The following is a 72,089-nucleotide window of genomic DNA, read 5'->3' as shown; positions in this document are numbered from 1 at the left end:
CTACACTGAGTCCCCATACTATCCCTCAAGTGTTCCTCACTTGCAGCTGTCTCTCCCTCAATTTTATCTCCTCTCCTTTCCCCCACCTAATTCTTCCATTCATTTCCACCATACCAAGTCAAGAGATCCATGTGTTCCTGTTCCCCAGTCTTTTCCTTCATACCCCACTTTCTGGGTCTATGAATTGCAGGTTGGATATCATTTATTTAATGACTGTTTTCACATATAAGTCAAAATACATACCATATTTGTATTTCTCATTCTGGGTTACCTCATTCGAGATGAAGTTTGTACTCCTGCAAACAATGGAGGAGGGTTCCCCCTGATCCACGCCCTCACCAGCAGGAGCTGTCACTTGTGATATTGATCTTAGCCATTCTGACAGCTGTAAGATGCAATCTCAAAATAGTTTTCATTTGCATTTCCCTGATGGCTAAGGATGTTGAGCATGTCTCTAAATGTTTCTCAGCCACTTCTTCTACTTAGAATTCAGTTTAGTTCTATACTGCATTTATTTGTGTTTTTAATATTTAGTTTCTTAAGTTATTTATATGTTTTGGATATTAGTCCTCTCTGAGATGTAGAGTTGGCAAGACTTTTTCCCATTCTGTAGGCTGCAGCTTTGTCTGAATAGGGTGTCCCTTGCCTTATGGCAGCTTTACAGTTTCAAGAGGCTCCATGTAGTAATTTTTGATCTTAGTGCCTGTAAGTGTCATGTTCAGGAGTTGAATCCTGTTTCAATTCATTCAAGGCTATTCCCAACTTTCTCTTCTCTCAGGTTCAGTAACTCTAACTTTATGTCATGGTCTTTGATCCACTTGAATTTTGTGCATGGTGATAAATATGGATATATTTTCATTCTTCTACATGCTAACATTCAATTTGACGATACCATTTGTCAAAGATTATTTTTTGTCCTGGTGGGTGTGTATTTCCAGATCTCTTTATCAAAAATTGTGTGTCCACAGATGTGTAGACTTATGCCCAGGTTGTCACTTTTATTGCTTTGATCAATGTATGTGATTTTATGCCAATACTATGTGGTTTGTATTAATGTAGCCTTGTAGTACAATTTGAAATCAGGGATAATGACATCTCCAGCAATTCTGTTATTGTTTAAGATTATTTTAGTCACCCTGGGTTTTTTGTTTTGTTTTGTTTTTCCATATGAATTTGAGAATTATCTTTTTGTGTTATGTGAAGATTTCTCTTGGGGTGCTGATGGGGGATTGCATTGACTCTCCAGGTTTCTTTTGATAGAATGGCCATTTTCACTAAGTTAACCTGACTGGTCCATGAGCATCGGAGACCTATCTTCTGATATCTTCTTCAATTTCTTTCTTGAAAGACTTGTAGTGAACAATTTTTTGTCAATTTTAATTAAATTGGGTATTTCCTATTTATATTTCAAATGTTATTCCCTTTCCTGAATTCCTGTCCATCAGCCCTCTAACCCCTCCCTCTCCCATTCTATATGGGTGTCCTCCTCCCCATCCCCCCCCACTCCCCCTCGCCAACAATCTACTACACTGGGTGTCCAACCTTGGCAGGACCAAGGGCTTCCCCTTCCACTGGTGCTCAACAAGGCTATTCACTGCTATCTATGCAGTTGGAGCCCAGAGTCAGTTCATGTATAGTCTTTGGGTAATGGTTTAGTCCCTGGAAGTTCTGGTTGGTTGGCATTGTTGTTCTTATGGGGTAGCAAGTCCCTTCAGCTCCTTCAGACCTTTCTCTAATTCCTCCAATGGGGTTCCTGTTCTTGATCCAGTGGTTTGCTGCTGGCATTCGCCTCTGTTCTGGCTGTGTCTCTCAAGAGAGATCTATATCTGGTTCCTGTCAGCACGCACTTCTTAGCTTCATCTATCTTATCTAGTTTTGGTGGCTGTATGAATATGGGCGAAATGTGGGGTAGGCACAAAATGGCCATTCCTTCAGTCTCTGCTCCAAACTTTGCCTTCCTATCCCCTCCTATGGATATTTTTGTTCCCCTTTTAAAGAAGGAGTAAAGCATCCGAATTTTGGTCATCCTTCTTGAGTTTCAAATGGTCTGTGCATCTTGGGTAATTCGAGCATTTGGGCTAATAGCCACTTATCAATGAGTGCATACCATGTGTGTTTTTCTGTGATTGGGTTACCTCACTCAGGATGATATTTTCCAGTCCCATCCATTTGCTTATGAATTTCATGAAGTCATTTTCTTTGATAGCTGTATTGTGTAGATGTACCACGTTTTCTGTATCCATTCCTCTGTTGAAGGACATGTGGGTTGTTTCCAGCTTCTGGCTACTATAAATAAGGCTGCGATGAACATAGTGGAGCACGTGTCTTTGTTATATGTTGGGGCATCTTTTGGGTATATGCCCAAGAGAGGTATAGCTGAGTCCTCAGGTAGTGCAAAGTCTAATTTTCTGAGGAACCTCCAGACTGATTTCCAGAATAGTTGTACCAGTCTGCAATTCCACCAACAATGGAGGAGTGTTCCTCTTTCTCCACATCCTCGACAGCATCTGCTGTCGTCTAAGTTTTTGATCTTAGCCATTCTGACTAGTGTGAGAACAATGTTATTTTTTAATGGTCAAAATGGGTGGTGCAATGGTTCAGCCAGGAAAGGCTCTTGGTGTCAAGCCTGACCTCAATCTTCAGAAATCACATGGTAGAAGAAGGGAACCAATGATTTCATATTATTAGAGAACAGTGTTTTGGAATTGGTTTTTCCCATCATCCAAATATTTTCACTATGCCATTTCCTTTTATTACATTGAGAGGCTTTCTAAGGAATAATTATATCCTTAATTGTATCCTATAATTGTATATATATATATATACATATGTACATATATATAAAGCATATTTATTAAGCATTCATTATATATAAATTATTGAATGAGACATCTGTGATACTTCTGAGCACAGAACAAAATGAATTGTGACCTGAGCTTTTTAAACTCTTTTTCTCTCCAAGTCGTTTTTTGGTAAGTATTTTTAAAACAATGCCAGAGAAACTAACGAATATATCTTTTTTCTTTTTTTTTTTTTTTTTTACTTTTTACTCTTTGATCAACGTCTCCTCATTCTCACTTATCATGTTCCGCTTCCCAGAAAATCTTCTTTCTGAGTTCCTTTCCAAATTTCCTGTCTTTTCATGTATTTATTTTTGGTATGAGTTACTTAATTTAATTAAGGTTTATTAGAGTTTCCTGACTAAGCCTAGGCAGGGGGCGGTTTGTGATTTAGCTGAGCTAGGATAACATATCAGTGATTCTAACCTTTAACTGCAGTCATTTGCTCACAGCACATTGATCAGTTCTGAGTCACTGCACTGTCACCCACTACAAACAGAAGCTTCTCTGACCAAAGCTGAGAGCACTACTAATTCATAAGTACAAATGTAAATATATGGTATTTTAACATGAAGTAAATTTATCAATAAAATATTAACAGGTTCCTCTCTAAGGTCTATGACCTCCCCAGCTATGGATTTTTGATCAGATTTACAGCACCATGTTTGAGGCTTTCCTGTGAATTAGTAGGTAAAATGCCTTACTGGGCCCCAGAAAGGGAAATTTATTTCAGGTCTAGTGATTAAGGACACTATCGACCTCTTCATTACTCATTGTCCTCTTTAAATGTAACCCGGAACAAGATCAAACTATCCAAAATCTAGGCAAGAGAAGGAAAGGGTCTTAGGAAGTTTTGCTGAAGGGCTAGTGTCTGTTGGTGGCCGATTGCCCAGGCAGAGTCAGGATTGTTGCTTCTGAGAGGCTACACATGTCCCAGTAGATTGTTCCACACCCATCCATATACAGGCAGAACTAAGTGGTCTCACTTGCTTTTTTATTTGTTTAATTGGTTTGTTTTAGTTTTTGAAAGAGCACATGAAATTGGAAGATATAGTGATAAAAGGTAAGGGAGAAATTGGATGGAAGAAGTAAAGGGGTTGGATTTTATTTATCTATAAGATTCTCAAACTATAAAAAGTAACATTGGAAGAATATTATGTAAGGAATTTATTTGCTTCAGCTTAACAACTGGCATATAATGAACATATTGTACTGCAGCTTTGTGGCTGAAATTTCTGGGATGGTACTATTTAATGGCCATAAGAAGTTATCATTGAAGTTCACTGGGTCGGATGATGTGTGATGATTGATTACTCAATACAGATAATACTTTCTAGTCCAAGTGCAACTGGAAGAACAGAAAATGTGCCAAGCAAACTGTCATTTTTCAGAATTATGCTACATGAACACCATCTCTGGGAGGTTTTGCTTAGACAAAAACTGTTAGAATACTAGAAGTCAACAAAACAAAATGCATTTCACAACTGAAACAACAAAATAACAATAGCTAATAATACCTTTAATCAACTGAATTCTTTGTATGTGCTAGCCATCATTAAAGACACTTTTATATCCAGAAGCAATTAATAAGCCACAGCCAATTAATAAGAATAGGCATTGTTTTCTCTATTTCAGAAATGAGGACTAGAAACTCAAGAGGCGAAAAGGATCTCAGAAATAGGTGATTGAAATCCAATCTGAGGGTATCTCAATCAGATAAATCTTTTTAAAAGTTTTCTTTTTGCCCTTCAACAGAGGAATGGATACAGAAAATGTGGTACATCTACACAATGGAATATTACTCAGCTATCAAAAACAACGAGTTTATGAAATTCGTAGGCAAATGGTTGGAACTGGAAAATATCATCCTGAGTGAGCTAACCCACTCACAGAAAGACATACATGGTATGCACTCATTGATAAGTGGCTATTAGCCCAAATGCTTGAATTACCCTAGATCCCTAGAACAAAGGAAACTCAAGACGGATGATCAAAATGTGAATGCTTCACTCCTTCTTTAAATGAGGAAAAAGAATACCCTTGGCAGGGAAGGGAGAGGCAAAGATTAAAACAGAGACTGAAGGAACACCCATTCAGAGCCTGCCCCACAGGTGGCCCATACATATACAGCCACCCAATTAGACAAGATGGATGAAGCAAAGAAGTGCAGACCGACAGGAGCCGGATGTAGATCGCTCCTGAGAGACACAGCCAGAATACAGCAAATACAGAGGCGAATGCCAGCAGCAAACCACTGAACTGAGAATAGGTCCCCCGTTGAAGGAATCAGAGAAAGAACTGGAAGAGCTTGAAGGTGCTCGAGACCCCAAAAGTACAACAATGTCAAGCAACCAGAGCTTCCAGGGACTAAGCCACTACCTAAAGACTATACATGGACTGACCCTGGACTCTGTCCCCATAGGTAGCAATGAATATCCTAGTAAGAGCACCAGTGGAAGGGGAAGCCCTGGGTCCTGCTAAGACTGAACCCCCAGTGAACTAGACTATGCGGGGAGGGTGGCAATGGGGGGAGGTTTGGGAGGGGAACACCCACAAGGAAGGGGAGGGGGGAGGGTGATGTCTGTCCGGAAACCGGGAAAGGGAATAACACTTGAAATGTATATAAGAAATACTCAAGATAATAAAAAAAAATTAAAAAAAAGTTTTCTTTTTAAAAAGAATGTATTTACTTTTTAATACTATAATATATAATAATTTTAGAGAAGCTCTTACATCAAACCTTGATTATATTCACCTCCACTGTTCCCTCAACCTCTGTTTCATGTTTCCACCTTATGTCTTCTGTGTTTTTTTTATTTTTTATTTTTGAAGAGACTATATCTCAACAGATGTTTGATTCTTAAGCTCTTACAATTCTTCCAGATCCTCTTCTTTGATGTTCCCTAAACCTAGCATGTAAATATTTTATTTTAAATATATGGACTATGGCGGATACCTCACAGTCAGTTGATCACTGTATCTTGTCACACAGGAGAGCTACATTTGAGCTTATAAGTATTTATTATGCAGTTAGATGTCATACAGTTGGAAAGGTGGCAGTAATAGATTCACCTATAGCTTCCATGGTCCCACCAGGCAGAGGAGGTTGAGTAAATTTATAGGGACAATAATAAATTTTAATCTGCTGGGTGTGCTTAAGTTCAATTATGTGACTATTGATTATACCTATGATATAAGTGTCACTATTACATACTTCAGAATATCTTGGTCTGCTGAGCATTGTTGTGGTCTACTGGTGTTACAGCTGTATAGGAATATTTATTTCATTTCCCAATTGGAAGCTTCACGTCTCTTCTCAAAACTATCAGATCTTGGCCTTAGGGAGAAGGCTTCCAAATTAGATACAGATGCATTCCTCTAAATTCTTTCTCTGTATTGTATCTGCAGCAAGAGGGTCTTAACTTCTTTTTGTGGAAAGCACCAATAGCAACAATAGTTTACAATGTTTGGTGATTGGGCTTCTCTTTTCGTCCTTAACTCAAAAAACCTTGACTGGCAGTATTTTTTGTTAGATTGTTTGTGTGCAGATCATTATCACCTCAATTGCCATACCCTCAGTTACATAATTAATTTTTAGTAGCCATAAAAATAACATGATTACATAAGACTTTTTTATCCAAACATCCTTACTGTTACTTATATTCCTTCCTTCTTCCTCTGCTTTGACATTCCTGTCTCCCCAAGTAATTTCCCTACTAGCTTTTCTGATGTTCCCTTTCATAATAACTGTGCCCTACTATTCTCTTCTCTAGTACTTCTTCCTCAGCACATCATGGTGCATTTTAACTATTTTGATATCTGTGGTTACTTTAGAATACATATCTTTATTCAAAGGTTTAGAGCTAGAATCCACAAAAACAGAGAGAAAATGTGATGTTTTCATTTATACTTCTGTGTTAATTCACTCAGCATAATATTTTCTAATTCCATCCATTTATCTCCAAACATCATAATTACATTTTTCTCTTTAAAGGAGTGAATAGTATTTGATAGTATATATGTATCTCATTTTTTATTCATTAGTTGAAAGATATTTATATTATTTCATAACTGTTATGAATACAATGATAATGATCATGGCAAATCAGGTATCTATGGAGTAGAATGTCAAGTTCTTTGGTTATGTTTCTCAATGGTATAGCTGGGTCATAGAGTGTATTCCTTTCTACCTTTTATAGAATCCTCCAAAGTGATTTTCAGAGTGGCTGCACTAGTTTGCAATTCCAACAACAATGAATGAAGATTTCCCTTTCCCTCCATTCATCTGTTGTCACTTGTTTTGTATATCTTACTCACTTTGGCCAGCGTACAATGACATCTCTCTGATTATAATTGGTATTTCCCCAATTGGCAAGTGTGCTGATGTTTCTCTTTGTTTCAAGATCTAATTATTTGTTATTCATAGAGACTTCTTTTGTCCTGGACTCAAACTTTGATGTCGAAGCTTGGCAATGTGCTCCTGGCATTTTTATTCGATTCCATTCATTCTCTAAGGTAAAAGTTTTGTATATTCTACAGCCTACCCTAATATTTCTTTTTATTTATTTTTTCAAACAATATATTTGATCACATTCCTTTTCTTCCCCTACTCTTCCCAAATCCTCCCCATCTTCCTACTCATCCAATTCTGTTTCCCTCATGCTATCTCCATTTTTTAAAAAAATCCATAAAATACAAAAAAATAAAAAATAAAAATAAAAATGCTCAAACAAAACAGGATGAAGCAAAAACTCACAATACACAAACAAAGAGAAAATACATGGAGTTAATTTGGTGTTGGCTAACCAGTTCTGAACATGCTGCACATCCTGGAGTTTGATTGATATACCAGGGATACCCCATTGGAAAAAACTGATTTGTAGATATCAATTACAAATAGCTTCTTGAAAAAAAAATTGGGACCCCGTGCCCACTTCTTTCTCTTGATCCTTGAACTTCATCCGGCTTGAACTTGTGTAGTTTCTGTCTGTGTTGCCACAGTCCGCAAGTTTACAGGTACATCAGTCTTGTTGTGTCCAGAAGACATTGCTTCCTTGGAGTGATCCATTACCTCTGACTCTCAGGATCTTTGGGCACCTTTTTGGCATAGATTTCTATGCCTTGAGGGGAGTGCTGTGGTGAAGAAATTACACTTAGTATTGAGGGCTTGAAAGATTCTCAAAGGGGAACAGGAATACCCTTGGCAGGGAAGAGAGAGGCAAAGATTAAAACAGAGACTGAAGGAACACCCATTCAGAGCCTGCCCCACATGTGGCCCATACATATACAGCCACCCAATTAGACAAGATGGATGAAGCAAAGAAGTGCAGACTGACAGGATCCGGATGTAGATCTCTCCTGAGAGACACAGCCAGAATACAGCAAATATATAGGCGAATGCCAGCAGCAAACCACCGAACTGAGAACGGGACCCCAGTTGAAGGAATCAGAGAAAGGACTGGAAGAGCTGGAAGGGGCTCGAGACCCCATATGAACAACAATGCCAAGCAACCAGAGCTTTCAGGGACTAAGCCACTACCTAAAGACTATACATGGACTGACCCTGGACTCTGACCTCATAAGTAGCAATGAATAGCCTAGTAAGAGCACCAGTGGAAGGGGAAGCCCTGGGTCCTGCCAAGACTGAACCCCCAGTGAACGTGATGGTTGGGAGGAGGGTGGTAATGGGGGGAGGATGGGGAGGGGAACACCCATAGAGAAGGGGAGGGGTAGGGGTTAGGGGGGATGTTGGCCTGGAAACCGGGAAAGGGAATAACAATCGAAATGTAAATAAAGAAAAAAAAAAAGAAAGATTCTCACAGTCAGAGCCCTATTCAGCTATGGGTCTCTGTGGGCTAATTCCCATCTAGTGCAAGAAGAATCCTCTTGGATGAATGCTGAAGCAGCCATTCATCTTATTCCCAGCCTAGTGTGGCTACTAGTTAGAAAATGTTTCTATAGGTAGCTGAATAATACAAAGTAATCAAAATAAGATAGAAAGAAAGGCTGAAAGGGAAAGGAGAAAAGAACTTGGGGGTTTCTGGGTCTACCTGAAAAGGTAGACTCCACAAAGCAGTTTTTAAGTTTTATCAGGTCCCAGTTATCAATTACTGAACTTAATTCATAGGCAAGCGAAATACAACTGGTACCAGACACCAAGAAGGAACATACTGGGAAAAAGATCACGGACACTCCTGCTCACTATAGCCTCAAAAATATGAAGAAATTGACTTAGACTAAGAAGTGAATGACCTCTGAAATAAAAATTTAAATCTCTGAAGAAAGAGATTGAGGAAGATACTAAGAGATGGAAAATTTTTCTATGTCTGGGTTGCTAGAATTAACATTGTGAAAGTTATCAATCTACCAAAGGAAATTTACATATTCTAGTCCTTCTTGTATAAAGTAATAGATCAGTACTATAGTGCTACTTTATTATTTTAAATGACCATAGAATATTTGAATGAGCCATGTCACTACTTTTTTATTGAAACAGTGAATGTTCACAAAATGACACTTTATAAGTTCTAAAGCTTTCTGAATTTTTACAAACTGAACAGAACCCTATATCAAGACATGTAGCTTCTTTCATTGTGACATATTTTTGATAATGTAATTACAAAATATTCCAAAGGTACATAAAACTACTTTTAACAGATACCCTATTTAACAATTATTGATAAGCCTTATGTCATCTCTGTTTGCTCCTGGGCTAGTTTCAAAGAACTGGTGAGTTGTAGGCCATACTGAGATGGTTTCTTCAACATGGCAACATTAATAACTGGAAATCATTTAACAAAAATTCTTTTCTAGGAATTATTATTATATTGATAGCATAGTTTTCAATATAATGGAATGTATAGTCTAATTTGGATGGGCATTGAAGAAGTTATCAGATGTTAATAAAAAAAACAAGTATGAGTTTCATAATACACGATGCTAAAATATGAATTTTCCTGTTCACGGTGATTCGTATAGAAATAGAACTATTGTAAGAGTCCTACATTCAATTTCACCCCAGTTTACTGGTACTAAATTGCTAGGTATAATGAATATCTAAATTCTTTCTCCATGAGCACTCTGGCTTAGAATAGCATAGAAAAAATGTAAACAAATTAAAAAATAACCTTTAGCTTTGCTAAGTTTGTAACTTATGCTGGAATAATAATGGAACATCCCTTTAGAACATCTTACTCTGCTCTCAAATTTGTTGATAGAATGTTTATTTTTGGGAAGAACTGTAAAGTCCCCATGAAAAGTCTCTCTTTTGGACTGGAAGTGGTCATCATATGGCTGGCCTCTGATCATAAATGTAACAAATGACAGATCACAGATGAGTTTATCTTTTAAAACAGTTCAAAATCGACAATGAAAGGAGAAGTGGTGTGCCAAGCCAATTAATTCCCTTTAGAAAATATATAAACCTGGAAAAAGTCAATAGTATTAATTTTACAACACTGAAACTGTCTGTGGACAAAAACCAAAAAGGGTATGTGACATTCTTTCAAGACTGAAGTGAATCCCTTCTTGCACTTCCTAGTGTGGCTATGAAAATCAGCATGCTTACTGACATGAATAATGAATTCTGATGTTGGGCCTAATTGTAGATCAAGAAAACATAAAGGACTGCATGGTCAAGATGACATTGAAGGTCAGGTAAGAAGAGGTATTCCAGAAAATTAAAAGTGGGTACTAGAAATGAAACAGTGACAAAACTGACCTTATCCTTTTACATTTCTTTACTTACTCTATGTTACTATGTATGTATACACGCATATACAATATATATTATATATACTGTATTATATACATTACTATATATATATAGAGAGAGAAAGAGAGATTATAGTGCAACTACATCATTTTCTCCTTCCCCTTCTTCCTTTTAACCCCTCTCATGTATAACCCATTGTTCCTTTTTAAATAAGAGGTCCCTTTTACTCTATAATTATTTGCACATGTGTGTGTGTGTGTGTGCATGCTTGTGTGTGTGTGTGCATGCTTGTGTGTGTGTGTGTGTGTGTGTGTATTCCTTAATATTTAAGTACAACCAGCTTTCTATGTGTAATGATATTGTATGTATATATTTTCAGGGCTGACCATTGGGTACTGGATAACTAAAAGATGTGCTCTTTCCTGGGGAAGACTTATTTCTCCCCCTTTCAACATTCCTTAGTTGCCCGTAGTCGTTGTCTGGTATTGAGGCCTGTGACCTCTCCCCTTTCCATGTTTTCAATAAGACTGCATTTTCTATATCTGTGTTCTGTTGAAGATCATACAGAGTAGTGGCAGAAAGGTTGTAGCACCCTCTCACCATCACTATGTATAGAATGTATAAGACACTTGCTGAAAAATGTATTCCTTTCCTCATCGCCAGTTGATTGTTCAATGTTGATGAATAAAAATTTCAACTGGGTTTAGTAACTAGGATAGATTCCAAAGCTTGTAGATACCTAAGAGAGATTTAGAAGGTAGCTTGAATGGAAAGTGCCCTGTTTGCTGTGAAAGATATTACTTGGTAGTAGTCAAATAGCATTACCTTACCAGCTGCCAAAAGTATTTTCGGCACACACACACACACACACACACACAGACACAGACACACACACAGACACAGACACACACACACACACACAGACACACACACACACGCATGCATGAGTGCAGTCAGGCACTCATGCACTAACTCATATGCACATGTACGGTTGGTCTGCGTGAATATAGATATAGTAGGTTGTCTGATAAAGAGGATGTTATACATCATTTTCCTTGTATTCTTTATTTTGCAGAGATATCTACCAGTTCAAAGTTGGAATAAGTTTAAAGGACAAAATACTTCCTGTTCTTGCAGGAGGCCCAAATTTATTTGGAGAAGGCTGAAGCAATTTATGAGATTCTAAAGACTTGGGAATGATCATCATTGCCCCAGCATTCCTTTGCCAAGACCCACACTGCTGGTAGCATTATCCTCACATCCCTCAGTGGAAGCTTTAATACCTTGAACATGGTCAGAAGTCTCTACCTTGAAATATTTTGCTGTGGGATATCAATGTACTGCAACACAAGAGAAACCAAACTAGCAGACAATCATTTTGGATCACTCGTCTCTCTTTGAAGATGGCATATACTTACTCAGATAATTCTATTTTCTAGTCTTATAGAATCTACAATATACAAAACCCTTATGGCAGTCTGTTATTTTTTTGTTTCCTATTCCTCTTCTCCCAGGTGGAAGTTTTGATGATATAACCCTACCTCTATTCTTGAGGTGCCCAATTAAATTCATGATTCATACCTGCAGAAGTTCACAGTGCTCTCCTTATTAAATGATTTTTAGTTTCATTTTTATTGTTCTATTTTGAACAAACTTTCTTTTCTGATGCAGATAGATTGAAAAATTTCCACATCTTTCTGTTCTGGTTCATGTTTTAAAATAACAGCTTGTCCAATTAATCTCTACCATTTTGCATCTCATTATAAGCAGTTAGGAGGCCCTATACAAGACTTTTAGAGTTTTGCTTAAAAATTATGTTAGCAAAATATATGAATTCCATTTCTTATAAATTCTAAAAGATATGAAAACTTTAGATTATAAAATTTTAGATTAAGATGAGGATGGTAAGTGAGTTAATAGAGTTTGACAACTATTAGAAAGGGTAGCCAATGACATAATGAATGTCCAGAAATTCCAGTTATAAAGACTTAGAGATATACAATAAAGCAGGAGATGGGAAGATGGCCCAGTATTTGAGAGCATTTTCTGTTTTTTGCAGATGATCCGGGTTTAGTTTTTAGCACCTGCATGTTGGCTCACAGTCATGCGTAACTGCAATTCCAATGAATTCAATGGCTTTTCCTGACCTCCATGGCTACCAAGATTTCACATGGTACAATACATATTTAGCAAATACCCAAGCATTCAAAAATATTTTAACATATTTAATAGGATACATTTTAATTTTTAAATTTTGTTTTATTTTTACAAATGTAAGGTTTTCCTCCTTTGAGAATTTCATAAATGAGGACAGCAATTACATCCATTTCTCCTTCATTTTCTTGCTTTCAGTTCCTCCAACTTCCCTCTGTGATGGCCATTCTTGGTGGTTAACCTGACTACATCTAGAATAAAACTGAAACTGTTGGGCACACATGGGAGGGATTTTGGTTGGACCAGTTGAAGTGGGAAGACCTTAAATCTGGGCTGTATATTATTGTGGTGGCTCACATATAGGACATGGAAGGAAAAAGCTCTTTGTTCTCTGTGTTCCTGCCCATGCTCTCATTGGCAAGCTCATTTCTTCACTGGTGTTAAAGCCTACTTCTTCAGGATTCAGGGATATACTATATGTTGAAAACTAGCTGATATATTCATCCTTTTATACTAAACAGTGATTGGATTCTTGGACTTTTTGTCAGGAGGTCAAGAGACAGGCATTGTTAGAAGAGTCAGACCACATCTATAAGCTACACAAATAAATAAAATAATACACACGTACATGCATATATACACATGCATTTACACACATAAACACACACACATATATATACATACAGACACAAATGCACAAGTGTGCATATATATATACACACACACACACACACACACACACACATTTCTCTAAGAACCCTAACTATTATACCCTTCCATTTGATCATTAGTGATATATTTATATATTTATCAGTGACCTGCTGAGCCCACTTAATGTTACTAATAAGTGTATGTATTTGTGGTTGACCAGTGGGATTGGGATTAGATAATATAAGTGAAATGTTCATGGAAAAGAATGATCCTTTACATATCTGAACACCAAATCAGCAGGTTCTTTCTCACTCCGTCTCTCTGTCTCTGTCTCTGTCTCTGTCTCTCTCTGTCTGTCTCTCTCTCTCTCTTTCTCTCTCTCTGTGTGTGTATGTGCACACACACATGCACACATGTGTTTACATAAATGTTACAATAATATTTAAAAGAAAAGATGTGAATAATTTGACAGTGACTAGAGAACAGAAAAGGAGTTGGAGGAAGGACAAGGATGGTTGTACTCACATATAAAATTCTTAATTCATAATGTGTCTATTTATTCTTTGAAAATTTCATACAGGGTATTTATTATGTATTTTATCTTTCCAACCCCTGCCAGATCCTATCTCTTTCTTACCTACACATTTCCATGTTATTTCTCTTTCATAAAAAACAAGAAAAGTTACCCAAAACATAGAGTCTGATTTTTGTTAAGCAACAACCGCTTCTGAGCACTGTGGAGTGCAGTTGATTAAAACAGTATCTTTCCATTGAAGGAAACTGATTTTCTCTTTTCCAGTAGCTGTCATTTGTGAATAACATCCTGGATACAGATGTGAGTTTGTGACGACTTCCCACTTTGTCCTATGATTTTGTTTGGCTTGAGTTTGCAGGTCTTAAGCATGTTATCCTAGCCTCTGTGTGCAGCTACCCTGTTGTGTCAACTTTCTTTCGAATTCTCTAGCACCTCTGGTGTATACAATCATTCTGGCCACTTTCCACACAGACTGCTAATCCTTAAGAGGAGAGATGTGATAGACACCCCTTTCACGGATGAACACTCCAAAAATCAACATCTTACTAGAGTGATATTCGTACATGTATTTTCATTAACATAATAGCCAGAAATTAGGTTCAAGCAAGAAGTCCATCAACTAATTAGTGGATAATGAAAATGTGATGAATTTACACAATGGAATGCTATTTAACTGTAGAGAAAAGTGAATTAAATTTTTCTCCAGGTAATTGGATAAATCTAGAATCAATCATGCTGAGAGAAGGAACACAGACACAGAAAATCAAACATGGCACATTTTCTCTTATATGCAGATAATAACTGAGTAAGGAAGGATGGGTTCTGGTAAGAAAAGTGGTATAGATTATAGTGTAATAAAGGGATAAAGGAGAAATTAGATTAGGGGTAGTAAATTTCATGAGAAACATCATGTTAATGGGAAAGGTTTAAAGAAAAAACTCCTTCAATTGACAGCACTCCAAAGAAACAATCAAAAAAGCCTCCTAAACACTATACAACAAAATTGCATTACCAGGTGATAATAACCCTAGGGGTACAAAAAAATGACATCTGGAAGATGGATGTTTTCCATTTTGCAGAATTTGGAAAACAAAGGTATATATACACCATACCATTGACACGTACTCAGAGTTTTAATGGGCAATTGTTTTAAGTTCTGAAAAGGCTGATTGTGGAATTACAAGTATATTGGAAATAATGCTTTGATATTTAAAGCGTGTTTCTGGTATACCATACAATCCAAGATGGGGAGCAGTTATAGAACGCCTATATTCAACAAAACTGGAAAATCTGGAGGAAATGAACAATTTTCTAGACAGATACCAAGTACCAAATTAAATCAGGAAAAAATAAACTATGTAAACAACCCCTAAACTCCTAAAGAAATAGAAGCAGTCATTAAAAGTCTCCCAACCAAAAAGAGCCCAGGACCAGATGGGTTCAGTGCAGAATTCTATCAGACCTTCATAGAAGACCTCATACCAATACTGTCCAAACTATTCTACAAAATAAAAACAGACGGAGCACTACCTAATTCCTTCTATGAAGTCACAATTACTCTTATACCTAAACCACACAAAGACCCTACATAGGAAGAGAACTTCAGACCAATTTCCCTTATGAATATCGACGCAAAAATACTCAATAAAATTCTGGAAAACCGGATATAAGAACACATCGAAACAATGATCCATAATGATCAAGTAGGCTTCATCCCAGGCATGCAGGGATGGTTTAATATAAAAAAATCCATCAATGTAATCCACTATATAAACAAACTCAAAGATAAGAACCATGTGATCATTTCATTAGATGCTGAGAAAGCATTTGACAAAATTCAACACCCCTTCATGATAAAAGTCCTGGAAAGAATAGGAATTCAAGGCCCATACCTAAACATAGTAAAAGCCATATACAGCCAACCAGTTGCTAACATTAAACTAAATGGAGAGAAACTTGAAGCAATCCCACTAAAATCAGGGACTAGACAAGGCTGCCCACTCTCTCCCTACTTATTCAATATAGTTCTTGAAGTTCTAGCCAGAGCAATCAGACAACAAAAGGAGATCAAAGGGATACAGATCGGAAAAGAAGAGGTCAAAATATCACTATTTGCAGATGACATGATAGTATATTTAAGTGATCCCAAAAGTTTCACCAGAGAACTACTAAAGCTGATAAACAACTTCAGCAAAGTGGCTGGGTATAAAATTAACTCAACTAAATCAGTTGCCTTCCTCTATACAAAAGAGAAACAAGCCGAGAAAGAAATTAGGGAAACGACACCCTTCATAATAGACCCAAATAATATAAAGTACCTCGGTGTGACTTTAACCAAGCAAGTAAAAGATCTGTACAATGTGTGTGTGTGTGTGTGTGTGTGTGTGTGTGTGTGTGTGTGTGTGTGTGTGTGTGTGTGTGTATACACACACACAGCCACCACAGCTAGATAAGATTGATGAATCTAAAAAGTGCATGCTGAAAGGGACCGGATATAGATCTCTCCTGAGAGACACATCCAGACTATGTCAAATACAGAGGTGAATGCTAGCAGCAAACCACTGAACTGAGAACAGGTCTCCCTTTGGGGGAATTAGAGGAAGGATTGAAAGAGCTGAAGGCACTTGCAACCCCATAAGAAAAACAATGCCTACCAACTAGAGCTTCCAGGGACTAAACCAGTACCGAAAGACTATACATGGACTGACCCAGGTCTCCAAAAGCATATGTTTCATAGAATAGACTTGTTGGGGCACTAGTGGAAGGGCAAGTCCTTGGTCCTGCCAAGGTTGAACCCTGTGCAGGGGTTGTTGGAGGGGCGATAAGGGTGATGAATAGGGGGAACACCCATATGGGGGAGGGAGAGGGGATGGGGGTCCTTATGGACAGGAAACGGAGAAAGGGAAATGTAAGTAAAGAAATATATCTAATAAAAAAGAAAGAAAATTTAAAAAAGATTTTTAAAAATCAAAGCCTACAAGACTAAGTCAGTGAACAGAATTCCTCTATGGCTTCTGCCTCAGTTTCTGCCTTCACGTTCCTGCCATGAGTCTTAGCCCAGTCTTTCCTCCATGATGGACTGTGATTAGAATGTGTAAGTCTATCAATCCTTTCTTCTTCAAATTGTTCTGGTCATAACATTTTTTCATTGCACTAGAGATCGAACATAGAAATCATAGAACATGTAGAAATCCAACTAGAAGCTTTATCCTTACTAGATGTCATTCATAATGCTAGAAGTTTCTATTTATGCTGTTGAAAGACAAAAAAAAAAGCAATCACAAACCTGATCCAGTTACAAATCCTGTGATTTATAATAATGGCCTGCTTGTAAAACATGCCCAAAGTAGAACTGGGTGAATATTGAAGACAAAAAGTGTGGAACAATTTTAGAAGCCAAAGGGTCAAGGACACCACAAGAGAAACCACAGAATCAACAAACCTGGACTCATAGAGGGTCACTGAAACTGAACTAACAATCTGGGAGTCTGCACGGGCCTGACCTAATCTTCTGCATATATGTCACAGTTGTATAGCTTGATGTTTTTGTGGGACTAATAACGGAGGAAGTTGGGGCTCTTTCTGAAAGTTTTGCCTTTTTGGGGAACCCTTTCCCTACTACTGGATTGCCTTGTTCAACTGTAATATTAGGGGAGGTACCTAGTTTTATTGCAGTTTGGTATGCTATGTTTGGGTGATATCCCTTCAAGGCCTGCTCTTTTCTGAAGTAAAATGAAGGAGGAATGAATAGGACAGGGAGAAGGAGGGGCTACTAGGAGGAGAGGAGTGAGGGGAAATTGTGGGTGGGATGTAATATATGAGAGAATAAATTAATTAAAAAATGCATCCACTAGTGCAATAGTGACACGGTTCCTAGGTAATCCAACCAATGCTTCGTTGGATTTAAGTCCCACTTTATTTGTTTCTGAGATAGAATTTACACCTGATATTGTTAAAGAGGTCTGAGGTCAGGGACCTGAGACCAAATAAATAATTAGCCTGGGGGAAGTCTATTATTACTATTCTGGTAAATGGACATGGCAATAAAATGACCCAATATCCATAGATCAGGATATCACTCAACTGTCAGCACAAAAGCTTCCTCTTGAAGTAAATGGAAATTAACACAGACCAACCACTGAACATTGTGCAGAGAATGAGAAAATTTGGATTGTCCCACATACTTTTAATTAAAAAAGTTAACCTTTACTCTGACTCAGCTCTCTCAACACCATTATTTTTCCATTATTTAACACCGCATTTCAATTTAATGTGCTATTTCTCTCCTGCTCTGTTCTCAACCCTTATCTGGCTTACCATTCTGCCCCCTTTGCTTATTTTTATATTGTTTCCTTTACTTTTCCTTATGTTATAAAAGGCTATAGGCTATAATGATGTATAAATCCTCCATATATTTACCTTCTAAGACTTTAAATCTGCACCTTTCACTATTTGGTGTACATTTGACAACCCTTTTGTATCAGCTCCAGTTCTTTTTTTTTCCTTTTTTTCTTTTAATTTTTTTTTATTGTGTCAAGCCAGGAGAGGAAGAGAGGGAGAGGGAGAGGGAGAGGGAGAGGGAGAGGGAGAGGGAGAGGGAGAGGGAGAGGGAGAGGAAGAGAGGGAGAGGGAGAGGGAGAGGGAGAGGGAGAGGGAGAGGCAGAGAGAGGGAGAGGGAGAGAGAGAGAGAGAGAGAGAGAGAGAGAGAGAGAGAGAGAGAGAGAGAGAGAGTGGAAGAGTGGAAGAGTGGAAGAGCGGAAGGAAGAGTGAGAGCTAATTTTTTTTATTAACTCGAGTATTTCTTATTTACATTTCGAGTGTTATTCCCTTTCCCGGTTTCCGGGCAAACATCACCCTAATCCCTCCCCCTCCCCATCTTTATGGGTGTTCCCCTCCCCATCCTCCCCCCACTGCCGCCCTCCCCCCAACAATCTAGTTCACTGGGGGTTCAGTCTTAGCAGGACCCAGGGCTTCCCCTTCCACTGGTGATCTTACTAGGATATTCATTGCTACCTATGAGGTCAGAGTCCAGGGTCAGTTCATGTATAGTCTTTAGGTAGTGGTTTAGTCCCTGGAAGCTCTGGTTGCTTGGCATTGTTGTTCACAAGGGGTCTCGAGCCCCTTCCAGCTCTTCCAGTTCTTTCTCTGATTCCTTCAATAGGGGTCCTATTCTCAGTTCAGTGGTTTGCTGCTGGCATTCGCCTCTGTGTTTGCTGTATTCTGGCTGTGTCTCTCAGGAGAGATCTACATCCGGCTCCTGTCGGCCTGCACTTCTTTGCTTCATCCATCTTGTCTAATTGGGTGGCTGTATATGTATGGGCCACATGTGGGGAAGGCTCTGAATGGGTGTTCCTTCTGTGTCTGTTTTAATCTTTGCCTTTCTATTCCCTGCCAAGGATATTCTTATTCCCCTTTTAAAGAAGGAGTGAAGCATTCACATTTTGATCATCCGTCTTGAGTTTCATGTGTTCTATGCATCTAGGGTAATTCAAGCATTTGGGCTAATAGCCACTTATCAATGAGTGCATACCATGTGTGTTTTTCTGTGATTGGGTTACCTCACTCAGGATGACATTTTCCAGTTCCAACCATTTGTCTATAAATTTCATAAAGGCATTGTTTTTGATAGCTGAGTAATATTCCATTGTGTAGATGTACCACATTTTCTGTATCCATTCCTCTGTTGAAAGGCATCTGGGTTCTTTCCAGCTTCTGGCTATTATAAATAAGGCTGCTATGAACATAGTGGAGCACGTGTCTTTGTTATATGTTGGGCATCTTTTGGGTATATGCCCAAGAGAAGTATAGCTGGATCCTCAGGTAGTTCAATGTCCAATTTTCTGAGGAACCTCCAGATTGATTTCCAGAATGGTTGTACCAGTCTGCAATCCCACCAACAATGGAGGAGTGTTCCTCTTTCTCCACATCCTCGCCACCATTTGTTGTCACCTGAGTTTTTGATCTTAGCCATTCTCACTGGTTTGAGTCACCTGGAGTTCTTATTGGTCTCACTATCTGCTTACTTTTCTTTCTGCCATTTTTTGTTCAACCAACCAAATACTAATTACTAGCTTTATTCTATTTTTTGCTGTTCTAATACTACACACAATATCGATATTACATTGAAAAAATAAGAGTGCTAAAATCTATTCCCTCAACAGCCTAACTTGAGATGCTCAAATTACAACAGGAAAGAATAAGAAACTGAAAAGCCAGGGAAATGTACCTTCTCCAAAATTTACTTACTCCATGCTATTGTCAGTTATTGGTAGAAGTATATAAAATTCCAAGTGATATTTTTTTGCATTTTTACTGGATATTTTCTGTATTTACATTGCAAATGTTATCCCTTTTCCCAGTTCCCCCCTTTCAATCTCCCCTTGGCCTGCTTCTGTGAGGATGCTCCCCCTCCCAACCATCAAGTCCCACCTCACCACCCAGGCATTCTCCTACACTGGAAAACCTTAGCTTTCACAAGACCAAGGGCTTCTCCTCCTATTGATGCCAGACTGGCAGGTAGATCAATAGAAGATAATTAAAGACCTAGAAATGAACAACACACCTATGGTCACTTGGCCTCTGACAAAGGAGCTAAAACCATCCAATGGAAGAAAGATAGAATTTTCAACAAATGCTGTTGATTCAACCAGAGGTCAGCATGTAGAAGAATGCAAATTATTCCATTTTTATTTCCTTGTACAAAGCTCAAGCCCAAGTGTATCAAAGACCTCCACATAAAACCAAACACACTGAAACTAATGGAAGGGAAAGTGGGGAAGAGTCTCGAAAACATAGGCACAGGGGAAATTTTCCTGAACAGAACACCAATGGCTTATGCTCTAAGATCAAGAATCGACAAATGGGATCTCATAAAACTGCAAAGCTTCTGTAAGGCAAAGGACACTCACTGTCAATAGAACAAAATGACAACCAAGAAATTACGAAAAGATCCTTACCAATCTTATATCCAATAGAGAGCTAATACCAGTATATACAAAGAACTCAAGAAGTTAGACTCCAGAGAGTCAAGTAACCCTATTAAAAATGGGGTACAGATCTAAAAAAGAATTCTCAGCTGAGGAATATTGAATGGCTGAGAAGCACTTAAAGAAATGCTCAATATCCTTGTCATTAGGAAAATGCAAATCAAAATATTCTGAGATTCCACCTCACACCAGTCAGAATGACTAAGATCAAAAACTCAGATGACAGTAGATACTGGCAAGAATGTGGAGAAATAGGAATGCTCTGCCATTTTTGGTGGGCTTGCGAGTTTGTAAAACTACTCTGAAAATCAGTCTATCCCTTCCTCAGAAAATTGACTAGGGAAGGGGAATAGATGTTGGAGGAGTTGGATAGGATGAATTTGATCAAAATATCTACAAAATATATACCTCAGCATTGCATACAGAAGCTGGTTTGGAGTAATGAAAACTACTCTAATCAAGAGATGTAACGGGGTTGGGGATTTAGCTCAGTGGTAGAGCGCTTGCCTAGCAAGCGCAAGGCCTTGGGTTCAGTCCCCAGCTCTGGAAAAAAAAGAAAAAAAAGAGTAAATTTAAAAAAAAAGATATGTAAGAAGAATTCTTAGTACTGGTATAAATGTAGCTTTTATACTCCAGATTTAGTTGTCATCTCTGAGGTTTACTGCTTAATAAGCTCACCCTTTGTAACTCTTTCTGAACTCTGGCTGCCTGGTTCAACTTATCTGTTCTGGCTTAAACTCCTCTCTTACCTGACTGATTTAAACTGGCTTCTCTTGGGTTCTCACTGAGTTGCACTGCTTGGCGTCAGACTAACTCTAGAAATCTGTTCTAATCCTCCATGTCCTTATAATCTGGCTCATTCTGTCTTCACCTATATCTATCTTGTCCTCCCTACACCCTGTCTTTATAAATCTACTCCAATAAAAATTGCCTTCTTTCTCCTACTTTGCTCTCTTCAGTTGCCTCTTTTCTATCTATTCTCTTGAAAGTCGGACTTAACCTATCTCTGACTCAATGTGTCAAATATTTCTCTAATTTATCACTTTGTCTGCCCGTCAATTATACTTCACTTTCAAATATGCCTGCATCCTTCTACAAACTAATCTTACCCTCATTGTTAGTGATTAAAGGTGTATACTAAGGGCATGTCTATATTCCAGCAGACCATACTGTAATCTAGAGCATTTCTGCATTCTAGTGAGATCACATAGACCTAGAAGGTCTTTGGATATGATCCCTTCCCAGAGTATCCATGTTGCTGAATTAAAATTTTTCTGCATGCTAGCATGAAAGTTGATAGAATAAAATAGAGGACATAAACATAAATCAACACAGTTTTCCCCATGTGATTTTGAAAAAAGAATGCAAAACTTTAAGAACAAGATAGCCTCTTCAATACACAAAGCTGTGAAACCAGATATGCATATACAGAAGAAGCAAACTAGATCTTTATCTCTTATCTTCCACAAATGAATTCTCCTAATGAATAAAAAACTTTACCATGACACTTGAAACTCTAAAACTTTGAAAAAAATGTAAGGAAAAATATTCATGATATAGACACAGGCACAGACTTTCTAAGTAGAACTCTGGTCACTAGGGAAATAATGCCCACAGTTGACAAATGAGATATCATGAAGTTACAAAGCTTCTGTACAGCAAAGAAAACAGTTAATCAAATGAAGAGACAGCCTACAGAAAGGGATGAAGTCTTTTCAAGCTATATATGTGACAAATGATTAATATCTAGACTATACAAAGAACTCAAAAAGCTAAGTAACAATAAATCAAACAATTTAATCAATAAATGAACTAATGAAATGAACAGACAGTTCTCAAAAGATAAAATACCAATGGCCAATAAACAGATAAAAAAATGTCCAACCTCACTAGCCATCAGATAAATGCAAATTAAAACTACATTTAAATTCTAACTCAACTCAGTGAGAAAGGCACTTTTTAAGATTTTTAAGAAAAAAATCTAGTATCTAGTAAAAGTGAACCAAGAAAACCATTATACTCTAATGATATAAATGCAAACTAGTTGAGCTACCATATATTATGAAGGTTTCTCAAAAATCAAAAATATATCTACTTATAACCAATCCGTCCAATTCCTAAAAGATCATAAGTGAACATATGAGAGACACTTTCATATTCAAAGTCTATTGCAACACCATTCACAATAGCTAAGTAATAAAACCATCCTGGGTGTTCCTAAAAGAAAAATGGATAAAGAATATGTAGAATAGATAAAAAAAACAGAATATTTTTAGCCACAACGAGAATGAATTAAATAGATGGAACAGAGGATAATGACAGTAAGTTAATTATGCCAGTACCTGGAAGACAGATCTTACAGGTTTTTCCTCACATGCCATTTAGATTTTATACAGATCTATAAAATTGTGTGTGTATATACAGCATGAGAGTAGATATAAAACTTTATGTCTGAAAACTGATAGTAACAGGAGTGTGAAGGGAAAGAAAGAGAAGCATAATGGGTATATAGTGAATATGTTTAATGTGAAATAAATCCTTTATAGAAATTGTCCTCATGTAACAAAGTAATATACATATATGTGTGTATGTACATATGTATGTATATATGATAAGACATTTTGTTTTGGTTAAATCTATTCCCCATTACACTCATCTAATTCCTCTCCTAACTGTCTGCACCATTATTCACTTTACATCCCGTTCACTGACCTTTCAATGGTCACCTCTATCCCATAATTCTTCTCTTCATACCCCCACTTCTCCTCTGAGTGGGTGTGGACCCCCTGGGTATCCCCCCAATATTGGAACATCAATCTCTACGAGGCTAGGCACTTCCTCTCCCACTGAGGCCAGACAAGTCAGCCCATCTAGAAGAACATATCCCTTGTACAGGCAACAGCTTTTGAGATAACCCCTACTCCAGTTGTTCAGGACCCACATGAAGACTAAGCTGAATATCTGCTATCTGTGTGTTGGGAGGCCTAGGTCCAGCCTGTATATGATCTTTGGTTGGTGGTTCAGTCTCTGAGAGCTTTAAGGGTCCAGGTTAGTTGATTCTGTTGGCCTTCCCATGGAGTTCCTATGCACTTCTGGGCCCACAATTCTTTTTTTTTCCGGAGCTGGGGACTGGGCCCACAATTCTTCCTCCTATTTTCCCATAAGAGTCTCCAAGTTTCATCCACTGTTTGACCATGAGTAACTGTATTTGTCTGCATCAGCTACTAGGTAGAGCCTCTCAGAAGACAGCATGCTCCTATCTGAAAACATAACATCTATCATTATTACTGTTAGGGATTTGTGGTTGCCCATTTTCACCTCAATTTTTGTTTTTTTAAACCCACTGAATCTATTTACTTTTGCCTGTAGGTGCATGGGTGTAGAGTCATCTGAAGCACTGTAGCCACCTCTCAGGGACTTTATCTATATATAAAACAGACCTTTCTTTCCTTAGAAACCACGCTTGCCAATAGTTCTTCAGCTAGAGATGTGACTTCATGGGCCCATTATCCATCATCCCATATTGGGATTATATTTTTGAAATTAAAATGTAATTATATTATTTTCCTTTTCTCTGACCACTTCCATAAACATTTCTCTCCCCTGCTTTCTCTCTCAAATTCTAAGTAGTCAACCCTGAAATATTATACATACAAGGAATGCTATATGTAACTGAACATATGCACACATGCATGTACTTAGGAATATATACACACATATATAAGTGTATATGTATGGGTACATGTATGTGTATGTATATGTGTATGTATATGTATATACATAATATATATACACACACACATATATATATATATATATGGAGGATACATAACAAAAATTAAATAATAAAAGGCCAGAAGCTATGATAAGATTTTGAAGGCTTGATGTTGTATGGGCCTTGTTCATATAGGTACTATGAATTTATGTGTGCAATGATACTGTTATATCCAACAAGTAATATATAACAACTGATATCTGCTAGTGCTGACTCTATAAAATTCCCAAACAATAAAATGTAAATGGGTTTTAAAAAATGGGGAAATTAATGGAAGAGTTTGAAGATAAAGTACTAATTAGATTTTTAAGAATAAAATGTACACGATTGGTAATGTCAAGATACAAGTGACTTCCTATGTTTAGACTGAGGTTGAGAATAGCAGGAAAAAATGGTGTATTATACTCTGAAGTATTGTACATAATATACTGTATATATTACTTAACAAATGGATATTTTTCACTCTAAACCCCCTGTTTCCTTATGACTACTTAAGTTGATTTTGAATTAATTTTTGCACATTGTTCTTCAGTTTTGATTTTAAAGATAAGTTTGTATTTTAATATTTTCCTTTCATATTGAACAATTATCAGATCAATAACATTGTGATATATAAAAAATTCTTCTGCTATTTAACTAGTATATATCTGGTTTACTGATATGAAAAGCATCCTGAAACAAAGTAAAATGAGTTCAGAGATAATATTCTATTAAGACAAAATCAATCTCTAATGTTGATGATATGTGGTTTATATGGCCCAGGTTTTTCTTTCTAGAAAAGGCAACAATTAAACTTGAATCTTGAAAACTAAAACCAAAGATATAAAAACAACTTTAGTTCCTAACAGTTGATAAGTGAATGAACAAATATACTATAGCCATACAACAGAACATAATAAATTATATTTTAAAATAAAGTAATGATACATGTTAAATGTATGAATGAATGTTTAAAACATTGTGGTAATTGAAAGAAGAGAAACAGAGACATATGTCTATATAGTAACTAAGTGTATGACTGTCAGAGGTTAAGGAGAGTAAGGAAAATATAGTGACAGATAATGGATCCTAGATTTATTTGCATGGTATTGTGAGTAACTGTCATCTCTGCTGAGTAACAGCCATCTTGGGATATACTTGCAAAAGGTTCATGCCACCTGGGCTTGTTGACTCTTCACACCCATCAATAGAGGGGTAGAGTCAAAACCAGACCTCACCTGAGGGACTCCCTCCCACCTGTTGTAGTAACTCTAGTTTCATTTTATGTGGTCATAGGGAAGGAGTAGAATATATGAGCACGGGAATATTAGGGTAGAGAGACAATAATTTGTAGAGTCTGGGAAGGGTCCCCCTCATCCTTGTAAATAAATAAACACTTACATTTCCTCTAGAAGGAAGCCCGATAAGATCATTGTTTCTCCAGAGTAATCTCTGGTGAAATCATGTCTTGATTTTTCATGGAGACTATAGGAGAAAGGGTAAAACTTTTTTTATATCTCCCATAGGTAGGACTTTTAAGCAACTTATAGCAAAAAAAAAAAAAAAAAAAAAACTTTCCTGGGGATGCACATTGGTAATGGTTACAAAACCTTGGATTGGACCACTGAATTGAATACTCCAGCAAGCTACATTTTATCTTAATAAATTATATATCAAAAAAAAACAGTTAACACTTTAATTGTGGGCATGGAAAAATGCCCATGCTATACTGTGTAGAAAGAAAGGTCTGTAGAGAATGCTTGTGTCTGATTTCTCTTCATGTTCTACCTTAGATACAGTCTTTTTCCCTTAGAAAATACTCCCTGCTAATGCCCTCACAAATAGATACAAAGGAGAATTTTGCTACTTTCTTAGGCATATCATAAAACATTCAAGTTAATAATCAAGACAAAACACTGGAGTCAGTACTGGGGCATTAAGCATTGAAGCTCATTTATGAATACATCACAGAAAGAAAAGACAAAACAACTAAAATAGACTGAGAAGGAATTTACCAAGGAATAGAAAAGTAATAAGGCAAGTTATTTCTTGTAAATCTGGTAAAATTAAAAAAAGAAGAACATGATTAATAATAAAATTTGAGAAAGGTCAAATTAGATGGATAACTTTTCAAAATCCAATTGATTTAGTAATTCCAAGAACACCATTGATAACCTTTATCAAGTCAAAAAATGAATAAGGAAGCTATAATAGAGTGGATTGAATAAGGAATGCAAACACTAAGGATAGAATATTAGTTTATAAACCTTTTTGTTTTGGATGAAAGGGATAGTGTGTGTGTGTGTGTGTGTGTGTGTGTGTGTGTGTGTGTGTGTGTGTGTGTATGTATGTGGTGTATGTATGGGGCTGGGGTAAGCATCGCATTGGTTTTGCTACTAATTCACATGATGAGAAACAAAACATTAAGATGACAGTATCTGTAGATTTACATAGAAAATGAAAAATTAAAATACAGAAAAGTTAAAATAGGAAAATATATCAACTATATGATGAAATGCTATTTAGAAAACCCAGAAGAGATAACCTTTGCACCTGAGAAATCAATGTCATTTAAATGTTGAGAGAGGGAGGGAGATAAGATGGGCAGAGCCAGGTTTCATCGCCGATATATTGCTGTTGTCTGGATTCCTCAGTTACACAGACACTATTGTTTAATGGGGAATTTTCTATGAGGATAGAGCTATAGTCATTTCTATGAGGTGACACGAGAGCAGAATACTTGCTATTTACACTAATCACCAGGAAGGAGAACTAATTCTGTTACAATGTGCCTGCATTTTTTTGATAATTAAACTCTTACCTCATTTTAGATTTTAGATAAAATGAGGAAAAGGGATTACATTAAAGGTCTCTAAAGTCTGTCGTGAGTGGAAATTACGCAATGGTTGAATTTATTGAGAGCATCTCTGTGATATAGAATTTCTGCTGGATTGAAATTATTTTCTTGTGTCCTATTTGCCCGTGGGTATCCATGGTTTCAAGGCTGAGTACAAAGGGTATTATCAATGTCAAATATAATTTAAAAGTTATGATTCATTTGTCGGGAATCTGTTCTGCTTCTGCTCAGAACTGGATTTTAAGGCCTTGGTGGCATTACAGAATCATGATTTTTTATTTTTTATAAATAAAATCTAAAGGCTCTCTCGTCTAAAAGCCTGTATGTGTATATGTGTGTATCTGAAAGTTGTTTCCTTTTCTTTTGTAGTGTGAATATCATAAGCATTTGCATCATGAATACAACCAAACATTTAAATATTGGATAAAGTGTCTAGAAAAAGAACTCTTCCAGACATTAGCCTTAATGCATTGTTTTGAAAATATAAACAATAAACACTGGAGGCACATAGATGAAATCAAATTGTTATATTATTTGTAACTATGAATATGTTGAAATTGTATTATGGAACTTTTACTATTACATTATTATATCTGTATAAAATGTATCTGAAATATTTAAAATTACAAAAGGGAAAATAATGACAGGCTGCATATAGATTTTTATCTTATGATACTTTGCTTTGCTTTGTGCAAATTCACACCAATAACCTTGACCTGGCTGAGAGGGCTGACTGACAAAAAACGTAATGTATGTCATTAAAAATGTAAGTTGCACTGCCTCTTGTATATTCCCACAATTTTCACATGTTTGAGGCTAGTTCTCTATTTGGAGAGTTGGTAAAATCCTGAAGATTAGAGGCCTAGCTCTAGCGTTGGGAGCTAGCAAGGATCTATATAAGTTGTTTGTAAGCCCCCGTTCTTTCCCTTTGTCTTTCAATCCTAGCTATGGTGTAAACGGCTTTTCTAGGCAAAGTGTGTTTCATCCTAATGTGTTCCTTGCACATAGAATCAAAAGCAGCAGGACTGTATTAGCTTTTTTTTTCTTGCTGCTGTGATAAAATACTTAGTAAAAGAGACTTAAGGAAGGGTTTATTTTGACTCACAGTTTGAGACAAGATATAATCTAGAATTGTGTGGAAGTCATGGCAGCAGGAGTGTGATGTACCTGGTCATATTTCATCTAGAGTCTGGAAGCAGAGGAAAATGAAGGATGCTGCTCACCTAAGCTTTCTTTTGTTATTCTGTCAGGGACTGGTCCACGGAATGATGCCCTTTACGTCCAGTGTGGATTTTCCTTTTCATTTATGCCTTTTTGGAAGTAAACTTCTAGACACACACACACACACACACACACACACACACACACACACACAGGGCGTGTTTCTATGTTGATTCTAGATAATAATAAAAAGTGTACCAGTTTAACTATCATAAGAGCCATCTGAACCTGGAAGCCTCCTCTAATTTCACAAGTTTTTATTTTGGATTACAAGTAATACAGCCATTCCATCTTAATTTTCAAAAAATATATCTTAAGAAACAAGATATTTCTTTGATAATTAAAATACAATGTATTGCTTATTTAAGGTATTATTTATTTATTTTTTATCTTTATTAACTTGGGTATTTCTTATTTACATTTCGATTGTTATTCCCTTCATTAAGACATTTTTAACATAATTTGTTTTTGTTCATCCTCCTTAAACCATAATTTCTCATTCCTCTGCCCCCTTTATAGGTTTCTACCAACAGTGGAATCTAGTTTTTTTTTTTTTTTTTTTTTTAACTTGAGTATTTCTTATATACATTTCGAGTGTTATTCCCTTTCCCGGTTTCCGGGCAAACATCCCCCTCCCCCCTCCCCTTCCTTATGGGTGTTCCCCTCCCAACCCTCCCCCCATTGCCGCCCTCCCCCCATAGACTAGTTCACTGGGGGTTCAGTCTTAGCAGGACCCAGGGCTTCCCCTTCCACTGGTGCTCTTACTAGGATATTCATTGCTACCTATGGGGTCAGAGTCCAGGGTCAGTCCATGTATAGTCTTTAGGTAGTGGCTTAGTCCCTGGAAGCTCTGGTTGCTTGACATTGTTGTTCATATGAGGTCTCGAGCCCCTTCAAGCTCTTCCAGTTCTTTCTCTGATTCCTTCAATAGGGGACCTATTCTCAGTTCAGTGGTTTGCTACTGGCATTCGCCTCTGTATTTGCTGTATTCTGGCTGTGTCTCTCAGGAGCGATCTACATCCGGCTCCTGTCGGTCTGCACTTCTTTGCTTCATCCATCTTGTCTAATTGGGTGGCTGTATATGTATGGGCCACATGTGGGGCAGGCTCTAAATGGGTGTTCCTTAAGTCTCTGTTTTAATCTTTGCCTCTCCCTTCCCTGCCAAGGGTATTCTTTTTCCTCATTTAAAGGAGTGAAGCATTCACATTTTGATCATGCGTCTTGAGTTTCGTTTGTTCTAGGGATCTAGGGTAATTCAAGCATTTGGGCTAATAGCCACTTATCAATGAGTGCATACCATGTATGTCTTTCTGTGATTGGGTTAGCTCACTCAGGATGATATTTTCCAGTTCCAACCATTTGCCTACGAATTTCATAAACTCGTTGTTCTTGATAGCTGAGTAATATTCCATTGTGTAGATGTACCACATTTTCTGTATCCATTCCTCTGTTGAAGGGCATCTGGGTTCTTTCCAGCTTCTGGCTATTATAAATAAGGCTGCGATGAACATAGTGGAGCACGTGTCTCTTTTATATGTTGAGGCATCTTTTGGGTATATGCCCAAGAGAGGTATAGCTGGATCCTCAGGCAGTTCAATGTCCAATTTTCTGAGGAACCTCCAGACTGATTTCCAGAATGGTTTTACCAGTCTGCAATCCCACCAACAATGGAGGAGTGTTCCTCTTTCTCCACATCCTCGCCAGCATCTGCTGTCACCTGAGTTTTTGATCTTAGCCAATCGCACTGGTGTGAGGTGAAATCTCAGGGTTGTTTTGATTTGCATTTCCCTTATGACTAAAGATGTCGAACATTTCTTTAGGTGTTTCTCAGCCATTCGGCATTCCTCAGCTGTGAATTCTTTGTTTAGCTCTGAACCCCATTTTTTAATAGGGTTATTTGTTTCCCTGCGGTCTAACTTCTTGAGTTCTTTGTATATTTTGGATATAAGGCCTCTATCTGTTGTAGGATTGGTAAAGATCTTTTCCCAATCTGTTGGTTGCCGTTTTGTCCTAACCACAGTGTCCTTTGCCTTACAGAAGCTTTGCAGTTTTATGAGATCCCATTTGTCGATTCTTGATCTTAGAGCATAAGCCATTGGTGTTTTGTTCAAGAAATTTTTTCCAGTGCCCATGTGTTCCAGATGCTTCCCTAGTTTTTCTTCTATTAGTTTGAGTGTGTCTGGTTTGATGTGGAGGTCCTTGATCCACTTGGACTTAAGCTTTGTACAGGGTGATAAGCATGGATCGATCTGCATTCTTCTACATGTTGCCCTCCAGTTGAACCAGCACCATTTGCTGAAAATGCTATCCTTTTTCCATTGGATGGTTTTGGCTCCTTTGTCAAAAATCAAGTGACCATAGGTGTGTGGGTTCATTTCTGGGTCTTCAATTCTATTCCATTGGTCTATCTGTCTGTCTCTGTACCAATACCATGCAGTTTTTATCACTATTGCTCTGTAATACTGCTTGAGTTCAGGGATAGTGATTCCCCCTGAAGTCCTTTTATTGTTGAGGATAGCTTTAGCTATCCTGGGTTTTTTGTTATTCCAGATGAATTTGCAAATTGTTCTGTCTAACTCTTTGAAGAATTGGATTGGTATTTTGATGGGGATTGCATTGAATCTGTAGATTGCTTTTGGTAAAATGGCCATTTTTACTATATTAATCCTGCCAATCCATGAGCATGGGAGATCTTTCCATCTTCTGAGGTCTTCTTCAATTTCTTTCCTCAGTGTCTTGAAATTCTTATTGTACAGATCTTTTACTTGCTTGGTTAAAGTCACACCGAGGTACTTTATATTATTTGGGTCTATTATGAAGGGTGTCGTTTCCCTAATTTCTTTCTCGGCTTGTTTCTCTTTTGTATAGAGGAAGGCAACTGATTTATTTGAGTTAATTTTATACCCAGCCACTTTGCTGAAGTTGTTTATCAGCTTTAGTAGTTCTCTGGTGGAACTTTTGGGATCACTTAAATATACTATCATGTCATCTGCAAATAGTGATATTTTGACCTCTTCTTTTCCGATCTGTATCCCTTTGATCTCCTTTTGTTGTCTGATTGCTCTGGCTAGAACTTCAAGAACTATATTGAATAAGTAGGGAGAGAGTGGGCAGCCTTGTCTAGTCCCTGATTTTAGTGGGATTGCTTCAAGTTTCTCTCCATTTAGTTTAATGTTAGCAACTGGTTTGCTGTATATGGCTTTTACTATGTTTAGGTATGGGCCTTGAATTCCTATTCTTTCCAGGACTTTTATCATGAAGGGGTGCTGAATTTTGTCAAATGCTTTCTCAGCATCTAATGAAATGATCATGTGGTTCTGTTCTTTCAGTTTGTTTATATAATGGATCACGTTGATGGTTTTCCGTATATTAAACCATCCCTGCATGCCTGGGATGAAGCCTACTTGATCATGTTGGATGATTGTTTTGATGTGCTCTTGAATTCGGTTTGCCAGAATTTTATTGAGTATTTTTGCGTCGATATTCATAAGGGAAATTGGTCTGAAGTTCTCTTTCTTTGTTGTGTCTTTGTGTGGTGTAGGTATAAGAGTAATTGTGGCTTCGTAGAAGGAATTCGGTAGGGCTCCATCTGTTTCAATTTTGTGGAATAGTTTGGATAATATTGGTATGAGGTCTTCTATGAAGGTTTGATAGAATTCTGCACTAAACCCGTCTGGACCTGGGCTCTTTTTGGTTGGGAGACCTTTAATGACTGCTTCTATTTCCTTAGGAGTTATGGGGTTGTTTAACTGGTTTATCTGTTCCTGATTTAACTTCGGTACCTGGTATCTGTCTAGGAAATTGTCCATTTCCTGAAGATTTTCAAATTTTGTTGAATATAGGTTTTTATAGTAAGATCTGATGATTTTTTGAATTTCCTCCGAATCTGTAGTTATGTCTCCCTTTTCATTTCTGATTTTGTTAATTTGGACGCACTCTCTGTGTCCTCTCGTTAGTCTGGCTAAGGGTTGATCTATCTTGTTGATTTTCTCAAAGAACCAACTTTTGGTTCTGTTGATTCTTTCTATGGTCCTTTTTGTTTCTACTTGGTTGATTTCAACTCTGAGTTTGATTATTTCCTGCCTTCTACTCCTCCTGGGTGTATTTGCTTCTTTTTGTTCTAGAGCTTTTAGGTGTGCTGTCAAGCTGCTGACATATGCTCTTTCCTGTTTCTTTCTGCAGGCACTCAGCGCTATGAGTTTTCCTCTTAGCACAGCTTTCATTGTGTCCCATAAGTTTGAGTATGTTGTATCTTCATTTTCATTAAATTCTAAAAAGTTTTTAATTTCTTTCTTTATTTCTTCCTTGACCAGGTTATCATTGAGTAGAGCATTGTTCAATTTCCACGTATATGTGGGCACTCTTCCCTTATTGTTATTGAAGACCAGTTTTAGGCCGTGGTGGTCCGATAGCACGCATGGGATTATTTCTATCTTTCTGTACCTGTTGAGGCCCGTTTTTTGACCAATTATATGGTCAATTTTGGAGAAAGTACCATGAGGAGCTGAGAAGAAGGTATATCCTTTTGCTTTAGGATAGAATGTTCTATAAATATCCGTTAAGTCCATTTGGCTCATGACTTCTCTTAGTCTGTCGACATCACTGTTTAATTTCTGTTTCCATGATCTGTCCATTGAAGAGAGTGGGGTGTTGAAATCTCCCACTATTATTGTGTGAGGTGCAATGTGTGTTTTGAGCTTTAGTAAGGTTTCTTTTACGTATGTAGGTGCCCTTGTATTTGGGGCATAGATATTTAGGATTGAGAGTTCATCTTGGTTGATTTTTCCTTTGATGAATATGAAGTGTCCTTCCTTATCTTTTTTGATGACTTTTAGTTGGAAATTGATTTTATTTGATATTAGAATGGCTACTCCAGCTTGCTTCTTCTGACCATTTGCTTGGAAAGTTGTTTTCCAGCCTTTCACTCTGAGGTAGTGTCTGTCTTTGTCTCTGAGGTGTGTTTCCTGTAGGCAGCAGAATGCAGGGTCCTCGTTGCGTATCCAGTTTGTTAATCTATGTCTTTTTATTGGGGAGTTGAGGCCATTGATATTGAGAGATATTAAGGAATAGTGATTATTGCTTCCCTTTATATTCATATTTGGATGTGAGGTTATGTTTGTGTGCTTTCATTCTCTTTGTTTTGTTGCCAAGATGATTAGTTTCTTGCTTCTTCTAGGGTATAGCTTGCCTCCTTATGTTGGCCTTTACCATTTATTATCCTTTGTAGTGCTGGATTTGTAGAAGGATATTGTGTAAATTTGGTTTTGTCATGGAATATCTTGGTTTCTCCATCAATGTTAATTGAGAGTTTTGCTGGATACAGTAACCTGGGCTGGCATTTGTGTTCTCTTAGGGTCTGTATAACATCAGTCCAGGATCTTCTGGCCTTCGTAGTTTCTAGCGAGAAGTCTGGTGTGATTCTGATAGGTCTCCCTTTATATGTTACTTGACCTTTTTCCCTTACTGCTTTTAATATTCTTTCTTTATTTTGTGCGTTTGGTGTTTTGACTATTATGTGATGGGAGGTGTTTCTTTTCTGGTCCAATCTATTTGGAGTTCTGTAGGCTTCTTGTATGTCTATGGGTATCTCTTTTTTTAGGTTAGGGAAGTTTTCTTCTATGATTTTGTTGAAGATATTTACTGTTCCTTTGAGCTGGGAGTCTTCACTCTCTTCTATACCTATTATCCTTAGGTTTGATCTTCTCATTGAGTCCTGGATTTCCTGTATGTTTTGGACCAGTAGCTTTTTCCGCTTTACATTATCTTTGACAGTTGAGTCAATGATTTCTATGGAATCTTCTGCTCCTGAGATTCTCTCTTCCATCTCTTGTATTCTGTTGGTGAAGCTTGTATCTACAGCTCCTTGTCTCTTCTTTTGGTTTTCTATATCCAGGGTTGTTTCCATGTGTTCTTTCTTGATTGCTTCTATTTCCATTTTTAATTCCTTCAACTGTTTGATTGTGTTTTCCTGGAATTCTTTCAGGGATTTTTGTGATTCCTCTCTGTAGGCTTCCACTTGTTTATTAATGTTTTCCTGTGTTTCCCTAAGTGTGTTCATGTCTTTCTTGAAGTCCTCCAGCATCATGATCAAATATGATTTTGAAACTAGATCTTGCTTTTCTGGTGTGTTTGAATATTCCATGTTTGTTTTGGTGGGAGAATTGGGCTCCGATGATGGCATGTAGTCTTGGTTTCTGTTGTTTGGGTTCCTGCGCTTGCCTCTCGCCATCAGATTATCTCTAGTGTTACTTTGTTCTGCTATTTCTGACAGTGGCTAGACTGTCCTATAAGCCTGTGTGTCAGGAGTGCTGTAGACCTGTTTTCCTCTCTTTCAGTCAGTTATGGGGACAGAGTGTTCTGCTTTCGGGCGTGTAGTTTTTCCTCTCTACAGGTCTTCAGCTGTTCCTGTGGACCTGTGTCTTGAGTTCACCAGGCAGCTTTCTTGCAGCAGAAAATTTGGTCTTACCTGTGGTCCCGAGGCTCAGGTTCGCTCGTGGGGTGCTGCCCACGGGCTCTCTGCAGCGGCAGCAACCAGGAAGACCTGTGCCGCCCCTTCCGGGAGCTTCAGTGCACCAGGGTTCCAGATGGTCTTTGGCTTTTTCCTCTGGCGTCCGAGATGTGTGTGCAGGGAGCAGTCTCTTCTGGTTTCCCAGACTTGTCTGCCTCTCTGAAGGTTTAGCTCTCCATCCCACGGGATTTGGGTGCAGAGAACTGTTTATCCGGTCTGTTTCTTTCCCTTTCCGGTGGTGTCTCAGGCAGGTGTCCTGCTGCTCCTGGGCCCTCCCCCACGGGAGCCCAGAGGCCTTATACAGTTTCCTCTTGGGCCAGGGATGTGGGCAGTGGTGAGCAGTGTTGTTGGTCTCTTCCGCTCTGCAGCCTCAGGAGTGCCCACCTGACCAGGCGGTTGGGTCTCTCTCTCACCGGGTCTGGGAGCAGAGAGCTGCTGCGGGCTGGGATCCGCGGGTGTGGGACTTCCGGTAAACACAGAACGTGCCCGGTCCTAGAGAAATTCTGCTTCCGTGTGTCCCAAGTTCACCAGGCAGCTTTCTTGCAGCAGAAAATTTGGTCTTACCTGTGGTCCCGAGGCTCAGGTTCGCTCGTGGGGTGCTGCCCAGGGGCTCTCTGCAGGGGCAGCAACCAGGAAGACCTCTGGTTTGTTTTTTTTGTTTGTTTTGTTTTTGTTTCTTATTTTTTATTTATTTATTTTTTTACTTTATTTTTTTATTTTTTATATTTATTAAGTTGAGTATTTCTTATTTACATTTCGATTGTTATTCCCCTTCCTGGTTTCCTGGCCAATATCCCCCTAGCCACTCCTCCTCCTCTTCTATATAGGGTTCCCCTCCCCATTCTCCCCCGATTACGACCCTCCCCCCAACAATCACGTTCACTGGGGGTTCAGTCTTGGCAGGACCCAGGGCTTCCCCTTCCATTGGTGCCCCTACTAGGCTATTCATTGCTACATATGCAGTTGGAGCCCAGGGTCAGTCCATGTATAGTCTTTAGGTAGTGGCTTAGTCCCTGGAAGCTCTGGTTGCTTGGCATTGTTGTTCATATGGGGTCTCGAGCCCCTTCAAGCTCTTCCAGTCCTTTCTCTGTTTCCTTCAACAGGGGTCCCATGCTCAGTTCAGTGGTTTCCTGCTGGCACTCGCCTATGTATTTGCTGTATTCTGGCTGTGTCTCTCAGGAGATATCTACATCCAGTAACTGTGGGCCTGCACTTCTTTGCTTCATCCATCTTATCTAATTCAGTGGCTGAATATGTATGGGCCACATGTGGGGCAGGCTCTGAATGGGTGTTCCTTCTGCCTCTGTTCTAAACTTTGCCTCCCTATTCCCTCCCAAGGGTATTCTTGTTCCCCTTTTAAAGAAGGAGTGAAGCATTCGCATTTTGGTCATCCTTCGTGAATTGCATATATTCTGTGCATCTAGGGTAATTCAAGCATTTGGGCTAATAGCCACTTATCAATGAGTGCATACCATGTGTTTTTTTCTGTGATTGGGTTACCTCACTCAGCATGATATTTTCCAGTTCCCTCCATTTGCCTATGAATTTCATAAAGTCATTGTTTTTGATAGCTGAGTAATATTCCATTGTGTAGATGTACCACATTTTCTGTATCCATTCCTCTGTTGAAAGGCATCTGGGTTCTTTCAGCTTCTGGCTATTATAAATAAGGCTGCTATGGACATAGTGGAGCATGTGTCTTTGTTATATGTTGGGGCATCTTTTGGGTATATGCCCAAGAGAGGTATAGCTGGTTCCTCAGGTAGTGGAATGTCCAATTTTCTGAGGAACCTCCAGACTGATTTCCAGAATGGTTGTACCAGTCTGCAATCCCACCAACAATGGAAGACTGTTCCTCTTTCTCCACATCCTCGCCAGCATTTGCTGTCACCTGAGTTTTTGATCTTAGCCATTCTCACTGGAGTGAGGTGAAAAGCATCTCGAACACATGGGCACTGGAAAAAATTTCCTGAACAAAACACCAATGGCTTATGCTCTAAGATCAAGAATCGACAAATGGGATCTCATAAAACTGCAAAGCTTCTGTAAGGCAAAGGACACTGTTGTTAGGACAAAATGGTAACCAACAGATTGGGAAAAGATCTTTACCAATATATCCAAAATATACAAAGAACTCAAGAAGTCAGACCGCAAGGAGACAAATAACCCTATTAAAAATGGGGTTCAGAGCTAAACAAAGGATTCACAGCTGAGGAATGCCAAATGGCTGAGAAACACCTAAAGAAATGTTCAACATCTTTAGTCATAAGGGAAATGCAAATCAAAACAACCCTGAGATTTCACCTCACACCAGTCAGAATGTTTTTATTTTTTAACGCCATGAGTATCCTACAACCTATGCCTTTCATTAAAACTTACATATTCTTTTGCATGGTTCCCTTTCTAGTTTCAAGACATATGCTCAACTCCATGTCCACATACATATACCATAAAATGTTTCCAATATATAAAAATTGTTTCTTATGTATATTAGATATGAAAGATAACACATATGTATGAAAATCTATACTCTTGATAAGAGACTGCATATTGTACAATTTCTTGAGTGACATATAATGGTATATATTTATATAGTAACAACTTAACGGGCTTTTCTATAGGTAGTATAATAGGAAACTCTACATCTGGAATTGGAGGAGTAGTGAGGGAAATCCCGTGGTGACTATATTCTGTGTAGAGCTCCTTTATTATTGAGATCTGCCACAGGAGTATGAATACCCTGAAAACATTTGAAGGTATGCAGCACACATTTCAATCCTTGCGGATAGAATAGTTGTGACAAGATTTTGGAAAAAATATTATAATCGTTATCGGTCCCATGATATGGGTAATAAAATAACCACTAAAGCTAAAATGTCTGGGGAATGGAAATCCTCTTGTGTAAAGGTAGAATTACAATGAAGAAGGAACATGCCACTAATTTTGCCCCTTCACCTTTTGATTTTTTTTAATAACTTTGATTAGAGGAAAGCTGAGATGAAGTTTAGCTTGCTACTTCTTACATCTGGTGGTCAAAAAATATAGTATAAATTAGATCCATGCCAATGAGAAAAGACTGGTATCCAAAAATATTAAACCCATGGGAAAAGTTAGATACAGAAAAAGGAGTAAACAACGTAGGAATGTTAGAAGATGCCCCTCAGGCCTAAGTATTAGTATAGAGCACAGGAAAAAATTGTGACTAGCTATACAGATGGTTGTTTTAATAATGCTATGGTGTAAAAAACACTTATAGTCAGGGACCATTCTGCCCTAGAAGTCCTTGAAGGAGAATCAAGAAAGAAAGAAATATTCATGGCTTGTTTTGTGAGTCAATGACACAGAGATGCAAATGGAGTCAGTCTGAGTGCTGTAAAGCAGAGAAAGGGAATTGTGTAAGCATACATTCCTCCTTGAAACAAAAGTTCCAAAAGCTGAAGCAATTTGAGATACATAAGTCTCTCTTGTACTGATACACATAGTCCAACAGAACATGTGGTTGCCACTGTGTGGGGTCTCAATAAATTTCAGGGACAGTAAGACTACAGAGAAGCTACAGGTTCTACTGAGATAATTTGGCACTAAGTTCATTGGGCCCAATAAGGCTGGATTTACAAGAGAGTTAAGAAATAAATTATTTCAGTTGGGACATTAGAAATGGAATGGGGTTATATTTGCTAAGACTCATGGTGGAGCATAAGTCTTTTTGGGCAGTAGGAGAGTCTTTGGTCTAAAGGACTTAGACTGACATGTAAATCAGCCCTGCTATGTGAATAAAGGCTGTGAAATGCTAAAGAAATCTAAAGACAGGCAAAGCAGACAAATGGATCTGCTCTGTGTGAGTCACTCAAAGGAATGTGAACCGCGATTTATGTTGAGCTAGAATTTGTAAGGAAAAAAGCCAAATGTGCTAGTGAGATTTGGAGAGGTTTTAAAGCCTAAAGAGTTGATGGAGGGCAAAAATGATAAAATGATGAAAACGAAAAAGACCACACTTGTCCTAGGGGCAAGCCACTACCTACAGAGTAAACTGTGTCACTTCTCTACAAAAAATATGCTAGGTTTGAGATTGTTCATCCTGCCTAGGGCCCTCTGAGCAGCCACATATGGCTTTTGGTTAAATAACAACAGCAACTGTATCCATAGTGCCATCCTAGAGCTTATTAAAACTCTTGGGAATGTAGCTCACAACAGGGCAATGAATGGTCCTACTCCTTCCTGGCCCTGACCTTGATAGAGCAGATTGAACTAGTTCTTCAAGGCTCATTTGAAGATGGAGAAATTCCTGAATGTTCCATTGTACTACCCCAGAATGAAGAGAAGTAGCACATGGATAATGACTAGAGATTCAGGGACCTAAATAAAATAGTGCCTCACATCCATACCGTAGTATCTAATATGGCTGTTTTAAGGGAAACTGATGAAAGCAATGGAGTCTTTTGTAGTAGAATTTGTTGACATTCTTCTTTAATACTTCCTTAGCTACTGACTCCTGAGATCAAATGACACTGAATGGTTGGTGATCATTTTCTGTAAAAAGATTTTTACACAGAAAATAAAATAATAAACTCTGAAAATTTTATTGATTGTACAGCCTAGTTTATTGTTGACTAAACACACTGAGAGTTATCTGAGAATACAGAAACACAGTTGAGAAAATTCCTCCATAAAATTCAAATATAAGTAAGCCTTTGGAGGCATTTTCCTAATTAATGATTGATGGGTGAGGTTCTAACTCATTGTTGCTGATACCAAACCTGGTTAGGCAGTCTTGGGGTATGGAAAGCAAGCCAGTAAACATTATATTTCTTATGACATCTGCATAAGTTTCAGTCTCCAGGTTACTGCTTTAAGTTTCTGCCTCAAAGTCCTTCAATGATGGGCTGTGATATGGAAGTCTAAGCTGAAATAACCTTTTCCTTCCACAGATGCTTTTGAACATGGTGTTTTATCACAGCAGTAGAAACCCAAAAGAAGACACAGATCTAGAAAAATCTGGAAAAAATAAAACAGCAGATTAAAAATATGGGTGGAGGTATCCTATATGGGTGCCTTTTTGGCACTCCCAGAAATCATAATGCCCAAATGCCAGGAGTGTACTACCTTCCTGTGGATTGTTGGCCAGACAACCCAAAGAGGAACTCAAAATGATAAAGATTATTGTCACCGTTGTTGGTTGTATACTAAAACTAGATAGAAGGACACTATTGCTGACAATACCACATACTTTGGTTTCAGAACATCAGACTGGGAACAAGCTCTATCCTGCCTAGCTACTGGCTAACTATAATTGTACCAGAAAGGCCCATACAGGTTGCTGGAGGAGGACTGTCACCAACAATCCTACTCATCTCTAGCCTCTGCATGCTATGCTACTGAAATGTAATATGCCCCATGGCAAGGTGTGCTAGCTGCTGCAACAGTGTCATGGTATGTTATAAGTACCATCCACAACTCACTTTTTGAAGGTAAGGCCCATTCTACAGACAAAATTCACATTTAATACTATAAGGCAGGATAGAAACTTATAGTTGGGAAGGTTGCAAGCCTCCCTAGGGAAGCAATGTCTATCCATTGTTTTTTGTTTTTTTTTATGGTTATAATATTCCTGTCAAAGTGTCTTTTGAACATCTATATTTATGCCCATAGAGTACTGCTGCAGTCCACCTTTGTGTGGAACTTGTTTTAGCAAGTGTTATTTGCTGTTAGAATGAATGATAACTAGTTAAACCATTGAGGATACATGACTGTTGAAGGGGCATGGCTTCCCAGTGCTCAACAAAGGATCTTTGGCATGTCTCACATTCAAGGCTCAGAGAACGTAAAAACTGGAGGATAGGGGTCCAGTGTTGAAATATGACCATGTCCTTTCAGATATAATGTGATGTCATCTTAGAATAGACAGTATCTTGGCCGGATATCTGTGCAATCAATTGAGCAGTACAATAGATAGATCTGGGTTTATGGTCAGACTAGTAGAGGAAAGAGATGGTATGGGATCTTCATGAGGGTCTAGTCCATACTTCTGCCAGCACTACCCTAGCTACGAGTAATCCTAGGAGACACTAAGGTATATAGAAAGTGGAGGGGCTGAAGAGATGACTCAGCAGTTAAGAGCACTGACTGCTCTTCCCGAAGTCCTGAGTTCAAATCCCAGCAACCACATGGTGGCTCACAACCATCTGTAATGAGATCTGATATCCTCTTCTGGTGTGTCTGAAGACAGTTATAGTGTACTTATACATAAAATAAATAAATAGATATTTAAAAAAGAAAGTGGAAAGGGGTAACTGTAATGGGGACTTCACGATACACCTTCTATAAGGTTGCCATCAGTAAGGCTGGGACTTTGTGATGATGCAGCTGCTTAGTGTCATACATACACAAGTAAGTACTGTAAATCCTTGCCTATGGTCACTGAACCCAGTAAAGTCATTGATTTGACAAACTAGATTTTGATGAAAACCATTATTCTGGCCTCACATTGGTGCCACACTTTACATAGTTACATCTGCCTGGTTTCAGTGTGCAGGTCCACTCTCCACCTTTGCTTGTTACCTTTGTCTCTGAGGTTCTTTCACTGGCAAAAACAATACTGATCAGTGGGATGGCTGCAAGGGTGGCAGCTGGAACAGTGGAAGTATAAACAGTAGTGGTGCTTTCCAGGGGTTTATTCATGGGAGAAGCTAACTGGCAGTGCCCATCTTGTGGGCAGTTCACTGGCCTAATGAGTAGGGTAGCTATGTGTGACATAGCTTAAGCAGCCGCAGCACAGCAACAAAGGGCACCCATGTCCATATATGGGAGTTCACTATTGTGCAGAGCAAATGATGGTTAGTCCCGGCCCTTTCCTTAACTCTATTCTGTCACTCAGCTGAAAACCTGCCAATTTACCCTATTCTATTATCCTACCTGACTCTATCCTAGTGACCTTCCAATTTCCCTCACATTTCCCTTTCATTGTGGTCACTTCTCAACAAGGATTAACAGTGTTATTTTTAGAAAGGTACATAAGTATACTTATTATCTGTGACTGCTGGGTCACTTGCCCCTGACCATTTCTTTTATATTCTTTATTCTCCTCCTCCACCTTTTGGGAACTTACCCTTTACTGAGTCTGATGCTTGGAGAAACTACAACCCCCCAGGAGCACTTTTAATTCCACAGGTTTGTTTCTGCAGCAACGATCTGACCATGCCAGGAAGAGGTTCCATTCAATCAAGTTTAATTCACAGGCTGTTACTTGTAAAGTCAATATGTCCTTTTTCGGCTACTTGTTACTGAGTTGCTTTTTGGGAGCTTAAGATAATGCAGGGCATCTGCATTAATGAAAGAAATAGCTTTCATTTAATTTATTTAGCTTTATTAAGTTTTAATTGAGCATATACATAGTCACAAAGGATTCACAAAGATCTGTACTTTTAAACACTTGAAAAATGATTCCAGTCAAAATATTCTTAAATACAAAACCCAGCTGACATAAAATAATCTCAGAGTCAGCCATCTCTAAACTCTTAATTTTAACCCTTCCCACATTTGAACAGATCATCTGAGTAGAGCTTCAGAGTAGAACTTGAAGCTATAGAACTTTATAATTCACCCTTACTGGTTGTCAAACAGAACAGTTCCAGAAACAGTTGCTGTGTTCTTCCAAAGTCCAACCTCAATCTTTCGGGGAATTTCAGTGTTTGATATAAACAAGCACACATAGATAAAACAGTATTTTTTTTCTTTTTTTTTCTTTTTTGCAGTTTGTTTGCGAACTATTTTGGCAGAGAAATGGTTAAATATAACACCATAAAACACTGTAAGCACACTTTAGAAGAGCACCGTAAATGAGTACGATTACACTTAATATATTACTATGATATCTAAAACATTAACAAATATAAATATGTAATACAATTATTGAGAATTACATTGAGTCATAAATAAAGGGGATCTTAGGAAACAGATGACAAGTCAGAATAGAAACCCTGTGTCATTTCTGTTCTTTGTAAACACTTTACATCTTTCAAGTTTTCTTCTTTGATTTCTTATCTGCCACCCTTCTCAGAGCAGAAATGCTTAAATACTGAAAAGCCTACTTGAGGAACTAACTCAAAATTATTCATTTGCCTATTACTTGGCTTGTGCTTCGTTTTTTTTTTCAGTCCCCTAGAATTCTGCTAGTGTCCCTGTCTGCTCTGTAAAGCTCTTTCCTCTCAGCAGTGTTCTGTCCAACCTCATTTCAAGTAATCGAAACAGGCAGTAGAAGTTTCTCTGTTTCCCCCATTGAAATACATCAAGTAATATTTTCTTAAATATCTTCATAGCTAGCCTTCTTAGTTGTGTACTGGTCTGCACTTCAAGGGGAGCACAGCAACATTAATTTAACAATATTTACCAGTAACAGTAGTTAACACTATAATTAGAGTAATATTAACAGCAATGATCACAAGGTGGGTAACAAGAAAATGAACCTGTTAACAATAATAATAATACCTATTATCACAGATAAACCTTGCAATAGCCCTATAAGATAGTAGGCATTATTATCCACCTTATGTTGATGAGGATACTGGGGCACACTAAGGCCACATGGCTTTCCTAAGGTCACACAAATGGTTGACTCTAGAACAAAAAAAAAAAAAAAAGCCTTGTCCCATTATTCTGAGTCCTGGGCTTGTTTCCACTGTAGGGAATTCTTGCCTTACATCAAAATCAAAGCACAGAGTGCTTTTCCTTGTACAGATGCTGTTCCTGTTACTCAAATCAAACATGTGCTAGCTTTCTTTCAGTAACAGGTTTCTTAAAGCCATTACTCTCTGCTAAAGTAAATCAATTAGATCACCAAAGGTCCTATACCTAAGGAAAAGTTTGTGGCCATGAATAAATGTGTCTTCTACATAAAGTTATCTTAAATTAGTTCACAATGTTATAGCTCTTAAATTTATAAGCAGATACTAAGACCTACATTTACAATCAGTATTAAATTATAACTATTCACAAAGAAAATATAAGCAAACAATTTAGCTAGAAAGAACAATCTCATTAAGGAATGCTAAGATCTCAAGGAAACTGTTAGACTCTTCTCAATATCCTTGCACATGGTGCCCTCTGATGGATTTTCTAAGACAACATAACACACACAAACAAAAAAGTTTACTCTCCTAGGAAGGAAGGAAATCTCTGTGACAAAAAAAAGTATATGAAACTGAAAGAGGGAGATCTGTGTACAGGGAAAACTGGAAAAGGAATAATGAATTAATATTAGACTTTGCCTGACACCATGAAGAGCGAGGAGGGAAGGAACAAGGAAAAATGGAAAGGGAGGGAGATGGGAAGGGAGCGACCAAGGGAGATGGGGGGGGGGGCGAGGGAGAAGAGAGTGAAAAGTAGGGGAAGCAAACAGAGAAAGATAGAGTCTAAGGTGGAACAAAGCACCGGAAATGAGGAGGCTTCAATTACAGAAGAGATGATGAGCCTCAGCACAGGAAGTTGTGAACCTCTGGTTAAGGCAGCAACCAAAATCCAAGTTTAATAGCCCAGAGCAAAGAAATATGGAAAACGTGAGCACCTGGGTGAAATGTTGGAAGGAGAGAGAAGCAGTGTTGTAATCTATAGGGGTATGCTTAAATAAGAATATATAATGTACACAGCATGTGAAACTGATGTAAGTTACAAAAAATAAAGAATGCTAAATAAAGTGAATTGAGTTGAAATGCTGTATATGAGAAAGGGAAATAAAACTAGAGCCTTTAGTGAGAATGTGATATAGTTAGGGGAAAGCATAGAAACAGCAAAGGAATGGAATTAGCACAGAAGAGCACAATTCAAATTATGAATCTATTCAATTTTCACAGGGAGATATACAACATAAATAAAATAAAATCAAAAAAATAAAAAAGAAGGAGTGAAGCACCAACTGTAAAGAAATGCTGATTCCAGAGGCAAAAATTTGCCACAATCTCAGAGCCTGCAAGACTTCACTTAAGGCATGAAATCTTGTCTAGGCTCAATTAGCATGGAAATTACAGGTAGAAATAAGTGAGAGCACCAGGCAGGTGGATAGCATGAGAGGTAACAAGGGGCAATATATACATGCTTGTACCTGTGTTAACATAAAACCGTGTGAAGGTATGTACATGTAAGCACTTGATTATGCCATGTTCCAATTTAGGATGCAAAAAATTATAGTTGATAAGGAGTAGTTTGGGTGTTGAAAGTGCTAATCTAGTTGTTTTCGAAAATATTAGAGGAAAGATATGACCAGAAATCAATGGAGAGTCAACTCAGATGGGCAGTTCTGATAGGAAAGGTCAATAAATTCATCAGAGACCACATATGCCAGTATACACTAGTTATATTAGCTAGTACAAATATCAAGTAGTTCCTTCAGATAAAGTCTACAGTTTATACACAAGATGAGACATCTGAAGCTGCGGAAATCAGTCTAAAGTCAAAGATCTGTACAGACTGAGTTTTACAGTCACATTTACAAAGATGGGCAATAGAAGTTCAGAGTCATTCATCTTTATTTCTTGTTCCTTAACATGAGTATTTGCCTCAGACTAAGTTGATGCAGAAAGTAATTATATAAGAGCACCAAGTCGGTGCTCAAGGGCAGTAAAGAGGTGAAGGTAGGTGTACCTATTGGCAGAGAGGGGCTACCATGTAGTCTTCCTCGTAAGTCTTTTTTACACTGATGTCTTTCAACCACAGTCCCTCTATCTTACTATCTCTACTAGTGATGACCACAGGTCAAAACTAGAGGCAACAAAAGATTCTTATTCAGGAAATCTGGTTCTCAGAAATGCATCTGCACAGTCAGTTTTCTGGAGTATGGCACAGCAGACTACTCAATTAGAGTTCTGCTGCCAGAACTACAAATCAAAACCATGAATGGATTTGTGAGGCTGCACATGATATTAAACCATGGTCCTCAGTATCTAAGTTACAGGTTATCCCATCTCTGATTGAATTGTCTGTGCCAAGGTACTCATTAAATAAGATTCCAGTGGATCAGTGATTGCCCAACTTAGTGAGTGCTAGTCTGCATGTGGATGCAAAAGTAAGAATCCCGGGTTGAGGGCCCTGGCTCTTCATCTAGAGAGGGATCTGGATCCTCCCATTCCCCCTGGACAGAGACCTGGGAATTATCCCCTGTGGCCAAACTGGGATCCTCAAAAACCTGGGGCTCTGGAACAGCCAGGGGAACTCGTAGCAGTGAGGATGTTCGGAGCTCCCGAAGCTCATGACTCTCCCGTGGTTGTATTTGCTGAACCTGGGAGCTACTACACACAAACAGTGATTGCATCCTGAAAGAGGAAATAGATCTCAGTTTGGCACGGAAGCTCCTGTTGAGCCAACAATAGATGAAAGGATTGTAGCAGGTGCTACTCATCGCAAACCAATGAAAGGCATAGAAAATCACACTGTCATTTTCTACACCTGCACTGGAAATAAGAACCACATAGAAATTAAGCGGAAACCAACAAACTGCAAAGACCAATACAATAAGTATCAGCATCCGGATGCTCTTCTTGCGCTTCTGGTAGTGTGCCATAAGTTGACGAGCCGATGCATCACCAATAGCATTTTGAATCCACAACCTCTTTCCTAGGTGAGAATAGGTTCCGACAATCACCAGAAGTGGCAGGATGTACAGCAAGATAAATGTCCCAAGGTCCACATACTTCGAAACCAGTGTGCTGGGTCCAGGAAAGGAAGGGAGGCAGTAGCTCCTGACATCACCATCCCTGGAGGAAAGCAAAATAGAAATTAAGATAACATGACTAACTGAATAAATACGTGAACACTTCTAGTAGCTACTTGTAGAGTGTGTCCATATAAAGTCCCAGGCCCTAGAAACTTTAGGTCTTAATTTCTTCAATTTTAAAATTAAGGAGGTTAACTAAAATGTTATCTCTTGCAGGTCTAGTCTGGATTAAACTGAAGACAACCAGATTCGCCATTGCCAGTTATCTTGATTGTCCATCCTCTTGGTTCCACTAACACATTGGAATTAGAAAATGGCACCTTGTCTTCGATTCAGGAAAATGGGGGAGTGATGAAAGTGAAGTTAAGAACATCACAAAGGTGAACTTTCTGGGAGTCTCTAGAAAGATAAAAGGTGAAATTGTCCATTATGTCTGACTTACATGTTGACGAGAGTGAAGAGATTTTGGTAAATTGCATGTGGCAGAGCAAGGAACACTGCAATACTCCAGATCACGCCAACAACAAATAAGCTCTGAGAGTGGGTTAGCCTTGGTTTCATTGGGTGCAGAATAACCTACAAAAGAGAAGCAACAGCCTTCCTGAATGAGCCCAGGTCAGTGTACTGTGCATAATCAGACACAGGTTAATAAGTTTCTGCTTGGGTTACAGAATTTACTTGGACTATTAATTTATTTTATTCCAGTATCAACACTGATGGATTGAAGGTAGTTTAGGGGGAAAGAGAAAATGCATAAAAACACACATATATAGTCTCAAAGCTCTGAAATTCGAAACGGTCTCCAGCTATAAGAGTAATGACAGTGGGGAAAGTGTCTGAAAACATTCTATTCTCAAAGATGTTTCCACCCTATAGATTTCTTTAAGATGTCTAAGCTTCCTGGCCATTTCTCAGTGCCTGCACTTTTACTCAGAAGTGTCCTCAGGTTGTCTTACCCGGTGCCGGTCCATAGCAACTGCCATCAGGGTAAGGGTTGAAACATGGAGGGAACAGTACTGAGCAAACCGACTGACGTGACACATGATCCTACCAAACACCCACTGTCCACTCAGGAAACGAGCCTAGGGTAAGAAAAGGGGGAGGAGAATAGGTTCATTATTAAAATACTGCCTTTAAGCATCGCAGAGAAGCTAGGGTCCAGAGTGGAGGCCCCAGGCATGCATATTCCTGTTTGTCTTCTAAGTTCCATCACCTATACCTAAAATGGAGCAGCTACATTCTGAAGTGCTGAAATCAACTCTATAGAAATCACTCACCAGAGCAAATGGACTGTTGAGCAGGATTATCAAAATGTCAGATATTGCCAGATTGAAGATGAGAAGGCCTGTGGATTTCTTGGTTTCCTTGTGCTTGACAAAAACTTGGCAGACCAGGGAGTTGCCAAAGAGAGATATCACTATGATGACTGCATATGCAAAAGTCAGCACGATCTTCGCCATGATGTGGGGATTGCCCCCTAGCCATTTAGTGACGGTTCCTCTTGGCCCTCCCCATTCTGCACTGGAGATATTGGTTCCATTCTGGGTTGTATGATTGCAGCTTTGATCCTCGATTGATGGAACCCAACTGACATTTTCTCCGAGCCAATCAATGGCACTTTCCATTTGTAACAGGAAAGGAGATGCTTCCTTGAAGGAAGCATTCATTTTTGTCAGGGGAGAATTAAGCAGGTCCTAAGGGACCATAAAGAATATAGATACTGAAGTCCTTTTTCCAAATCCTTGCAAATAGAAACTCCTGGTTCCACCTAAAGGGGGAAGGATCAAACACATTAGCATTGTATAAACAGTGGGTCCAACAAAGAAGCCAGGAGCCAGGTTTTCACATTGTTTTTAATAGAAGCTAGCAGGCTTGCTAGTCAGCCCACTTTCACTAATATGATAGAATCCTGTGAAGCCAATTAGATCACACATATAACGTGATCAAGCCAGAAGAAATGGGCTTCTAAATAGGTGGTGAGTCTCTAACTGCAGAGGCTATCACCTGTTTAATAAAGGACGAGGGAAGTAATGTGTATGTTTGCATACATCTAAAAGGGTAGGATGTCAGAGACTATAAACTTAAAAGGAAGACTTTTGTTTTCATTTCCATACTACCCCTGTCACTAAACAGCACCATGACTGCACAAATAACTATGACTGACAAAAAATTAATTTCATATTTCTAAATTTTAAAAAGACCCTCAAAATGTTTTCAACATAAAGAAATAGTAAATTTGTGAGATGAAATTTATGCCAATAATACACAGTCCAATACTTTTGCACCGCATACATTTGTCAAAATGTAATAATATATACCACAAATATGCATTATCATCGTGTCAACCAAAAGTAAAACTACATACCTAAAAGGTATTTTTCCTTGGCTTTTCTAACTATCTAATAAAGATGCTATATGCTTCATAAGCTGGTGCAGAAGATTAAATTGGTATGCACGAATGAACATGTATACTATTCAAATAACTTCATGATAGAAAATTCTCTGTTTCCTTCTGTTTGAATCCATTTTCATTGTTTTTAAGCAAGTAAGTTCTGGTTAAAAGGGAGAAAATGACGTTTCTCCTGTGTGTGTGTGTGTGTGTGTGTGGGTGGGTGGGTGGTTTTGTTGTTAGTTCATGTCCATGGGTGTTGTGCATGGACTTTTGTGTATATCTGTCTTGTATGACTGATTTAATTTAGAAAGTTATGTTATATTGCTTATGTAAACTTACATGTAGCGTGATTTATATTGCCATGATGCAGTGTACATTTTCTAAACAAGACCTTAGTGTGTATTAGGTGGTATGTTTGCATGCTATGAAATTATGTGATAAGTTTCTCTGCTGTACATGCACTTGTATGGTATGTTTTGTTCAGTGTGTCCGGTATATGTTTGTGTAGAACAAGTAATGTAGTGCTGTTTGTGGTATTGGTTATGCTGGGGAGGAGTAACAGATTTTCCTTGTTTTTCTCTCTTCCCACCTCTTTCTGGCTCCTTCTCCACACACAAAATCTACTAAGGCAAATTTTGGATGTAGCTGAGTGACACTTAGGATGCCTGAAAAACTGAGTTCCATAGTAAACACACCACAATTACATCACAAATATTTTAATCAGAGTGCCCCCCACACACTTCTTATTCCAGAACTGGTAATGCTAAAGCAGAAAGACCACAAGTTTGAGGACAGCTTTGGCTGTAATAACCAGTTTCAAGTGGAGATGTATACTGTTAGCCTGTTTCAAAAATGTTTGTGTTATGGGGAAAACAAGGAGAATCCTTATACTAGGGTTTGGGATCCCTTTTGACCACATAGAGTTCCTAAATTCTCTTCTGACTGGGTGCAGTCAGGCTGTGGTGCATGGCTCTGAGCAAGGGGTGCCCCCCCCAACATAGCATCTAAATAAGCCAGGTTTTGAGCCTTAAGGTTTGAGCTTCTGCCCCTCCCTTTGTTGCAGGGGAATATGAGGGGCGGGGGAGGGAGCTCCAAGCCGTTTCTGGAATTTTCTAAGCCATCAAGTGGGGAAGGGATTTAAAAACTCGAGATTATTTATTTTTGTGAAGAACTACTTCTCTCCAGCAAGACTTCTCTTTAGTCAAACGGTCAGAAGGGGGCAGTGGAGAGGAATATGTAATTTCATTCATAGCCCCTTCCCCAAATTTCAGGAGGGCGGTGCTTCAAGGAACCACGTCATCTTGAGACCTCAGCCTCGCGAGGGTGGTTGCTATTGGTGACCACCCCTCAACCTCCAGCAACACCCTGGAGACTGAGGTCCTAGAGTTCTAATTACAGAGATTTGTTTTTTACTGTCTTGCTGGTAGGAAGGATGACGAACACTGATCCTTCTCTACCCCATGCTGGGGTCCCCTCCCCAGTTATGAAGTAAATGATTCCAGCTGGGAAGGGTTCTTGTTGGAGGAGAAGTACCCTTTGCAGCCCTTTACAGCCCTTTGTAGCCCTTTGCAGCCCACCTTCTCCCTGGAGAGCGAGATAGGGAGGAGGGTGAGGGGTCTGAGAAGGGAATGCGTATCCCGCCGCATCGCATCTCTAAAACTGGCAGCTGGCTTTCCAAGTCATGAGGTCAAGCTTACAGTTGGTGTGTACTTTGATGCGCAAGAAATCACCACTACCACCATCCCCTCCACCAACACCACCACCACCAGAGTAACAACAACAACAACAACAACAACAACAACAACAACAACAACAACAACACAAAACCAGCGTTTTCTCATCGTAGAAGTGCGACAGTGTGGGGGCTAAATCACCAAGAAGTCCGAGATGTAGTAAATAGAAAAGAGCACTTTCAAACAGGTTTTGGAGCAGATATCCTCACTTTTTAGGAGTGCCAGGATCCCTGATGATAGGGACAAAACAGGAGGGAATTTCTAGGGACTCACCCAGAGCTCTTAAGAAATCGGTATTTTGCGCTTGCAGATAACCTGTGGAAGAAATGCATCCCAAAAAAGAATACAGGATGAGGACTCGGGGGTGTGGGCGCCTGGTAGACTTGGGGCTGCCATGTCCCCAAATCTTTCTATTTCATGGGCAGTCTGACTTTAGCTACCCATTTCCCTGTTTACCTGTTGTCAGTTGCAGGGACAGCAACTCACCCCCCACATATCTCCAGCCTTTCCTGTGAATGTTGAGAGACTTACCTTAGAATCCGGAGACGGACTGGGAAGCTAGGAGTCTAGCAGCCTCTGTCTGCTGGGCAGGCAGAGGAGACCTGAAGACGGACTAGCGGACTAGAGGGCTAGCCGCCTGTCCGTCCAGGTCCGTGCTCACTTCAGAGCCCGAGGTGCCTCTGGCTCTGCGCACCACAGCCAACTGCCGCAGGCAGAGTCGTGCGCACTCCCCCGCGTCAGTGGGACTGGGTAGTGACCCTCAGCAATAGGGGGCGGGGCCCCGCGGGGGCTGGCAGAGCTTTGCGCGAGACTTTGCCTGTACCACGAGATGCTGTCTGGGTCCGCAACACACAGGGTGGGGGGAATGGGGGGGCACAGGTGGCCTCTGCAGCTAAATCAGAGCTAGTTAATTTTTTCCACACTTGCACTGTGTAACTGAGGCTCTAGTCTTCCCTATTAAGACACGGACACTTTGGGGACTAGACCAGATGGTGCATCTGAATTTGGGGGTTGGTTGCTGCGGATGGGGTACATTACTCCTTTTTTTAAAACCTCACTCATCTAAATACTCCCATTTCAGGTCATCAACCAGAATGTAATTAACTCAAGTTCTTTCATCCCGAATTTCCTACTACCCACCTCCCCAAGGTAACTTGGTCATCGTATTTAAAAATAAAACCTGCATGGAGCCATAACCAAGCAAACACGATGAAGCCTTCGGAACCGCAGAGGCTTGGAATCTGGAGGCAGAGGGTGGCAGGTGAAAGGGAAAAATAAACAGTTAGGGAACAGGCATCTTTAGAAAGCTGCCTTAGAGTGTACTTACAGTGATGCCGAACAACCTATGTGATATAAGAACTATGCATACGCTTTTGCAAGACCAGAGTGGTGAATATTTCCCACGGATCCATTTTTTCCCCTTAGGAAAAGGAAAGCGGGGGGAAAACAAAAGGAAGATGAAAAATACAGAAGCAGGAGTTTCCTGGCATAAAATTCCCAAGAATCAAGTCACTTTAGAATTTGAACCACTTGTTCAGCTATTTTGTTTCTAGAAAATTCTTTTTTCTGCCCTCATTTTGGTGTTTGGTGTGTGTGTGTGTGTGTGTGTGTGTGTGTGTGTGTGTGTGTGTGTGTGTGTGTGTGGTGTGTTTTCAGGTAGAGAAAATAGCCTCGCACTGTACTTTTAATTCACAGGTTAGATTCCTCATTTCTTCCATGATCTCTCTTCCGAATTTTCTCGAAGGAATATATAAGCAATCAGAGAGCTCTTAGTTGCAATGACTCACTGAGTCTCTCGGCATAGAACAGAGGTGCCCTTAATCTTTTCACATCTGATTTTTCACTCTGTAATATGCAAACTCTCCAGATTTCTATCAAGCTCAGTCTTTCTTTCAGGTAGTGCAAAAATTCCATTTCGTTTTATTTACAACATATTTCCTACCAAAGAGTGCAGGAGTAACTCCATCTGTCAAAATCACTAAATATCTTCCCCCCAAAGACAAAGATTTTCTTAAATCTTTCTCAAATATACTTGATTTGCTTTAGAGACTTCAGGAGAGTTCTACATCTCATCTTTCTATGTGTTCGTGTGATAGACCTCTCCTCTTAGTTACCCCTGGCTTTTAATAAAATAAAAAAAAAATCAGAATAGCAACACCTCATAATTTTGCCTCACCCTAACTTTTAGCAGGAGATATTAAAACCGTTTCCATCTGGACATGAATATTTACCAAAAAAGGTGTTTATCCAAAGCAGAATAGAAGCAAGCTCATCTTTGCAGCATCCAGAAGTTCCTTTAATGACCAGTCTAGAAACACTGTGCTGTTTTCTACATAGGATTTATTCACTGAACACAGGAGCAGGAGAAATTCTGTCTGTAAAATTGGACACCAAATTTATCTAAGTCCCCAAAGAGTATGTTCTTGCGTCTCTCCTACAACTAAAATTCACTTCTAGACAATATTGAAAGATTCTGTATCTTCTCACGTCTTTATCAAAGTTCTCTTAAGCAACCAGCGTCTTCATGTCTTCATTTGACTCAGCATTTCCTCTGTAAAGGGGCCTATTCAATCTGTTCCACACTGGAAGAGAAGCCAAACACTCTAGAAACAATACTAACTATTCCTCCATTTTGCTAAATTTCAATGTCACATCCTTAGTTGGCCTCTGACAATCACTGATCGAACCCCTTCAAGCCCACAATGCCTTTAGACTTCAAGAGTCCCTCAACAACAGTAGGGTAACCTCAAGAAAGCACAACTGAGGGAGAATAGTGAATTCCAGACCTAGAAGGAGGCCATTTGGATAAGATAATCTAACTTGTTTTCACCATACAATGGCCTCAAAGTGATTACTTTCACTCAGTCCCCTGCTGCTTGCATAGCATACAACTCTATCTTGCTTTCCTGCTCCTTGTTCCTCTCCTAGGTAGACAACAGCATCATTAACCTTGCAGAAATCTTCTTCTTTACCCTGCTAAGCTTTGGTACAGCCAAGACATAGCTCTTTCTTCCATTCAGTGTCCAGGATTTAAGTTGCATCTTCAGCTTGCTTCTAAAGCTGCACTACTTGGTATTCTTCCGAAATCTTCCAGCTAAGGAATGCAGCGGCTGCACGTGTGGCTCACGGAGAGTTAGCTCAAGCCAGCCAATCGAGGGCTGAAGAAAGAGAGCACAAGCTCCAGAGCTGTCAAGCTCTTCCCACAGATCAAAGCCCTCCTGGTAACAGATTTATAGGATTTCACCGGGAAGGAGGAGTGGGCGGAGCTCCAGACTATTGGTTCAGAGAAAGGGCGCGCAGGGGGGAGGAGAGAGAGGCTGAGGGCTCTGTGGCTTCCTTTGCTGCCCACGGAGTGCCAGTTTTGAATAGTCTTAACATGGTAGGCACTGTTTCCCAGAATTTATGTTCAAATACAGGCAAATTTCTGCATTTACCTTCTACCCCACCGCAACCTACACATCTCTCGAAGGTACAGCTCTGGTCCAACATAAGGATGAGGTAAAAGGGCTTTCTTTGTTGAACACAGGGACACACCTGGTACATAATCTTATACAGTGCTGTTGATTTTTAAAGCTTTAACGCAAAATTAGCATGATTTTTTCATATGGACATATATATATTATGTATAATATATATTTCTTTTTCAAAGAGAAAACACACAAAAAGGCAAATAATGTGCTTCAGGTGGAAGTATTAGTGGGAAAGCCAAGCTGCCCTTTATACCGTAAGATTCTCCACATTCTCATGATGCCTCAAGATAAATTCTCTGAAGTGACAGCATAGTGTTAAACATGCCTGTTTCTCTTTTACACACTTGCTTGTCATACGTTGTGCATTTAGAAGTTCTGGTGTACTGGGTTTATGTGAGATTGCTCTGTAATCTGTGTGCTTTTCTGTCAGTAAGTTAATGTAGTTTGCTGAGGGTCTTTTAGTTGTTTATTGACTTGGGAATGTTTGTATACCCATCAGATTACCTAACCTTGTTGATGATTCCTGCCACAAAGCAGTCTTTTTAAAAAATATTTATCCTAACACCTCACCAAACTCTTCAGACTATTTTAATAAGCCTACTTACTAACTCAACCTTCTGACTTCTCTCCTCTCGGCATCCCTGAATAGCAATAGTTATAGCTCAACCAAGTCAGATTAATCTAAATAGCACTTTGATTATATCATGATTACTGCATATGAAGCATAAATAGTTGTCTTGTTTCTAAAATTCTGTCTTTCTAGAGGCTGTTCTAAAATTTGCTTCATACCATCTAAAACTGTTATTCAGACCCTAGACATGACATATCTAGTCACCTTCAATTTTAGTACTCAGGAAAGTCTTTGTTATTTTCTAATAGTGTCTTAAAATATAGTCATACAATTTACCTACATAAACTTCACAATCAAGTGTTTATGTAATATCCACACTTGTATAACCATCACCGAAATACATTCTAGAACCTTCTCATGACCACAAAAAGAAAAGTGGTGCCCATTTCTTTCCATTGTACCTAAGCATTCTTCTTCAACTTTGAAAAATAACTAATGTACTTTTTGTATATATGGATTTTATAAGTATACAATTATAGATGTTTTATGGTCTTGTTTTATATGGCATAGTGGTTTCTTTTATTAAAATATTATTTTATATGTATATATGTTGTGCTTGCATATATGCATGTGCACCATACATACACTTAGCGCCCTTGGAAGCCCAAAGACAACATTGGACTCCTAATAATTGTAAGTTATACAGATTATAAGCCATCATGTGGGAACAGGGAACCAAACCCAGGTCCTCTGGAAAAGGGTAAGACCCCTTAATCAGTGGGCCATCTCTCCACCCACAAAGTTTTCCTTTATAAATAGAATATATAAATGTAACAAGAGAATGGGTTTTATTGTGATATTTTCATATATAATGTACATTGCTCATACCTTCTCTTAATCTTCACCTCCTCCTATTTATCTCTTTATACATCCCTAATAGCTTCCACCCCACAACTTTACTATCATTTTTTATTCTTCTAAATTCCATATGAGAGAAAATATACAACACTTGGAGGGATGATTAAAATTGATTTTTTTATGATGGAATCTAGAACCACTAGAATTTGGACAAAATATTATGGATATGAGCACAAGGGATTGTTAATATTGTGATAATTGAGATGTGATTATGACCACATAAAATATTAGTGTACTATTCCATGGGCAATGGTCCAGGACTGAATAAGAAGGAAAATAAGCATGCATATTCATTTTCTCTGCTTCTAGAGTACAGATACAATGTAAGCAACTGCTTCATGCTTCTTTCACTGTGACTTCTTTACTGTGAAAGACTGTACTGTAAACTGTGAGAATTTCAGCCAAGGCAAACCCTTAATCTCTTTTTTTTTCTGAAGTGATTTTATTTTCTTTTTCTTTCTTTTTTATTGGATATTTTTTATTTGCATTTCAAATGTTGATCCCTTTGCAACTTTACCTTCCTTAAGACCCCTATCCCATCCCATTCCCCTTCTTCTATATGGGTGTTCACCCTCACTAAATACCCCTTCCCACATCCCCACCTTGACATTCCCCTACACTGGGGGGTCCAGCCTTGGCAAGACTGTGTTTCTCCTCCCATTGATGCCCAACAAGGCCATCCTCTGCTACATATGCAGCAGGAGTCATGGGTCTATTCATATGCACTTTTCGGGTAGTGGTTTAGTCCCTGGGAGGTCTGATTGATTGGCATTGTTGTTCTTATGGGATTGCAAGCCACTTCAGCTCCTTCAATCCTTTCTTGAACTTCTCCAACAGGGATTCTGTTCTCAGTTCAATGATTTGCTGCTAGCATTCGCTTCAGTGTTTGTCACACTCTGGCTGAGCCTCTCAGGAGACAGCTACATCAGGTTCCTGTCAGCATGCACTTCTTGGCTTCGTCAATATTGTATAGGTTTGGTGGCTGTAAATATATAGGCTGGATCCGCACGTGGGGCAGGCTCTGAATGGCCATTTCTTCAGTGTCTGCTCCAAACTTTGTTTTCATATCCCTCTCTATGAATATTGTTGCTCCCCCCTTTAAGAAGGAATGAAGCATCCACATTTTGGTCATCCTTCTTCTGGAGTTTCATGTGGTCTGTGGATTGTATCTTGGAAAATTAGAGCTTTGGGGCAAATATCTACTTATCAGTGAGTGCATACCATGTGTGCTTTTCTGTGTTCAGTTTACCTCACTCAGGATGATATTTTTTAGTTTATTCCACTTGCCTATGAATTTCATAAAGCCATTGTTTTTGATAACTGAGTAGTACACCAATGTGTATATTTAACACATTTTTTGTATCCATTCCTCTGTTGAAGGGCATCTGGGTTCTTTCAAGCTTCTGGCTATTATAAACAAGGCTGCTATGAACATAGTGGAGCATGTGTCTCAGTTGTATGTTGGAGCATTATTTGAGTATATGACCAGGAATGGTATAGCTGGGTCCTAGGGTGGTGCAATGTCCAATTTTCTGAGGAACCTCCAGACTGATTTCCAGAGTAAATGTACCAGCTTGCAGTCCCACCAACAATGGAGGAGTGTTCCTCTTTCTCCACATCCTCCCCAGCATCTGTTGTCACCTGAGATTTTTATCTAAGCCATTCTGACGGGTGTGAGGTGGAATGTTAGGGTTGTTTTGATTTGCATCTCCCTAACTACTAAGGATTTTGAACATTTCTTTAGCTGCTTCTCAGACATTCCGTATTCCTCAGCTGAGAATTATTTGTTTAGCTCTGGACCCTTTTTAATAGGGTTATTTGGCTCTGTGGAGTCTAACTTCTTGAGTTATTTGTATATTTTCGATATTAGCCCTGTACCTGATATAGGACTGGTAAAGAGCTTTTCCCAATCTGTTGGTTGCCATTTTGTCCTAATGACAGTGTCTTTTACCTTACAGAAGCTTAGCAGTTTTATGAGGTTCTATTTGTCAATTCTTGACCTTAGAGCACAAGCTATTGGTGTTTTGTTAAGGAAATTTTCCCCAGTGCCCATGGGGTCGAGGATCTTCCCCACTTTTCTTTCAGTTAATTTGAGTGTAACTGGTTTTATGTGGAAGTCCATGATCCACTTGGACTTAAGCTTTGTACAGCAATAAGAATGCTCGAATTACCCTAGATGCACAGAACACATGAAACTCAAGAAGTGTGACCAAAATGAGGATGCTTCACTCCTTCTTTAAAAGGGGAACAAGAATACTCTTGGGAGGGAATAGGGAGGCAAAGTTTAGAACAGAGGCTGAAGGAACACCCATTCAGAGCCTGCCCCACATGTGGCCCATACATATACAGCCACCAAACTAGATAAGATGGATGAAGCAAAGAAGTGCAGGCCTACAGGAAACGGATGTAGATCTCTCCTGAGAGACACAGCCAGAATACAGCAAATACATAGGCGAATGCCAGCAGCAAACCACTGAACTGAGAATAGGACCCCCGTTGAAGGAATCAGAGAAAGGACTGGAAGAGCTTGAAGGGCTTGAGACCCCATATGATCAACAATGCCTACCGACCAGAGCTTCCAGGGACTAAGCCACTACCCAAAGACTGTACATAGACTGACCCTGGGCTCCAACCTCAAAAGTAGCAATGAATAGCCTAGTAAGAGCACCAGTGGAAGGGGAAGTCCTTGGTCCTGCCAAGACTGAACCCTCAGTGAATGTGATTGTTGGGGAGAGGGCGGTAATGGGGGGAGGATGGGGAGGGGAACACTTATATAGAAGGGGAGAGGAAGAGGTTGGGGGGATGTTGGCATGGAAACCGGGAAAGGGAATAACATTTGAAATGTAAATACAAAATACCCAATTAATAAAGATGAAAAAAAGCTATTGAGAAGACCCTCAGAGGCCAGTTCTCACCTACTCAATCTGCTGGGAAAAAAAAAAAAGATTGGGTTGATTTGCATTCTTCTGGTGCTGACCTCCAGTTGAGCCAGCACCATTTATTGAAAATGTTATCTTTTTTCTATTGCATGGTTTTAGATGCTCTGCCAAAGATCAAATGACCATAGGTGTGTGGACTCATTTCTGGGTCTTCAATTCTATTCCACTGATCTACCTGCTTGTTTCTGTACTAATACTATATAGTTTTTTTTATCACTATTGCTCTGTAATACTGTTTGAGGTCAGGGATGGTGATTCTCCCAGAAGTTCTTTTATTGTTGAGGATAGTTTTTGCTATGCTGGGTTTTTTGTTATTCCAAATGAATTTGCAAATTGCTCTTTCTAACTCTATGAAGAATTGAGTTGGAAATTTGATGGGGATTGCATTGAATCTGTAGATTGCTTTTGGCAAAATGTCCATTTTTACTATGTTAATTTTGCTAATCCATGAGTACGGGAGGTCTTTCCATCTTCTGAGATCTTCTTCAATGTCTTTCTTCAGAGACTTGAAGTTCTTGTCATACAGATATTTCACTTGTTTGGTTAGAGTCACACCTAAGTATTTTATGTTATCTGTGACTATTGTGAAGGGTGTCATTTCCCTAATTTCTTGGTCTGTTTATCTTTTGAGTAGAGGAAGGCTACTGATTTGTTTGAGTTATTTTATACCCAGCCACTTTGCTGAAGTTGTTTATCAGGCTTAGTAGTTCTTTGGTGGAACTTTTGGGATCACTTCAGTATACTGTCATATCATCTGCAAATGGTGATATCTTGACTTCTTCCTTTCCAATCTGTATCACTTTGACCTCCTTTTGTTGCCTAATTACTCTGTCTAGGACGTCATGTACTATATTAAATTGGTAGGGAGAGAGTAGGCAGCCTTGTCTAATGCCTGATATTAGATTGGGAAAAGGTCTTTACCAATCCTACATCTGATAGAGGGTTAATATCTAATCTATGCAAAGAACTCTCAAAAAGTTAGACTCCAGAGGACCAAATAATCCTATTAAGAATGGGGTATACAGAAATGAACCCACACACCTATGGGCACTTGATTTTTGACAAAGGAGCCAAAACCATCAAATGAAAAAAGATAGCATTTTCAGCAAATGGTGCTGGTTCAACTGGAGGTCAACATGTAGAAGAATGCAGACCAATCCATGCTTATCACCCTGTACAAAGCTTAAGTCCAAGTGGATCAAGGACATCCACATCAAACCAGATACACTCAAACTAATAGAAGAAAAACTAGGCCAGCATCTTGAAGACATGGGCACTGGAAAAAATTTCCTGAACAAAACACCAATGGCTTATGCTCTAAGATCAAGAATCAACAAATGGGATCTCATAAAACTGCAAAGCTTCTGTAAGGCAAAGGACACTGTGGTTAGGACAAAACGGCAACCAACAGATTGGGAAAAGATCTTTACCAATCCTACAACAGATAGAGGGCTTATACCCAAAATATACAAAGAACTCAAGAAGTTAGACCGCAGGGAGTCAAATAACCCTATTAAAAATGGGTTTCAGAGCTAAACAAAGAATTCACAGCTGAGGAATTCTGAATGGCTGAGAAACACCTAAAGAAATGTTCAACATCTTTAGTCATAAGGGAAATGCAAATCAAAACAACCCTGAGATTTCACCTCACACCAGTGAGAATGGCTAAGATCAAAAACTCAGGTGACAGCAAATGCTAGCGAGGATGTGGAGAAAGAGGAACACTCCTTCATTGTTGGTGGGATTGCATACTGGTACAACCATTCTGGAAATCAGTCTGGAGGTTCCTCAGAACATTGGACATTGAACTGCCTGAGGATCCAGCTATACCACTCTTGGGCATATACCCAAATGATGCCCCAACATATAAAAAAGACATGTGCTCCACTATGTTCATAGCAGCCTTATTTATAATAGCCAGAAGCTGGAAAGAACCCAGATGCCCTTCAACAGAGGAATAGGATACAGAAAATGTGGTACATCTACACAATGGAATATTACTCAGCTATCAAAAACAATGACTTTATGAAATTCATAGGCAAATGGTTGGAACTGGAAAATATCATCCTGAGTGAGGTAACCAAATCACAGAAAAACACACATGGTATGCACTCATTGATAAGTGGCTATTAGCCCAAATGCTTGAATTACCGTAGATGCCTAGAACACATGAAACTCAAGACGGATGATCAAAATGTGAATGTTTCACTCCTTCTTTAAAAGGGGAACAAGAATACCCTTGGCAGGGAATAGAGAGGCAAAGATTAAAACAGACACAGAAGGAACACCCATTCAGAGCCTGCCCCACATGTGGCCCATACATATACAGCCACCCAATTAGACAAGATGGATGAAGCAAAGAAGTGCAGGCAGACAGGAGCCGGATGTAGATCTCTCCTGAGAGACACAGCCAGAATACAGCAAATACAGAGGCGAATGCCAGCAGCAAACCACTGAAGTGAGAACAGGACCCCCGTTGAAGGAATCAGAGAAAGAACTGGAAGAGCTTGAAGGGGCTCGAGACCCCATATGAACAACAATGCCAAGTAACCAGAGCTTCCAGGGACTAAGCCACTACCCAAAGACTATACATGGACTGACCCTGGACTCTGACCTCATAGGTAGCATTGAATATCCTAGTAAGATCACCAGTGTAAGGGGAAGCCCTGGGTCCTGCTAAGACTGAACCCCCAGTGAACGTGATTGTTGGGGGGAGGGCGGCAATGGGGGGAAAACACCCATAAAGAAGGGGAGGGGGAGGAGTTAGGGTGATGTTTGCCCGGAAACCAGGAAAGGGAATAACACTCGAAATGTAAATAAGAAATACTCAAGTTAATAAATAAATAAAAAAAAAAGAATGGGTATAGAGCTAAGGAAGGAATTTTCAATTAAGGAATATCAAATGGCCATGAAGCACGTAAAGAAATCTTCAACATCCTTAGTAATCTGGGAAATGAAAATCAAAATAACCCTGAGATTCTACCCTATACCCACCAGAATGGCTAAGTTCAAAAACTCAGGTGACAGTAGATGCAGGAAAAGATGTAGAGAAAGAGGAACACTCCTCCATTGTTGGTAGGATTGCAAGCTGGTACAACCACTCTGGAAATCAGTCTGGCCGTTCTACAGAAAATTTGACATAGTGCTTCCTGAGGACCCAGCTATACCACTCCTGGGCATATGCCCAAAAGATGCTCCAACATATAACAAACACACATGCTCCACTATGTTCATAGCACCCTTATTTATAATAGCCTAGAGTTGAAAAGGACCCAGATGTCCTTCAGAGTAATGGATACAGAAAATATGGTACATTTATACAGTGGAGTACTTACTACTCAGCTATTAGAAATGACTTTATGAAATTATTAGATAAATGAATGGAACTAGAAAATAACATTTCTGAGTGAGTTAACCCAGTCACAGGAGAACACACATGGTATGTACTCACTGATAAGTGTATATTAGCCCAAAAGTTATAATACCCAAGATACAGTTCACAGACCATATGAAGCTCAAGAGAAGGAAGACCAAAATGTGGATGTATCGGTTCTTCTTAGAAGGGGGAACAAATACTAGGACAATGCGTGGAGTAAAAACTAAAGGAAAGGCCATTCAGAGACTGCCCCACCTCGAGATCCATCCCATATACAGACACCAAACCCATTCATTATTGCTGATGTGAAGAAGTTCTTTCTGACAGGAGCCTCATATGGATGTCTCCTGAGAGGCTCTACCAAAGACTTACTGATACAGATGAGGATGCTTGTAGCCTGCCATTGGACTGAGCACAAGGACCCCAATGGACAAGCTAGAGAAGGGACTGAAGGAGCTGAAGGGGTTTGCAACCCGGTAGGAAAAACAACAATATCAACCAACCAGATGCCCCAGACCTACCAGGGACTAAGCCACCAACCCAAGAGTACACATGAAGGGACCCATGGATCCAGCTGCATATGTAGCAGAGGATGACATTGTCATTGTTTGGCATCAATAGGAGGAGGAGCACTTAATCCTGTGAAGGCTTGTTCCCCCAATGTAGGGGAATGCCAGGGTGTTGAGGTGTGAGTGGGTGAGTAGCAGGGGGCACATCCCAATAGAAGCAGGTAAAGGGGAGTTGGGGGGGGATCGGAGGAAAAAGGATAACTTTTGAAATGTAAATACATAAACTATCCAATGAAAAAAGGAAAAATCACCCCACATCCTCATCAATCTTTAACATTATATATTTTCTTTATTATAATCATTCTGACTAGTATGAAATGGAATATAAATGTAGTTTGTTTTGAGGTTGAACCTTGTTATATCGTACAGGTTGTCCTTCAACTCATGATCCTACTGTCTTTCTCAGCCTGTACTAGGATGGCAGGCCAGCAGTATACCACCTCATTCACAATGTATTATTGATTTATATGTGTCTGATAGTTAAAGGTCTTAAATGTTGTTCATTTAGATTTTGACCATTTATTCTCCTGTGTTTGAAGAAGGATGTTCAGTTCATTTGCCAATTAAGGTATATGCTCTTTAGTGTTTGTTCACCTTTTAAATTCTACATTTATATTCTGGATACTAAATCTTCACCCAATCCTAGATATTTAGTTTTCCTCTTGAGATGTTGAGAATAGGATTCTTTCACAGTAATTTTCTTCATTTTTGCGTTTCTTCCTATAAATACATATGTGATACAGCCTTATAGCTATCATAGTAGGTATGAACTAAGATCTCAGTTTGGTATTTATTTGCAGTTCTGCAGCCACAAATGTTTTCAGTATCTCTATATGTGACAAGCAACAATTTACATATGTTTTTGGAGAAGTTTCTATTCAAATATTTTGCACATTGTAATTTTTTATTTTAAAATTATTGAATTTTATGTCTTATTTATGTAATGTGAGTACACATCATTTACTGTGTATATGATTTATGAAAAGTTTCTTCCTAGCTTTGCTCTCTATTTTCTTGATAATTTGGAACATAGGACACCTTAACTTAAATTTGATTATATTACATGTATTTAATTTTCTTTTGCTTACTAAGGTTTTGAGTGACACGTCTAAAAACCATCAATTAATACAAGGTCATGAAGATTTATTCCTATCGTTTTAAATAAAAGCTTCAGTTTTAGACATTTGTTATTTTGTTCTTTTATAAGTGAGTTGCTGAATTTATTAGAAAATATCCATCCTACTTTCTTTTTCTGCATGTGAATTATCCATTCAGTCCAAAACCATTTGATAAAAATATTATTTCTTCCTCCATTACATGCTCTTGGAATACTTTTTGGTTTTTTAATTAATTAATTAATTTTTACACTCCAGATTTTATTCACCTCTTGGTCCATGATCTGACAGTTCTGTGCCTCCTCCCCACCCCCTACTATCTCCACAAGGATGTCCCCTCTCCACTCACCCAATCCCATCAGACCTCTAACCTCCCTGGGGCCTCAAATCTCTTTGTGGTTAGGTGAATCTTCTCTAAGTGAACCCAGACCCAGTAACCTGGGCCCAGTATTCCTGCTGTGTATATATTGGGGGCCACATATGAGCTGGTGTATGCTGCCTGGTTGGTGATCCAGTGTCTGAGAGATCTCAAGGTCCAGGTTAGTTGAGACTGCTGGTCCTCCTACAGGGATGCCCTCATCCTTAGCTTCTTCCAGCTTTTCCCTAATTCCACCAGAGGGGTCAGCAGTTTCTGTCCATTGGTTGGGTGCACATATCTGCATCTGATGTTTTCAGCTGCTTGTTGGGTCTTTTAGAGGGCAGTAGTGATAAATTCGTGTTTTGTTTTCTTTTTTTTTTTTTTTTGAGTGATCCATGGCCTCAGTAATTGTGTCAGGTCTTGGGACCTCCCCTTGAGCTAGAACCCTCTTTGGTCCTGTCACTGAACCCTCTTTTCCTCAGACACTTCTCCATTTCCATCCCTTCATTTCTTTAAGACAGGAAGAATTGTGTGTCAGAGTTTTGACTGAGATAAGAACCCCATCCCTCATTTGATGCTCTGTCTTTCTGCTGAAGGTGGGCTCAACAAGTTACCTCTCTGCATTGTAGGGCCTTTCATCTAGGGTCTTCCCCTTTGGGTCCTGAGAGTGTCTCACCTCCCAGGTCTCTGGTACATACTGGAGGATCCTCCAAACCTCTTACCTTCCAAGGTCTCCTGTTTCCATTCTTTGTGCTGTGCCTCAGGGTTTCAGTAGTGTTCTCTCACCCAAGGCCCTGTCATGTTCCCTTCCCCCATCCCCCTTTCCATCTCATGTGCCTCCCTTCCCCCTTCTGCTTGTTTTCTTTTCCCTACCAAATGAACCCTTCAGCTTGTTGACCTTTAAGAGTTCTGTGTGGACTGTGTCTTGGGTATTCTGTACTTGTTTTTTTGTTTGTTTTTCTAATATCTACTTATGAATAAGTAAGTACCATGAATGTCTTTTTGTGTCTCAGTTACCTCACTCTGGATATTTTCTAGTTCTACCCATTTGCCTGCAAAACTCTGGATGTCCTCATTCTTAATAGTTGAGTAGTATTCCATTGAGTAATTGAACCATATCCATTGTATCCATTCTTCTGTGTGGGACGTCTGTGGTGTTTTTAGCTTCTGACTATCACATATAAGACCACTATGAACATAGTGGAATGCATGCCACTGTGGCATGGTGGGGCATCTTTTGAGTATATTCCCAAGAGTGGTATTTCTGGGTCTTTAGGTCATCTATTTTGAATTTTCTGAGGAACGTCCAGACTCATTTCCAGCGTGGTTGTACCAGTCTGCAATCCCACCAGCAATGGAGGAGTGTTCCTCCTTCTCCACATCCTCACCAACATGTGTTTTCACTGATGTTTTGATCTAGCCTGCTGGTATAAAGTAGAATATCAGGGTCATTTTGATTTGCATTTCTCTGATTACTAAGGACTTTGAACATTTATTCTTTGAGCAGTGCTTCTCAGCCATTCGAGATTCCTCTGCTGCGAATTCTCAGTTTAGTTCTATACCCCAGTTTTTTGGGTTGTTTGGATTTTGGCGGTTAGCTTCTTGAGTGCTTTGTATATTTTGGATGTTAGCCCTCTATCAGAAGTGGGGTTAGTGAAGATTTTTTTCCCAATCTGTAGGTTACTGATTTGTCTTATTGACTATGGCCTCTGCCTTACAGAAGCTTTTCAGTTTCATGAGGTCCCATTCGTCAATTCTTGATCATAGAGCATGAGCCATTGGAGTTCTGTCTAGGAAGTTTCCCCCTGTGCCAATGAGTTAAAGGTTCTTTCCCACTTTCACTTCTACTAGACTGAGTTTTATGTTGAGGTTCTTGATCTACTTGGACTTGAGCTTTGTGCAAGGTGAGAAATATTGGTCTATTTTCATTTTTCTACATACAGACAGCCAGTTAGACCAGCATCATTTATTGAAGACGCTTTCTATTTTCATCTGTATATTTTTGGCTTCTTTGTCAAAGATCCAGTGTGTGTAAGTGTGTGTTTTATTTCTGGATCTTCAAATTCTCTTCCTTTGATCAACCTGTCTGTCTCTGTACCAATACCATGCAGGTTTTTATAAATATTGCTCTGTAGTGAAGTTTGAGGTCAGGGATGGTGATTTGCCTGGTGGTTCTTTTATTGTTGAGTATTGTTTTTGCTATTCTGGGTTTTTTGCCTTTCTAGATGAATTTGAGTATTGCTTTTTCCATGCCTTTGAAGGATTGTGTTGGGATTTTGGTGGGGATTGCATTGAATCTGTAGATTGCCATTGGTTTGATGGCCATTTTTACTGTTATTTCTGCCCATCCATATGCTTGGGAGATCTCTCCATTTTCTGAGATCTTTTATTTCTTTCTTGAGAGACTTGAAGTTATTGTCATACAGATCTTTCATTTGTTTTTTTAGAGTTACCCCACTCTATTTTATATTATTTGTGGTTATTGTAAAGGGAGTTATTTCTCTCATTTTTTCAGCCTGTCTATCATTTGCATAAAGGAAGGCCACTGATTTATTTGAGTTAATTCTATATCTGGTCACTTTGCTGAAGTTGTTTATCAGCTGGAGAAGGTCTCTGGTAGAATTTTTGGGGTCACTTATGTATACTATCATATCATCTGCAAATAATGATACATTTATTTCTTCATTGCAGATTTGTACCCCTTTGATCTCTTTTTGTTGTCTTGTTGTTTTCGCTAGCACTTTGAGTACTATATTGAATAGATATCAAGAGAATTGGCATCCTTAGAATTCTTTTTGAAAATCAGTTCATTGTAAACATAAAACGTAATTTCTCAATGCTCAATTTTGTTCTACTGATATTTATATTTACCTGTATACCTTTATCTCACCATCTTGATTACTGTAGCTTTGTAGTAAACTAAAGTAAGCATTTCTGGATCAGATCTTTTCCTTGTCCAATAATGATTTTGATCTTACAGATTCCTCAGACTTTCATGTAACATCTGGGATTAGCTTGTTACTTGGGGCAAAGTATCCACTCTGATGTTTGACAAGGACTTCATTGAATATGTAGCTATTGTGAAGAAAATTAACATCTTAACATGTTGCTTTTTAATTTATGAACATGAAATTCACAAAATAGTTTTCATTTTATTTATATTTCATTTACGTTTTCAAGAATGATTTGTAGACTTCAATGTCAACCTCTTGTATTCATTTTGTTAATTTTTAAAATTATTTCTTTTACTAAAGATCTGCTAACAATCAATTGCTATAGTATGTCTTTATGCAGACTATGAACATTTAGCAGATATTGATGTTTTAATGTTTTAGTCACTTTCATTTAAAAATATTGTTAAGACATATATAAAATTCTTATTTAACAAGTTTTAACAGTTTGATATATTGGCCCTCTACTTTCTGGACTTCATTTCTTATTTAGATATCATATAACAAACAGGTTCTTTTATGATTGGGAAGCTATCTTTGTTGTATAGCTTTGAATATGCAAACTCTCTCCCCCACCTTCTCTCTCCCTCTCCTTTCCTTTTCATTCAATATTTAAGCTATAACACATTAAGTTATAAATCTCTAAAGTTACCTTGAATTAACTGATGGTATTCAGGAGCTTACTAAGCTTCTGTTCATTTAGCATCATTATTTTTCTTTTGGAGAAAAATTGTATAAATTCCATTGACTTATCTTCAAGTTAGTTCTTCAGTGCAAATTTCTTGAGCATCTTTAGTGACTTTCATGGTTCATCATACTTTTCCTGTAGAACTTATACTTTATAATTTCTCCTTTATTGATATTCTATACTTTGAAACACAGTAATTAAACCTTTTTTTTAACTCAAAGACTGGTTTATTTGCTTTTAGATTAGATTGATATACAGCGTTTTCCAAAATCCCATGGGGAATTTCACCCATGATTCATAACTAAGATAAAAAATTTAAATTCTATAACACCAGCAAAAATACACAACAGGTGTATATTATAGAAGATAATAATAAGTAGAGGTCTCAGGCTCCAGGTAGAAAACTTAACAGAGAGATGGTGTAAAGATATAATGTTCTAAAAGTAATTAAACCTTTTAACTCAATTAAGCATGTCTTCTTTGGTTATTGTGATGTACTTAAAATAACTGATTCAAACTTTCTAACTCTTAAATTCAAGTTCAAACATACTTTTTCTCAAAACAAAGTTTCCATTGCCTGTATTTTGCCCTGTGGATGTTTGTGTATTTCATATGTTGGGTATTTTTTAATTGAATGTTTTCTATAATCTGTTGTGTAAACTTTGTACCTAGAAATAAAAATTGTTATTTGATTATTTGTTTGCTTTTTTCGAATGCACTATACAATTTCAATGAAGTAAATTTCCAGTAGAACAATCAGCCTCTGATGTTTCTGGTCAGTGAGTTCAGGCTTTGATAATGCACTGTCATTCCGTGATGACAGTGGCTTTGGCAAGAATATTTTTGTCTCTTTTCCTCATCTCTTTCTTTCATCTGTCTGCTCTGATGGTATCATACCCAGGTATTAACTTTCAGTGATTGCCAGATGATTGCAATATTGTTTTCAACAATGCCCTGGAAAATAAATTGCCCTACTGTGATGCAATTAAGTGTGGACTTCTTTGCAGGGTTAGTGTTTTAGGCCAGACTCTGGGACCCTCTCTAAAACTCAGTTTGAAGATTGTCTTTAGCTATGCAATTTCCTGGTTCTTGCTGTTCATCTAACCAATCTCAGTCTTAGGCTATTTTCTTATTGGACTACCAGATTTACTTCCATTGTTTATTACCTAACCCCTTATTTTCAAAGAAAGTTATATTTGAGGAGATTGTTTAACTACTATTCTTGTATATTGCCTTTCCCTCAATATATAAAATCTTGTATCACTGTTCCAGATCGAAAGGAAGGAAGTGTTTTTATCCTGGAGAGACACTTGCTTTATAAGCAGACTGCTAAGCAGGGTGATAACCATTAATCATGTATGCCTATCTCTTCTGCCTTGGAGTCTCTTTCTTTTTTTGTTTTTTTTATTAACTTGAGTATTTCTTATATACATTTCGAGTGTTATTCCCTTTCCCGGTTTCCGGGGCAAATATCCCCCTCCCCCCTCCCCTTCTTTATGGGTGTTCCCCTCCCCATCCTCCCCCCATTGCCGCCCTCCCCCCAACAATCTACTTCACTGGGGGTTCAGTCTTAGCAGGACCAAGGGCTTCCCCTTCCACTGGTGCTCTTACTAGGATATTCATTGCTACCTATGAGGTCAGGGTCCAGGGTCAGTCCATGTATAGTCTTTAGGTAGTGGCTTAGTCCTTGGAAGCTCTGGTTGCTTGGCATTGTTGTACATATGGGGTCTCAAGCCCCTTCAAGCTCTTCCAGTTCTTTCTTAGAAACATATTTATAATGAAGATCAGGACTTAGTATTTGTCCCTTGCCCTTGAGTGGGATATACCTTGTACTATTTGTGCAAGTTTGAGTGGTTGTAAATCTCACAACTCTAATTGGTATTACACTTTCTGAAACACACATGTTAAATGGGTTAAAAACACTGCATTCTTATTTCATCTGAGAAGATGTTATGTTTATACATGAGAGTCTTGGATAAAGGAGACATATATTTAGGCAGCTGCTGTCTAGTACAGAATGTTAGTCATACTAAGCTGGGGACAGGAGAAAGAAACAAGCCATAGTTTAAATGCAACATTTTCATTGAAACCAAAAATTAATGACTTTGGCTCTTTGTCCTTCGGATACTTTAATAAGCTATTTGATTATTTCTTTTACTAGAGTAGTAGTTTACATAGAGTAAATGAATTAGGCTTTTTGTCAATATGGCAAAATATCTTTCCTAAACAACTTAAAGAATTACATTTTTATTTTGGAATATTTATTTAATTGATTGAAACACTAGGACCAGTATATATGGGCTGTGATGAGTATAAAAATTATGGAAAAAATATGTGGAGGAACTGATTAGTTTATCTCACAGCAGACTGGAAACAGAAAATGTTTCTGATTTTCCCTCTTTTACTCTGTCACAACTCGCTGCTTACTGCAGGGAACTATGCATACTCATGGTGACTGTTTCCCCTTAGTTAATGCACCCTGGAAAAGTTCTACCTAGAAGTGCTTCTTATTAATCTTCTTAATGCTTATCGACACAAACAATTAGCAATCACTATACAACATCACAGTAAATACATGGGGACCTCCACACATAGCCACTCCAGGCAGCATTCCCTCTTTTTGACATCTTAAATCAATATACAGCAGAATATAGTAAGTTAATATTTGTGTATATATCTGCATGTGTACATAGATTAACTTTATGATAGCTATTTCCTACATTTCTATCAATTTTTGTTCTTTATAAAACAGATGAATTAGACACTCCCACTGCTTCTTCACAAATCATTCTAATTTTATCACTGTTTACTTATTGCCTATTTTGTTACAGCAGATGCTGGCGAGGATGTGGAGAAAGAGGAACACTCCTCCATTGTTGGTGGGATTGCAGACTGGTAAAACCATTCTGGAAATCAGTCTGGAGGTTCCTCAGAAAATTGGACATTGAACTGCCTGAGGATCCAGCCATACATCTCTTGGGCATATACCCAAAAGATGCCTCAACATATAAAAGAGACACGTGCTCCACTATGTTCATCGCAGCCTTATTTATAATAGCCAGAAACTGGAAAGAACCCAGATGCCCTTCAACAGAGGAATGGATACAGAAAATGTGGTACATCTACACAATGGAATATTACTCAGCTATCAAAAACAACGAGTTTATGAAATTCGTAGGCAAATGGTTGGAACTGGAAAATATCATCCTGAGTGAGCTAACCCACTCACAGAAAGACATACATGGTATGCACTCATTGATAAGTGGCTATTAGCCCAAATGCTTGAATTACCCTAGATCCCTAGAACAAAGGAAACTCAAGACGGATGATCAAAATGTGAATGCTTCACTCCTTCTTTAAATGAGGAAAAAGAATACCCTTGGCAGGGAAGGGAGAGGCAAAGATTAAAACAGAGACTGAAGGAACACCCATTCAGAGCCTGCCCCACAGGTGGCCCATACATATACAGCCACCCAATTAGACAAGATGGATGAAGCAAAGAAGTGCAGACCGACAGGAGCCGGATGTAGATCGCTCCTGAGAGACACAGCCAGAATACAGCAAATACAGAGGCGAATGCCAGCAGCAAACCACTGAACTGAGAATAGGTCCCCCGTTGAAGGAATCAGAGAAAGAACTGGAAGAGCTTGAAGGTGCTCGAGACCCCAAAAGTACAACAATGTCAAGCAACCAGAGCTTCCAGGGACTAAGCCACTACCTAAAGACTATACATGGACTGACCCTGGACTCTGTCCCCATAGGTAGCAATGAATATCCTAGTAAGAGCACCAGTGGAAGGGGAAGCCCTGGGTCCTGCTAAGACTGAACCCCCAGTGAACTAGACTATGCGGGGAGGGTGGCAATGGGGGGAGGTTTGGGAGGGGAACACCCACAAGGAAGGGGAGGGGGGAGGGTGATGTCTGTCCGGAAACCGGGAAAGGGAATAACACTTGAAATGTATATAAGAAATACTCAAGATAATAAAAAAAAATAAAATAAAATAAAAGAAAAAAAAAGAAAAAAAAAGATTGAAAATAAACAGGAAGATACAATGCTTAGTTAGACACAGACCCTACCCTATATTACAA

The 72,089-nt window shown here is 38.8% G+C and overlaps 1 protein-coding gene across 1 annotated transcript; it reads right to left on the bottom strand.

Annotated features, from left to right (window-relative positions):
• Window positions 1-46,240: 46,240 nt before the first annotated feature.
• Window positions 46,241-51,753, bottom strand: Pgr15l (G protein-coupled receptor 15-like). The gene is given in 5 exon segments (NM_001106583.1): window positions 46,241-46,961; window positions 47,364-47,497; window positions 47,878-48,003; window positions 48,199-48,689; window positions 51,578-51,753. Coding segments are annotated over 4 exon segments (1,371 nt in total). The 5' UTR covers window positions 48,589-48,689; window positions 51,578-51,753.
• Between the last annotated feature and the right edge of the window lie 20,336 nt (window positions 51,754-72,089).

Source organism: Rattus norvegicus, chromosome X (genome assembly GCF_021556685.1).
Source record: "Rattus norvegicus strain SHRSP/BbbUtx chromosome X, alternate assembly SHRSP_T2T, whole genome shotgun sequence".
Lineage (NCBI taxonomy): Eukaryota > Metazoa > Chordata > Mammalia > Rodentia > Muridae > Rattus > Rattus norvegicus.
Note: the sequence above shows the minus strand (reverse complement) of the source record. Positions and strands in the feature narration are given on the sequence as shown.